Source organism: Numida meleagris, chromosome 9, assembly GCF_002078875.1.
Source record: "Numida meleagris isolate 19003 breed g44 Domestic line chromosome 9, NumMel1.0, whole genome shotgun sequence".
Taxonomy (NCBI): domain Eukaryota; kingdom Metazoa; phylum Chordata; class Aves; order Galliformes; family Numididae; genus Numida; species Numida meleagris.
Window position 1 is genome coordinate 4,892,693 of NC_034417.1, and position 72,089 is coordinate 4,964,781.

General features: G+C 41.0%; 2 protein-coding genes and 1 long non-coding RNA gene across 11 annotated transcripts in view; 1 reads left to right on the plus strand and 2 right to left on the minus strand.

The window, feature by feature from the left end:
* Positions 1 to 87, minus strand: part of LOC110403750 — a 14,698-nt gene extending 14,611 nt beyond the window's left edge. The window contains exon 1 of the long non-coding RNA XR_002441819.1: positions 1 to 87. This exon is cut by the window's left edge and continues 625 nt beyond it. This is a non-coding gene — a long non-coding RNA (uncharacterized LOC110403750).
* The window catches only part of OTUD7A (OTU deubiquitinase 7A), a 107,549-nt gene extending 104,807 nt beyond the window's left edge, over positions 1 to 2,742 (plus strand). For 7 of the 9 annotated variants that reach the window (XM_021407419.1, XM_021407421.1, XM_021407418.1 and 4 more), the window contains one exon: positions 1,197 to 2,742. In XM_021407419.1, coding sequence (XP_021263094.1) covers positions 1,197 to 2,630 — 1,434 coding nt within the window. In that variant the 3' untranslated portion in view covers positions 2,631 to 2,742. Of the gene's footprint in view, positions 1 to 94; positions 1,130 to 1,196 lie in introns of those variants that run through there. The other 2 variants (XM_021407425.1, XM_021407426.1) reach the window with 2 other exon arrangements.
* Positions 27,922 to 55,646, minus strand: KLF13 (Kruppel like factor 13). The gene is made up of 2 exons (XM_021407709.1): positions 54,604 to 55,646; positions 27,922 to 30,995 (listed from the first exon to the last, which is right to left on the minus strand). Exons 1-2 carry the CDS (start codon positions 55,142 to 55,144, stop codon positions 30,703 to 30,705), a joined length of 834 nt encoding a protein of 277 aa, XP_021263384.1. The 5' UTR covers positions 55,145 to 55,646; the 3' UTR covers positions 27,922 to 30,702.

Below are 72,089 nucleotides of genomic sequence, written 5' to 3' on the forward strand. Positions count from 1 at the left end.
AGCCTGCACAGATGGTATTTGAAAGGAGGAACACAACACAAAAGGAAAGAGTTTAACAAGCTGCAGGAGAGGAAAAAAATCCATTTTTCTACAGTTTCACCCTGAAGCGGTAGACACCGCATCAGAAAAAGGAGAGGCAAAATTGTCCTGTAATTGTAAGCTGTGAGCCTGAAACCACGTGGGACCTGGGTTACCTCTCCCTGCTTCAGGGATTCCAGACAGAGGACATTTAAGTACTCGGGGACAAGAAACAGGTGTGCATTTCTTCAGTGAAGGTATATACATCTCCAGAGCGTTTCTAAATCACTATCATTAGTTAAATGTTTCATATTTATCTTTAGCAGATTGTTGTTTCATGATGCCTGAATGCAAAACTAAGTTTTGCAGGACTAAGTGACTACAGACAAATTTTAAATTATCCTAGGATCCTGTTAGTACATTTTCAAGGAAGATCACCTTGTCACCTTACCTAAAACATGACTTGGAACTCAGATTTCTTGCATCAGTTTTATCTGCATTGTATTTCCAATAAGAGTGAACAGACCTTATTGGTCTATGTGCTTAAATTTAATATGTCAGACAAGATGTTTAGCTCTGGTGCATTGTAGCTCTGATTTTAACGCATGGGAGGCCTGAACAACAAAGAAATTAACTAAGTTATTTTGTGAACATCATGAATTTTGAAATATTAATACAGGCGGGTTTGTATGCTGCACACCCCTCACAGCTTTCAGCAGAACCTTGCTAATTTTCCATCGCAGTGGTATCAGTTTCCTTCTGGGCTGTCTCCCTGCTGAGAGGCTGCAAGTGTTGTGGATGCTTCCAGTTCAGTGACTGGTTTCTGTATGCAGGCCAGCCACTCTGCTAATCAACGTGAACAGAGAGGTTGAGCTGCAGACTTCTCTCGATGAGAGCACTGACTTGTGTCTCTCCATTATTCAGACAATGGTTTTCCCAGAACATCTGAGTGACTGACCTCTACTCTACAAATGTGCTTGGAGGGAGCCAAAAGCTACTGCAGGAACAAGCGAGATAGGTAGCACAGCCAAATAAGAAAGAAACCAGTCTAAAATGTCAATGTGTAAATTAAGAAGTACACTTCTAAAGTCAAAGTCTATATTAGATTATGCATTTTTGCACCAAGTCCCTGTATGAAACTGATTTTTTCGCATCTAATTATAATTAATTTTCCATAGCAGGCCCCTTTGGCTCAACCAGAATCCCCTACAGCTTCAGCTGGGGAAGACGTTCAGTCTCTGGCTGACTCAATGGACTCGGACCGAGATTCCATCTGTAGTAATTCCAACGGCAGTAATGGAAAAAACAGTAAAGAAAAAGAAAAGGACAAACAGAGGAAGGATAAAGACAAAAACAGGACGGATTCAGTTGCCAATAAAATAGGAAGCCTCAGTAAAACCCTAGGAATTAAGCTGAAAAAGAATATGGGCGGTCTTGGAGGCTTGGTGCATGGCAAAATGAGCAGGGCAAATTCAGGGAATGGGAAAAATGGCGACACCATAGAGAAAGTCAAAGAGAAGAAGTCTAAGTCTCGAAAAGGTAGCAAAGAGGAATCTGGACAGTCTGCAAGCACTTCTCCATCTGAAAAGACCACTCCGTCTCCTACTGACAGAGCTAGCAACTCGCCCATTGATAAGATGAACACAAAATCTTTCTCTGACAAGCAGACTGACCCGTGGAAATACAGCACTGATGTGAAACTCAGCCTCAATATTTTGAGAGCGGCTATGCAGGGTGAACGAAAGTTTATTTTTGCTGGCCTTCTTTTGACCAGCCACAGGCATCAGTTCCATGAGGAGATGATTGGTTATTACCTGACCAGTGCACAGGAGCGTTTCAATGCTGAGCAGGAACAGAAAAGAAAGGATGCTGAGAAAAAGGCTGCATTGAATGGGTCATCTAGTAGGAAGCTGGAGCCCGAAGCATATTCAAAAGAAAAGTTAGAAACGTCTCCTCAGGATAGAGCATCACCTGTCTTGCCTCAAAGCCATACGACTCAACTGGTTTTAAAGTTTAAAGATCGCACTAGTCCCACTCCTGGGTCATTTTCTTCACCTAGTAACAGTGCTAAGAAAAGTGGACCCATTCCAGTATCTGCCCACTATAGCCATACACCACCTGTTCAAAGACAAAGTGTCATCCATTTGCATGATGTCAACTCCAAGCCATCGAGCTTCCAAGACGACACCTACAAGCCAGTGGTTGGCACGTTAAAAACTTGTGCCACGTATCCCCAGCAAAACAGATCACTGTCTTCTCAAAGCTACAGCCCAGCCCGGATAACTGGTATCCGCACAGTGAACACCGTGGAATCGCTGAGCTATGCCATGCCTACTGAACACAAGTCTCAGACATACACTAATGGATTCAATACTGGTGATATTAGAGACTGCTTAGAATATGCTGATGAGGATGCTCCTCAGACCTGGTTGAACAATGATAAAAATCCAGGCAGAAGCACAGTTTGCCCAATATATCCCATCCAGCAAAACCGCTGCAAGAAGGATAACTGTTCCTTTTATGGTCGTCCTGAGACTGACAATTACTGTTCATACTGCTACAAAGAAGAGCTGAAGCGCAGGGAGAGGGAAAGTAAGGGACACAGGCATTGAGGATTCTTCCGTGACTATATTTAGTTTTACCATTTTCTTACTTGCAGAGTAAACAGTGTTGAATTGCAGTAAAAGGAATCCTTCAAAAAAGAATAAAGGATTGATGAGTAAATAGTGTCTAGCTTTTCGCTTTTCCTGGGCAATGAGGAAATAATAGGATTAATTTATCATAAAAATATATATTATTTTCCATTTTGTCAGTGTCTTTTTTACATATTCTGGGTAAGCTGAAGGGTTGTTTACTTCTTTGTCAGTGCTGTGTGTATGTTTGGTCAATAATTTACTAATGGTGCCTGAATTTACACTGACATCACTCAGGTAGTAGTATGATAGGGGAAAGTCATAATACCGGAGATGTGGTGTTGTAGTAGGGTAGTATCTGCCTTGTAAACATTTGAAATTCTGTAGCTATGATGAGAGTATTTTTTTCCTCAGCAAGAATAAATTTTTCATAGCTTTTCTTTATTTCAGGAGGGCAGTGATTTTTGCATAACGCACACTTTTAACATGGCAGCATACTGCGTTAGCACTAATGTTCATACTCACTTTAGTCCGACATGGAATGATTCTAGGAGACTGGAAGTGAAAGGTCTGAATTCATGAGGGCTGTAGCTCTTCCTGATTTTAAGTTCTTACCAGATATTTCTACATTTCCATTAAAAAGTAGATTTGCGCCATTTTTACTTGTCTTGAATTTGTAAGCAGATTTTATAGAAAAAAATACATTATGACCTGCAAGACTTCACTTCCTAAGAAAAACAACATCAACAAAGAAAACTCATGCGTGAATATAGTTTTGGGCACCTGAATCTCAGTAGTATTTTCATTGCTGCTAAAATTGAAAAAATATATATATATATATATAAATGGTATTAGATTTGGAAAATTTGATGACCAGCTAGGAAATGTGGGATCAATTTAGAACTGAATGAACTGCTTGTCAAAACAAATGTATTGCATCCCTGGATTGCCTTAGCCATTATATGAATTTACTTGTTGTTTGTTTATTTCTTCTCCAGTGTTGTTGACTGATAGTTATTTTAAAGGTAATTACTTCTGAGCATTTCTTGAAGACATTTGACACCACCTGTTTTTGAGTCTTCTCTTTCAGCGAGTCGTTCATCTACCAGGAGGTTTCAAGATGGCTATAAAATGCCTAGAGGTACAAATGCCTTCTCCTAGCACAGATTTGCACAAGTCTGATTTCCAGATATTTACATAAGTATTTGCAGTACCTTTGAAAATAGAGCTGTGTTCATAGAAACATTTCTGTAATGCAAATACCAGAAATACTGTTTAAGTAGATGCTTGAAATTAGCAAGTTTTCTTGAAGGTAGTGTATGCATTTTTTTTACACCTTTCCACTGCCTATTGGCATAATCTAATGAGAGTAGATCTTTACTGTGGCTGTGCTTTTACGCAGTGGTTCATCAGCTGTGTTCCTACATTTTTTTAAGCTCGTTTTCCACAAATAAGTGAAGCATTCCCTTCAAGAATGCTTGCTCTGCCATCTAAAGGTGCAGGACATGAATTCTGCTTTGTGCATTACAGAATTGCATTTTTCTGGCCCGCATAAAACAGGTTGTTTCCCAGGGATCTTTGTTCCTGCTTCGTTTCTGCTGTATGCTGATTTTGACTCTTGGCTTGTATACAGTTAACGCTAATTAGCCCCAAAGCCAAGTATGAAGGAGTCTGTGAAACACAATACACAATCTTGTGCTGATGCTTACTTGCTTTAAGGAAAAGCACAGAGGCATTTGCTGATGTCCCTCAGAAATTTGTGAAACTGAGTGCGTGTTTAAAATTGACCACATGATTTAAAGAACACTTTCAGAGTAATTCCATTAGCTGCTCTTAGAAGTCCTGGTCCTTCCCTTGTCTGCAGTTCCATTGTTCCATGAATCCAGACCTGTACTTCATGTATTTAAGCAGTACATTGAGCACACACTGGATGTTACTGAATTTGCAGCCTTTCACAAAAGGGAAATACTGGGAAACCTAATGAGAAATTAAAACTCTTTGGGACTTCTGTCCTTAAGGTAAGCAGGTTCTAAAATGCGTGACTTTGGTTGAAAACACTGGTAAGCGGTGTCCTGTTTGGGTTAACTGATGTGATGACATGCAAGTTCTCATTGCCAAAAAAATCTGTGGCTTCATGTTGTTAAAACAGGACACAATAGGTTAAAACAGATCAGACATCTGATTAGAAGAGCAAAGTGCACCAACCCACAGGTCTGAGTCAGTTGTTTCCTTTCTGAATGAAGAGTGCATGTCTAAAACCAAGGAATTACCATGGGAATTTACTGCTTTCCATTTTTTGAAGGAATTGTTTCTGAAGTACATTTTTAAGATAAGCTATTCACAACATGAAGTTTATAGAAGGTCAGTATTTAGATAAAGGACTCTTCTAACAGAAAGTATGTCACAGAGTCTTTTCCCATGCCTGACCTGGCCCCCTGTCAGAGCTTGTTAGTTACCATTTAGCCCAAGCTGTACAGAAATCACTTGGTTTTGGAGATCCCTGTTCATTTTTTCTGTTGGCTCATGTGGATGCAATGCACATGTATTTACACATTAGTAGGTGCTTTTTTCTCTTTTTCTTTAATAGCAGTTGGACATCATCCTGTTACCCAGATTCTAAAAGTACAGACTAAAGCCTGGGTAGACTGCACCCTCCCAGAATAGATGAAAATCACCAGGAGATACTTAGATTGGTGGAAGCTGGAATTCTTAAAATATGTGAATGTGCAGTGTTTAAGCCTGTTATGCTTTTTTTTATTTGTTCATAAACTCAGATTCAGAAGTCTGCTCATAATGGAGGTGGCCTGTAATACATAATGGGTTTCAGTCACGCTTTATATTGAAGTTCCATTTAAAATGCTTTGCAAGGAGTTAATAAACTACTGCTAGATTTTACAAGTATTTTTTTCAGATGTAGGTATCAGTTGTAACAGATGGCTAACAAGCAGCTCATTCAGAATGAGGTGGTATAGATTATCAAAAACAACTTTTAAATTTTAAGTGATTTTTAAATGATCGATTAACCTCTTGTTAATATAATTCATTGTGCTTTATAACTGCAATGGAAACCCAGATTTCTTTAGCGGTTAGTTCCTTCTTCCGAAGTCAAAGGTAACATGAGAAGCATTGGTGAAAGAAAAAGTTATATTTTGAGTTTCTGTTGCTTCTTTCTTCGTGCATCTGAATAGGCCAAGTGAAGTCTTGAGGGTCGTCTTTTCTAAAATTGCAAAACTCATGATACGAGCAGTATCACTTGATACAGAAGGCACTGAGGAGAGATGCTTAACATGGGTTTGTGCACCATTTGACTGCAAATCAAAGCAGTCTGCTGAGGCAATATACATACAGGCATATTCAGGGTAATCTACTTCTCTTGTGATGATGAATGTGTAGATATCAAAATGCACAGCACAGATCTGACAAAATACTGCCCTCCAACTCCCTGACTCTGCAAACAATTACACTGGTGCTCAACTTCACCAATATGAATAGTCTTCCTGGCATCAAGGAGACTGCTTATTTTCAGCAACTTAACATAACTGTTATGAAACTTAGCATAGACGTTGGTAGGATTGAGGCCAGAGCCCTTCAGCCAGTGCTTGTTCTCCTCGGGCTGCCTGTCAGTGCTCTTCCAGTGAGGAAATGGATGAGAATCATGCCTGAGGAGCAGGGGATGCTTTAGGCCTCTGTGGGCTAAATCTGCTATCCTCTGAAATCTGCAGGCAGAATGCCATTGGCAGTGGGGCCTTAAATCAGGTGCTTCACGGACACAGAATACTTGCAAGCTGGATGTGAGAGTGGAGTATGAGCTAGCACAGAAGTAAGGTCTTCATAAAACTGGAAAAGTTCTGCACAGTTAGAAACCCATGTGTTGATACATACAATGATCTCAGACAAATGGAGGTCCAGTGAAGCAAAATAACTGATGCTGATTGTAGATGGCTTTTCAGCTTTGTGTACTTTAAGTCTCTGTCAGTGTATTTGAAGTGTATTTGTTTGAAGGTACGACAGCTTACAGAGAGGATCACCAAATGGTGTACAGCATAGAGTTTAAATTATTTCTGTGTCAGGCACTAATCCCTGTTTTAATTTGCACATTAATTTCCAGTGTACATGACTAAAAATACTGTATTGTTATAAATGAGAGGAAAAAAACACAGTGGTGTTTGTATGTTCTGTTTGTAGATTTAAGGCTGTATTATGTTGGAATTTTACAAGCCAAGTTTAAACTGTAATATAGAAATTATTTTTATATTATTTTCAAAATATGCTACAGAGCAATATTTTGCGCCTTTATTATAAACAGGGTCATCATTTTAGTAGGTTACCTTCCAAAGTGCTGGTAGAAATTAACCACAAAAAGAAAGCTTTGTACAAATGTATGTGTTGTTTCTAACTGCTGTCTGTTGTGCACATCTCTGTCTAACGAGAGTTGAATATACAATTTTTTTTTAATTGAAAAGCTTTAAATTTTTCTTTATATATTTTGGTAAAACACTGTTCCTCCCTATCTCCTTCCACTTCTCCTTCCAGTCCCTACCAATAGCACCTTTTATAAGCAGCTTACAAATAAACATTCATCTGGAAATTTTTCTTACCAAATGAAGCGTTTCTGCATAGATACTGATGACATGGGGTGTTTATAACATACTCTGAATCCACTGAAGTACGATAATTTTGCTTTTCTAAAAAGATGGAAGCTTGGGTTTATTATTCCTTACAAGTGAAAATCAAGGATCAGTAATCGATGCAATGATTTAGCATCTGTGGGAAGAAAATCACTGTAGATCATAGAAATGTCATCTTGTAGTTGGCAGATGCATTGTATCTGAATATATATGAAATGTGTTGCCTCCCTGCAGATTAAGGTGTGCAGATTTCATTTCTTCATAGGTCTTTGTACTGTGCATCTCAATTATTGGTGAGTCATGCAAAAAAGACTTTGTGGCGTGAGGTATGTTTTAAGTTGGGAGTCAGTATAGATTTTAAAATTCTTCTAACTTTTGTGATTTAGTTTGTTTGGGTTTTTGTTTGTTTTTATGAATTTCCTATTAAGTTATGCACTCCAACCAAAAAAAGTAGAATCTGGATGCCTAATGCAAGGATTCTGCATCTAGGTTTCTCCTAATAAACAGACTGGTTTTAAGATGGACTGAGCATCAGTTGCTGGGGAGCACGAGCTCTTGGTTCCAGAAAATCAGGGGAGCATTACTCCAACTCGTATTCAGGGCTTTTCTTTATTATTCTACTTATTTTTACTCAATGGAAATTGCATTTTATCTTCAGTGGTTTTCCATGTGTGAAGAAATAATTGGGCTTATTCATAAGGTGATTGCTTGGCTACGGAGAGACTTACTTTGTACCAAAAGACCACTTTGTTACACATTAACCTACTGCAGTCAAAACAGGGCTAGTATATTCCACTGATGTTCTTGGATAGTGTACTCGCTCAGATTTTTTTCCTCTCAAGTAAATATGCTGTTCAGATTGCTGTTTTATCTCTCATTACCTGAATGCATGTACTGTATCAAGAGAATTGAAATGGCTGATGCACATTTGCACTGTGGAACACACGATATGGGTAAAAGCCACCAGGTTCCAAACAGCCTTAAAATTACGACTCCCTGGGGACCAGGAGTCACTTAGCTGGATGCAGCCTCTGTCCCACTTCCTCATTTAGCCACGGCTGTAAAGCATTCTAGCTTGCTGTACTCTGCGTAAGTGTCTGCATATTCATCCAAATAACCTGTCACTTTAAAAGATGTTTTTCTTTAAGAACTTACAATTCTTTGGTAAGTGTCACCATGTCAGAAGGCCTTAGTCAACATGAGTGACATGGGTAAAAATAGATGAATGTTGGGTAGCACAGTAACCATGGCACCACAGTACTCCAGAAGGGAAGGTTAAGTTGTATCAAGAACCATTTCCTTTCAAGACTGGAAGTTGTGTAGATCTGTGTTCTGGGAAAGCAAAGGAAAGTGGCTTTGCCATTTGTCTCCGCATGCTGTAGCCTTTTACTTTGATGCAGAGGTTTACTCCTTGCCAAAAAGCAAATTCTGTAGTGGCAGCATCATCTGAGATTACAGAGCATGAACCAATATTAGAACTGGACAGTGCCTAAGGTGCCTCTCTGTGAGCACTGGATATTTCATTTTCTTTTTCCCTTTTTTTTTTTTTTTTTTTTTTGAGTGGGAAATTAAAAACATGAAAACTGGTATGATAATGACTTGGTTTTTTGTTCACGTGCAAAATCAAGGTAAACATGAAAATGGCGTTAGGCTGGGGTTGCACTTTCTGAGAGGTGAAAGGCACCTTTTGAGGTAAATCCCATGGAATTGTTTTGCCATAGAATAAAGGTGGAATCCTTCAGCGTAGAACCTTTGCCCAGGGAAGCCTGGCAGTTTGTCAGGAGCCTGAGAGCCATGGCTGACCCAGACTAAGCACGATTCCTTCTGGCCCGTGGTGGCTAAGCCGTGCCTGCAGTGCAGATGGTGTGGAACACTGCCTTGTCGTTGCCTCCAGGTTTAACTAACACAGAGCCTCTTCCTCGTGCTTTTGTTTAGAATATGCAGGAGATGTCACAGCAAACCATGGCGTCTCAGGCTAGGACAGTGCCCAGCGTCTCCTCGTAGCGGGCTTGCAATCAGGTATAAATTGAAATACAGCCATGTAGGTGTGATAGAAGCGCTCTCGTCTCTACACTTTGCATACTGTGTGCACTTACGTTTTAATACTAGCAGAAATTAGGCAATGATTTTATTATTAGTTGTTCAAGGTTCCAAGTACTGTAAATACAGTCTTTGTATAATGCACATGCAGTACACAGAATGCTTTCCCTTGGAGCCTCTCAAGGAGCGTTGTGCGTACATGATATCAATCTCAACTGATTCAACATAAACCAAGGAGAAGAAACGGGGCTTAAGCCCCGGCTAAATAATGAATGGAGCTAGACCCTCAGACCTAAGCAGCAAGGAGTTCCCAACCATAGTAATCCAGGTTGGCTTTGACAGTTTTGTACAAAACTCTGTCCAAATGATCTAGATTAGGTCTGTGCTCTTTCCTGGGGAGGAGCAATTGCTTTGTGTCATTTTCAAGCCCATTGCTCTTAACTCTGGGAACTCTGTTGCATTCATGATGTGCCAGCCTTATCATGATTCAGCTATGAAACAGTTTTTCAAAACTGTACAACTCTTGCATTCCTATTGGAATCAATGTAGAGCTTTATTTTGCATTCAATTTTAAGAAATAAGATACTGTTATAAACTTCTTGTAATGTCTAGAAGTTAACTTTTGCATGGCAGAGAGGCAATGTTCTCCTTGGAAGGCTTTGTTCCTCCTCACTGATTCTTGTGACGGACATTTTTGTATGGAAGAAGTTGAATGAGATATTGAAAACATCAGTGCAGTTCATTTGTATTTCTGAGATTTAGTATGCTTTGTATTACGCAATTCTGTGTTAAAACACAATGCCTTTCAGATATGGGTAAATCTTATAGGACAGTCCCAATTATTATACACAAAATGTATGAGTAGCTAATTGATCCTAACTTCACTGTTGTATAATTTGCCCTCCCCAAATTGTTCGAACATTTTTTTTTGCTACTGCTAATATTTTCCTTTTATATTCTACTTCCTAGACAAGCCCAAAAGCTCTTTGTCTTCATTTGTGCAGGATACTTTTTTAAGCCTCTGCTAGATTTTCCTTCTCTGTTCAGTTTGCCTACAGAGTAGCTCGTTTCTACAAACAAGATTTGAAATAGCACAGATGTCGCAATCCATTTGTAGAAGTTCATTTACTAATTAATTGAGAGTCTCTCTTCAATTATAACCAAAGCTAATTATATAAAATTAAGAAAAAATCAGGACAGGTAATCTGACTCTTTCTAATAACCCAGCAAACCAAGCTGTTTTAAAACTGAAACAGTGTGTTTGAACCTTCTCTGTCTGTCTCGAAGAAGGGTAGTTGGCTCTCACCAACAACTAAGTAAACGTTAATAAGGAATAAAGCAAGCCTTGCTAATTTTTGTTGGCTAAGAATTCGACTTCTTGGTAGCAGAACCAACCTTATTTTTCAGAGCTTGCGTTTCAGTTTCTTATTGTCTTCTATATATTTATACTCTTCTAGCAAAGATTGATTTAGGATTTCAAAAAACAGTATGGTAGGTATATCCAAAATGTATTTAAAGCTGAAGCGCCTTTTTAGGTTTCTCTGTATTTGATCACTTCCATGCAAAACTTCTACTACGTGTGAAATAAATGAATTTGTCTTTTCCCATTGCCTTCCCTGGTCATAATTCCAAAATGTGGTTGGCTGGAGTCACTTTTGCCTGCAGTGAAAACGTTCGGTCATTTCTGAGCTGACTGCCATATATTTCAATCCATTGTTCAAAGGAAATGAGCATTCAATAATGTTAAAGGATAACGAGTATGTTTTGTTGTGAAAAGCGTGAGTTCTTGAGAACCTTTTCTACATGCAGTTTTCATTCTAATTCAATTTAAATATCATTTTTAATCTGATCCATACTTTGACAAAGATGATGTGTAAGAGCTGTTTTTAGCAGTTGGATTGTTCCTTTGTAAAGTATTAAAGCACTAAACCAATTTTTGCAATAGGTAGTAAAACTTGCTTATGTTTTGAAAAACTTCCAGTTATAACTGTCGCACTTTTTATAGCAGAACTGTATTTAATTTCTTTCTTTTATGAAAGATTACTCCAAGTAACTGATAGCTCTGTAATCTGTGTGAATTGACTTCTCCATTATTTGAAACAGAGAGAAGCTATAATGCCTATTCAATAAAATTAACTTATTTCTAAAGTATCCGTTTGCTTGAATTCTTGGTTGTGCTTTTTGTGTACTCTCCTTAGTGGTACGTGGGGGAAACTGAAACCTGGAAGAGAAGCAAGCAGGGGGCGTGCTGCAAACCAGTGGGGTTTTATTTGCTCCTCATAAGCTTCCATTCTCTTTCTGTTAAGTCACTCCATTTCATTTCAAGATTAACTTGCATAAACTAAGTAACTGGCAAAAGCCAGAAAGCAGGCACTGTAAGGTCTGTTCAGCCTTTTTTAGCACTCCGACCCCCATGGCTGTAAGGGCACGAGGCCTCTCCGTGCAAGGAGGGCAGTGCTGCAGCACTCTGTGCTGGGCCCTGAGAGCTGTGGCTGTCCTCAGGAGATCCATACCTGGAGATGACCTGTGTCATCAGGGCAGGTGCGGCACTTGTGGAACAACTGTTTTGAATAAAAGCTGGTTGGTTGGTTGGTTGATTTTGGTAAGTCTAAGTGGAGAAGAAATTATATTGATGTACAGTATGTTATTTAATGGTTAATTAACCTTTTCTTTAAAAACTTTTGTTTCTGGTATGAATTTGCATAGCAAGCATATGACTTTGGGTCCCGTTGTTGCATGTTCCCCTTGAGGCGCTGGTACCCTGTGGTGGGCCATCCTTCAGCCCTCCATGTGTCAGACTGAGCTTGCCAAGGCTGTTGCAAAGGTGTATTTCCAGTTCTGTAACCTTCCTCGTGCCTGTGCTTTGACTCTCCTCCTGCTTTCTAGCACCTCCCTTGATCTGTAGATACCTGAATTACGCTGAAAGATTTTTTCTGAAATACACTCCAGGTGAACAAGAATTAATGTAGACTGCATTAGACAGGAGGTGAGCCCGTCATCACAGCTTCTCTTCGAAGTTTGTTTCTAGTTCTATGTAAGAATTCATAGTAATAAGTTTCAGTACCTACCAGTTAATTTCCTAACGGAAAATATTGTGCATTTATGCCCAAAAATGTCTTTAGTCTTTCTGGGCTTAAGATATACAAGGAATTCTGCTTCAGCTACTCCTTGACTGTGTCTTTATTGCTTCCTCAGCTAGAGCTCTCCACCTGGTGAGTAGCTAAGGGGCTGAATTTGTTTTTCTAAAGGTCTGTCTTAATCGTTATTCTATCAAACATAGTTTGTTTGTACCCCGTTTACCAAGCAATCTAGATTACTCTGTATTAGGATCCTGTATTCTCCTAATATTATCAGTAATTCATTTAAGTGCCTTTCTCTGGTGATTGATAAAACTATTTGTTATTGTGGGGCTGGCTATTGTGGATTGGTGATAAAATGTTTATCAATTAAACTCCTAGTCAAGTACACTAAAAAGCTTTGAAAGGGCGTAATTTTTATAACATTTTTTAAAACTTTATCATTCTTTCATTCTTGATTAAAGTGCGTTATTAACCTTTTTATTATTTTGCCATGTTCGCAGTACGCTTTTACCTTCAGTAGTTGCTGTTTGATAACTTCTTTGAATTGGATGTAAATCAGGTAATAAAATAGATTCCAAAACGAAGTTCCAAATCTTTGAACACATCTACCTGTTCTGCAGATCTCAATGGTTTCCATCTGTTTCCAACTACTGATGTGCTAGCCCACCATCAGGATTTCCCTTATCCCTGGCACAAACATACTGGACCTGAAGACAGAGAGAGGGTAAGGATCAGTGGTTTTAGGGACCTTCTCACATCTCTGCATTTGTAGAAGAGTCTTCTTGACTGGCAAGACAGGACTGCGTTGAGTAATATAGAGGGAATGGCCTAGGAGAGTACTAATGCATTTCAAGGTTACTGCTCTTACCAGAAACAAGTAGTAGAAATGTTCACAGAAAAGCTCCCTGGAGCTTAATAACTTTATATCTCTCTTCATCTTCTGACTGGTAGTCAGAGCAACACTGCTGCGAAACAGGGGAGGAGGCTTAGGGTTGTCACAAGAAAAGATTCAGAGTACAATCTGAACTGCAAACTGGGAGCCCTTTCCAGTGTAGGAGAGCTTCCCATATGTCATACAACATTGCCTCCAAAGCAGTATTTTTTATGAGAATAGCTTTCTGTCAGTTTGACTTCTTGAACCAGCTCCTCGCAGGATCATGTGAACACCAGCACTGGCACAAAGGATGCATTTGCAGTACGGGAGGAGAGGTGGAAAACTGCAGAACAACTTCCTTCTAGCCATTTATAAAACACACAGTTCAGATGGTGGAGAAGATGAAATAATAGCCAGAGAAGGAAGGGTGCAGGGGGTAGGAACTTTTGATTCTATCTGCTAGTCCAAATATAATCTGAAAGTAAGCACCTAGGCTTGCTTAAAAATAAAGCAACGTGGAAAACTAAGCACTCCAGAGGTAGTGACTCAAATGTAACTCTGCATGTAATTTGTCTAAAGCGCTTTATAAATCTCTTAAGCAAAATATATTGCTATCTGAACTGGAAATAGTTTGAAATATGTTTTTGATTATCTAGTAGAGCTATTTGTGCACACACCTTTAATGCTAGTTTCTAGGAATATTGTTCTTATATATAAGGACATTGTAATATTAACCTGCCTTGCTGAGTGGTACTGGGATTATGTTACCTTTATTGCAGTGGTACACAAAGTAATTCATCTGTCCTTTTATTAATTGATCTAGAGGCTACAGTCATGCAGTTGTGCAGTATGATCTGATTCCTGTGTCCTTCCAGAGCTACGTCAATTCCAGCAGTGCTTCAGGAAAACCCAGAGCAGACTCCTTTGTAAAACTGGAATTTATGCTCATAAACACTTCAAGACTTCCCTGGGGGAAGGACATTAAAGCAATGTAAGGCACTGCTTGTAGAAATCTAGCAATGGTTGTCTTTTCTGATGAGCATCCCAGCAAAATCCAAATACTCGGGTTTCTTCAGCTTGTGTTGGAGACTTGTTTTGTTTTTGACTGTGTACTCAGAGCTACCATGGGTGAGTCAATACAGAAGTTTTGAAAATAGCACCATAATTTGTGCTTGTCTCTAATCTCTCCTTTAAGAAGTTTAAATGAGGAACAACAGTGCTTGTAAGGCGTGGTTTATTTTGAGTCTTCTTGTAAAATGGCTGTGCTTCAGTGAGCCTCTTTCTCGCGTGGTTTCACTGCAGTGACCGCAGTTACCAGTATCCATCTTCACGTCTCCTGCTGGGGGGATGCAGGAGGCCCTGCTGGCATCACAGGCCACTGCACAGAAATGGTGAAAGGTGCTCGTTTCTAAGAGCATGAACTGAAAGTTCAGTTTGTTCATGAAGAGAGAGGAAATAGCCCAGGTCTGCAGAGTGCTGATAAAAAAAAAAAAAGGAGTTCTCCCCAGCCTCTTGGCTTCGTTGAAAGCAATTCCAATTTTCTTCTGTGAAATTATTTTCCTCACCAAGCTAACTAGCATCTGTAGTTGTTACATAATTTACTATTAATGCTGCTTAAAGGTAGAAGTAGTATCTTTGCTACAGGGAAGGTTATTTTAATTACAATCTTTAAAAAACAATTTTTTCTAAAACAATTTTTCATTTGATTTGTGTACAGATGGCTCAGTCAAACTGCTTGTGTAGCTGGAAGACATTTCTAAAAATCAGGTTTCTGAATCCCCATCTGAGCCAGATTTCTAAACCTTGGGATGTATGAGATCAATAAATTGCAGGAGAGATTACTGATCAGGTGAACTTCCCCCCTGGCAGTAGAGGGTAGCTCTGTAGCTGAAATAGCTAGTGTGTCATACATTGGTTATCTGACTGTAAATAGTTACCCTGAGAAAAAGTTCTACAACATAAAATGTAAGTGCTAACTTGATTTCACTTGATGTGAAAAGAAAACTCTGTACCATAGTGCTGTGCAGAATGGTAGTGAATTTAATTTCTTCATTCTGTAGGAAATCATCCTCAGGATGCTCAGAATTATACAAAAGCTGAAAACTGCTGGAGTGACCGGAATGAAAGCCAAGGAGACACAGCAGGCAAGAACTCATACGCAGGGTTCAGCAGCATGTAAGTTGTGACGTGTCTAAGCTTTTCTGAAATGTAAAGCCTCATATGTTAGACTTCCTCTGCCAATTGTGATAAAAATCCTGATCACTGAATTGAAATAAGTAGGAAGAAAGTGGTCCAAATGGCAGTGCCTAGCATAGGCCCCAGTTACTAAGATATTTCCATTAGTAGGTCTGTGAATGTAGTTACTGCAGGCAGACCCAAAAGAGCTGCATTCTTAGGGCCCTGCCCACACAGGGTGTGAAGGAGCAGCAAGGAAGCTCTTTGGCACAGTTATAGAGAAAACAAGCATCCAGTCTGGCCCCATGAAACCTTCTGTTAGACCTCGCAGATGATCCTCTCCCTCTCTGTATTTCCACAAGTCTGTGTCCATGCCGTTCGAAATTACATTGCTTGAATCTCATTCCTCCTGAGGCAGATGTCACTGTCAGCCCAGGCTGTCATCTTCTCTGACCCTGGTTGTGTGCGCTGCCCTGGCTCCTGCCCAAGAGTGACTGCTGACAGCTCAGGAAGATAGATTTCGCAGCAGCATTTTACGTGCACTTTCTGTTGCTTGTGTGTGTCACCAGCACAGTCATTTTGGCATACTGATGAATGCAGTATAGAAGAGTCCAGGTAGATCTGAAATCTAGTTTCCAGCCCAGGGAATCAGACGTGCTTTTGTTGTTTCTGCTCTAGAACTGAAGGTAAGTGCAGAACACTGGAGTTAAGAAATGATGGGGATGTAATCACGAGAAAATTGTGGTACCTCTCTGCAGTGCTTATAGGTAATGCTCTCCAGTTAGCATCATTTATGTGATTAGAAGAAAAGCCATCTTTTTAATAGGACATCAGTTGCTTGCAAAATCTGTTACTGACTTCTTGTCTTCTGCTCAGTACTCCAGAAAAACAGAAAACTGGCAGATGTTCAATCTACGGGATTTCACGTGTTGACAGGTGGTTTGTTTAAAAAGTATTGCTTTCCTTCTTGAAAGAAAGTTTTTAACTACAGAAATTATCATGAAAAAAAAGATTTTTCTGGGCAGTGCTCTGTGCCTGTGTCTCTGGGGGATATCCATGGGTGTCAGTGGCTGTGACTTGCTTGGTACTTGTCACCCAAGAGCTGGATGAACTCCCTGAGCTTATTTCCCATGTTGCAATGAAAGCTATTGCTGTCTGATGGACTTCAGGTATTTGCTGTGTATCAGGCTTAGACTTGGACAGCTAGGGGGTGACTAAATATCTTATTACTGATAAAACCTGTACCACAGCCAGTCTGCTTTGCTTTTGGCTTGTGCCATTCATACAATGACCTGGTTTTTGAGAAAGTTATCAGAGAAGCCAGAAGCTGAAGCATAAATATCTCATGAATCTGGGCTTCTGGGCTTTGTAGACAATACTACTCTGACGTTCTATTATCAAAAGTAATTGGGCACATACAAAATACAGATGCTTCAGCTTCCCTTTTACTGTATAGTGCTTTGCATTATTTACATATGGCTAGCACTGGGTAGTTCAGATGCTCATTGCAGTTTGTCACATCTACAAACCTTTTTGAAATTAGAAACACTGTTCATTAGCAAAGACACCCTGTAGCATGTCACTATTCTTCCAGTTGTTTTACAACTCCTCAAAGCTGACGTTTATCTCCCCAAGCATAGAAATAAACAGATTCTCAACCTCTGCATTTGAAAGAGATTCTGTCTAATTAGAGGCACAGGGGCAAGTGTTCATCAAGCAGGAAAGGTATAGTTAGGAAACAGTACTGAATACTTCCCAAGGCTTTTTCCTAGCTACAGCCTTTCCCAGATCTCAGTCATGCTCAGAGGAAATGGCAGTTCTAAGTTAAAAAGAGAATTTTTTGTCTGATGCTTCCCAAAACGAAGACACAACTCCTTTTAGAGGCACCTAAAAAAAAAACAAAAACAACTGTTTTAGACATTGTTTGGCTGCTGCCCTGATGCGTTCCGCTCCTGTTAAACGTTTCACACCAATGTTCCCTGTGGCGCCAGGAATTTACAAGCTTGGCTCAGTCTAAGACAAAGTGACCCCTGCAGCAGAAAATGTGGTGTGTTACAGTGAAGGTGGGCTGGGGCTGGGGCTGGGTAGCAACGAGCCAGTGCTGCTCCATGGAGGAGGGTGGAGAGAGCACTCCTGGCTGCAAGGCGCGGTGCAGGTGCTGAGCAGCAGGCAGGGAGGCTGCTCGGAGGGAGGTGGGGAATGTAGATGCAAACAGAAGAGCAGGGCGAAGCTCTTCTGGTTTTGTTCTCTGAGAATATTCCCTCTTTGTTCATTAAGAAAAAAACCAGCAACCAACCAACATTTTCTGGCTCTGTAATAGCCTCGTACTTCAGGCAGATTATTTTAAGGACCTGCTTTTTTGTGTTAGAAAGTATTTCCATGTTTCACAACAGTGCTGGGATGAGTGTTGCATGTGGCTCAGGGTTTTCTAGCAGATGGCGAGGGTGTTCAGCAACTTGCCTGTGACTTTTCTCTTGCTGATTTCCAGCACGGAGCTGGACAGAGCCCATGCCAGTTGTCTTGAGGTCAGCCATCCCCTCCCAAAGCCAGAGTGCAGTGCACAGAGACACTGGCAGCCCCTGCACAGCTGAGAGCTGCCCTGACACACAGCCAGAGTGCAGCTGTGTTTTAAAGCTGAGCATTCATTCCTCTTTGGTAACAGTTAAGTGGGGAAATGCTGTCTTCTGGAAATGCTTCCCTTCTCTTAGCAAGCACTGTGTAACATACAATTTTTACAGTGATCTGTAGCGTATTTTTACTCATGAAATAAAACTCTTCCTTTTTACTCTTCCTTAATCATAGTGGACAATTTTGTGGAGAATACAAATTTTTCCATTCTTGGACTCCAGGCTTTATTTTTTTTCCTTCCTTATTTCCTTCTGCATTAATTATCCCTCCTAAAAATAGAGAAGTGGAGTCCAAAAATATACAGCAGAGCCTTAATGGAAGGTTCGTTGCAGGGAAGCCAACAGCAGGCCCTGATTTATTCACCCGGTCTTGTTGTTTGCGCCGTCCCACCCTCTGCAGGGTTCCTGTTCTCTGGGTTTGCCTCTGTTTTCTCCCTCGAGTTATCCAGTTGAGGGCACATTAAGGTGAAACCACCACTCAGTCCTCAGGGGAGGTTGTAGAAGTTGGGCCGTGCTGTGTCTGCCTTTGGGCCTCGGCCTCGCGGGCTCCTGTCCCACAGAAGGCAGGCAGACGTGGGTCGGTGCCGAGGACCTGCAGCCTGCGCCTGCTGCCCAGCTGTGCCAGAACTAAGCTGACTGCTGCTTGACAAACTCTCCTGTTCCTCCCAGCCTCCCGCACACTGCAGTGTGAACGGCAGCTGCTACGTAGGAAAGCTTGGGATTTTTTCATTACTTCTAGAGTTTACAAAAAGGCTGCGTTTTGAACCAACCCTTCTAATAGCTTGTGATTTCATGAGTCTTCATGTCTTGTAATGTCACAGGGCTTGAGATGGTTCTCAGCACAGTAACAGAGGTTAAAGAGAGAGAAAGCGTCCTTTGCTTGGGTTTGATCAGTGGTGAATTCTGCAGTTTGGCATAGGAAGTCTTGGTAGAGCCTGGTCTGGGGACCAGCCACTAGTGCCCGCTCCATTGTTCCCCTTTTGGGAGATCGGGATGCTGTGACACTGACTTTTAGATATATGGTATGAAAGCAAGGCTGTGGTCTGCAAGCTTCCCATGTGGTATTTTGAGAGACTCCCAAACTGACATCTTTTTTCCAGAGGGTGGGGCACGAAGCTTGAGAGAGAAATTGCAGGGTCTTTGAAGTGAAGAGCTTTGAAGTTTAAAAAAGCTAGCAAATTCCTGTTGCTGTTCCCTGTCTGTGGAAGATCTGGAAAGTGAGACATTTAGCCGAAGAGGCAGGACAAAATATTTAAAAGTAACAGACTGCAGAACTGCGGCTTTTGTGTTTTAACGTTCGTGCAGGGGTGGAGAAGGTGACCTTGATTCAAAGTGTGCACCAAAAAGCTCTGTCAGTCTGTTCCTTGTTTCTATTCCACTTGGAGGCTTTGAATGTTCTGACGTAAAACACGTGTGTGGTGAAAGGGGGAGGGAGGAATTTCTCTCTTCCCGTTGCTATTGTGTTTTGTTATGTTTTGTGTCTGTTCCGTTTGTCTCCAGGATCAGAGAAATGACTCAGTAAGTTATCTCCACAATAGGAAAGCATGGGAAAATGCAAACATTGGTCTCTTAAGGACGCACGGTCCTGTTTATTACGCATGGGCATATCTCACCATCCATGGTGAGATACGGAAATGCCGCCACAGGAGCTACTGAGCTCCTTTTGGATTTTGTACCTTAGCCCTTTCTTTTCCTCTCAAGAAATTGTCCTACCCCATACGCTGATCTTCTTCCTCCAAAATTCACCTTTCCCATTTATTGCTGCTTGTTCTTTCCCGTATTGTTTCACGTCATTGCTCTTACTATGCTGTCACACATCTGAAACTCCAAACACCATCTCTCTTGGTCTCCAACTGGCTCTTTTTTCTCAGTGGTGTCCTCACATCCATCCCACTCTGCCTAATGAGTGAGGGCTACTTTTCAGTCTAAGCAGTGTCATATTACTACAGCTAAATCACCTCCAGTATTAGGTTGGACATCTTGACATGTCAGGCAGGCAAGGTAAATCTTCAGTATTTCCAGTGCACAGGATAAGTTGGTGACATTGAGTTCCAGGAGACAAATGCTAGAATAGCAGCACATCAGGATACCTGTACAACTCTTCAGTGATCTTTGCTTCCTGTAGTCTTAGGAATGTGGAAGACAGGGGTCCACTTCAGTTTTCACTTCCATCTGACTTCCGTGGGCTTCTTACCAAAACAGGTGTGTAATGATGGCAGGATGCCAGCCTTTACTCCTGATGGAAAGCAGCCTTCTGATGTTAGTACTTCTGTACACATTCTTACTGACTTGCTAAGGTATTTGTGATGTGGGTGATAGGGTGGCAAGGGTGTGATGTATAAACTTGGGGACAATGTGATTTGAATTTCCTGGTTTACAGACAGCACTCCTGTTTGCATAAACGACCCATGCAGAAAGAGTGTTGCCTGGACTTAGCCCCTATGAGGGAAGTGGTAGCGTGCACCGTGGGCTGAGACACAGGATGCGCTGCAAGTCTTGCTACATCTGGGCCCCAGTTTGCAGCCCTCTGCAAAGCACCCTGCAAGCACCAGCCCAGCAGGCTCAGACCTGCTGCGGTGCACTTCAGCAAGCGTGGTATCCAGTGACGCAGAGAACACGTATCAGCTAGGCAGAGACCTGCCAACAACTGCACCTCAGAGCCCTTCAGCCCAGCCCCTCATGCCAGCCTCTCTTGGCCTATTGAACATTTGTTCCTGCCAGCAGGAGCCAGAGATTAAATCTAACTCCTACTGGTGCCAGTCAGGTTGGGCAGGTTGATCCTTATTTGCAATTATGATGAGGCAGCGATTACACAACAGAGCTGCTTTTTCTTGGTGAGGTACAGTTACTAGAGGAATGCAATGAGGAGGGCTGAGGCCCTCTTGAAATTAAACCTTGCAAAGGAGGTAAAGAATAACAAGGAAGGTTTTTTTAAATATGTTAACAGTAAAAGGAAGACTAGGGATAATGTGGGTCCCCTACTAAATGAGGTGGATGCCTTGGATCCCCTAACAGGGGATGCTGAGAAGGCAGAGATTCTGAATGCCTCCTTTGCTTCACTCTTTAATGCTAAGACGAGCCCTCAGGAATCCCAGGCCTCGAAGATAAGAGAGAGAGTCTGGGGAATGGAAGACTTCCTGTTTGTCGAGGAGGATTTGGTCAGAGAGCATCTAGCCAAAATCAGTTCACACAAATCCATGGGCCCTGATGGGATGCACCCCTGTCATAGAACCATAGAATGTCCTGGGTTGAAAAGGACCTCAAAGATCATCTAGTTTCAACCCCCCTGCTGTGTGCAGGGTCACCAACCACCAGACCAGGCTGCCCAGAGCCACGTCCAGCCTGGCCTTGAATGCCTCCAGGGATGGGGCATCCACAACCCCCCTGGGCAACCTGTTCCACCACGTCACCACCCTCTGAGTGAAAAACTTCTTCCTAATATCTAACCTAAATCTCCCCATCTTAGTTTAAAACCATTCCCCCTTGTCCTATCACTATCAACCCATGTAAACAGTCATTCCCCCTCCTGTTTATACACTCCCTTCAAGTACTGTGTGCTGAGGGAGCTGGCAGAGGTGATTGCTGAACCGCTCTCTTTGAAAGGTCTTGGCAAATGGGAGAGGTGCCTGAAAACTGGAGGATAGCCAGTGTCACTCTGGTCTTCAAAAAGGACAAGAAGGAGGATCTGGGAAACTACATGCCTGGAAAGGTGGTGGAACACTTTGTTATGGATACCCTCTCCAAGCAATTGGAAGAGAAGAAAGTTATCAGTAGTCAACATGGATTCACAAAGGCAAAATCATGCTTTGCCAACCTGGTAGCCTTCTATGATGTCATCATAGCTGGGTAGATGAAGGAGGAGTAGTGGATGTTGTCTACCTTGACTTCAGCGAGTCGTTTGACACCATCTCCCACTACAGCCTTGTTATGAAACTTAGAAAGTGTCAGATAGATGAGTGGACAGTGAGGTGGATTGGAAACTGGCTGACTGGCAGAGCTCAGAGGGCTATCATCAGTGGCACAGAATCTGGTTGAAGGCCTGTAACTAGCAATATTACCCATGAGTCAGTGCTGGGTCTTCAGCATCTTCATCAACAACTTGGATGAAGGGATAGACCACCCTCAGCAAGTTAGCTGATGATACAAAGCTGGGAGGAGTGGCTGACACACTGGAACACTGTGCTTCCATTCAACAAGACCTGGACAGTCTAGAGAGTTGGGCAAGGGAGGAACCTGATGAGGTTTAACAAGAGCAAGAGTAGAGTCTTGCACCTGGGGAGGAATAACCACATGCATCAGTACAGGTTGGGGGGTGACCTGCTGGAGAAGAGCTCTGCAGAGAAGGACCTGGGTGTCCTGGTGGACAACAAGTTGGCCATGAGCCAGCAGTGTGCCCTTGTGACCAAGAAGGCCAGTGGGCTCCTGGGGTGCATTAAGAAGAACATAGCCAGCAGGCCTCACTCTGCCCTGGTGAGGCCACATTTAGAGTACTGCGTCCAGTTCTGGGCTCCCTAGTTCAAAAAAGACACAGATCTCCTAGAATAAGTCCAGCGGAGGGCCACAATGGTGATACAGGGCCTGGAGCATTTCCTATATGAGGAAAGGCTGAGCAGCTGGGTCTGTTCAGCCTGGGGGAAAGAAGACTGAGGGGGATCTGATAAATGTTTATAAATATCTAAAGGTGGGAGGCAAATGGAGAGGTCAGGCTCTTCTTGGTGGTGCACAGCGTAGGACAAGGAGTAATGGCCTAAAACTAGAATGTAGGAAGTTCCATACAAACATGCAGAACTTCTTTATGGTAGGTGTGAAGGAGCACTGGAACAGGTTGTCCAGAGAGGTTGTGGAGTCTCCTTCTGTGGAGATATTCAGGACTCATCTAGATGCTTACCTGTGTGATCTATTGTAGGGAACCTGCTTTAGCAGGGGGCTTGGACTCAATGATCTCTCAAGGTCCCTTTCAACCCCTGCAATTCTGTGATTCTGTCATTACTAAGCTGTAAGTGCTGAGGTTGTGTTAGCAATATTCCTAGACCTTTGGGGTCTGCTCCTGTCTAAAACCCCACTTAGGTTTTCTCAATCTCTTTTCCTCATTCTTTTCTTCCCCAAATTTGTAATGTAATCCTGTTCACTCCGTTGCCCAGAACAAAAATCTGACTCCCAAAGCCACTGTTAATTCATGCTTCCCTCTCTTGCTGCTCAGATGTCTGGGCATCCAGACTCTCTTCCTTTGCCTGGTGTATGGGTTAAGAAAACTATTAAAAAATCCCTTCTTCTCTCTTTAAAGTCTTAGCTGTGCCAGCAATGCACTATAGCTTGCAGTAACTTGACATATATGCTTGAATTACTGTTCGACATACCTCCCTCATATACTGCTCTTAGAAAAGATGGTGTGGTCCCCACATTGAAGATGCTGCCTGGCTTGGTTGCTCTGGAATTCTTGAGGAAGCCACACATGTATTCTTGTGCTCCAGCCTTTCTGGTCAGCTGCTAGACACGATCAGCTTGTCTCGTTTTCCTTGCCTCTTTTTCATTCCAGCCTGTCTTCTGTCATTTCTCTTTCTCTTGACTGTGTTATTTATATTTATGCCATTTTAATCTCTTGCAGTCAACCAGCAAGGCATGTCATGGATGTGCATCCTTGAACAACTGGAGCAGCAAACCATAAGGTGAATCTCTCTGAAGGTACACAGGTAAATGCAAACACAAAATTCTCATCTTAATGCTAGCAGCGTTATCTCTTTTCTTCTGAACTAATGGACTACTGCCAAGTCTACGAACATCTGATGACAAGTGCTGAGTCACAGACAAGACAGAAACCCATATATTTAGCAACCCGAGAGGAGCAGTTTCTTTTGCAGATGACAATGTGTTAACATGTACATTGCAGAGTGTAAATGTCTGGGTGGGGAGGCACATAACGTTACTGTACTGAGGCAGCAATCCACACTTAAGCTGAGAAGGCATATCCTTTCAGAAGGATTTGTTTCACTTTTCCTTGTTCCAGAAAGTTCAGACATGTCACACCCCACCCATAGGAATGACGTAGCAGAAAGCAACTAAGCTTCTAAAGCAGCTGCCTAGCCTATTTGTTCAAGGACAGAAACTGAACTAGGCGGATCTGAAACTGAAGAAGTTCAACCATCAGACTGATAGACAAGGTATGCAGGGGAACTTCAACTCACTTTGGTACTGGATGGTTTACCAAGACTATTGCCTGAAGATTCTCACTACCTGGAATTACCCGATTACAACACAGACATACAGAATAAACAGCATCACGCTAATGTTTGAAGAGCAGAATGAAACAAACCCACACTTTTCTGCTGTATGCAAGCATTTTATCATCTGTTTCAGTGAGGGTTCACTAACAGAATCAAAGCTGTCCACTGCGTGCCCAAAGAGTATGTTACTCTTCGATAAAAAATATTGCATAAATACTGCATAAAGGTATTTAAGCATTTATGTGATTTAGCTAGGTCCATTGTATAAATTGTACAACAGTGGTTGCTTACAGACACGCGGAGAGGTACAAGCTGACTGGTGCATAGTCAGAGATGATGCACTGACAGTTCAACATGGTAATAAACACATGGGGAAACCTCTTATTAAAGATAATGCCTCTCTAGGTTACTTGCTCTGAACCGTTTTCATCGCTCCTTCTCAAGAAAATGTATTGATTTTTAAAGTAATTTGCAGAGTTGCTCCTAGCTTAGTAAGGATATTTTAGCCTTCACCTTTCAACAGTAGTCTGCTCTTTCAAATTATTTTTGCATTCAGGTGTAATGTTGCACAGACAGTTAATCACTATAGGGAAGAAAATTTTTCTGAGGGTGTGGTGTTAATTCCCAAGAGGGACAAGACGTGCATCTGCTATAGCCTCATGTATTTGAGGAATTAACTCAATCACTTGCACTTCGATTTCATCGTCTTTGAAATGAGGAAAGAAAGTGTCTTGGAGCACTGTGAGATTAGATTACTACTGTTTTGATAGTACATTGCCACTTGTGGCAGTTTGCAAAGAACTGAGCTTTGTAAGGAAGGATGGTCGACTCTTCAATTGGTGTATATTTATCCCATAACTATATTGTGAAGAAAAACACAGTGTACACCAGTCTTGAGAAAGGAGTTTCAATATGCAACTCTAAAATACCAGTTAAAACAAAAAAGAATGCAAAGCAAACATTACATAAACGTTTTCTCAATGGTTTTAAAAGAATCTCATTTTAAACATCAGCACTGGCTGAAATTTAAATGAAGATATCAAACAAGATGTCGCACCCCAAACTAACAGCAGAAATAGTACCTAGTTGGTGCTATTTAACTGGTAAAGAGAACAAAATCATACAAAAACCAACACTTCATATAACAAATTTTATTTTGAAAAATGTAAACGTCACTAACCATGCATACATGTTAAGACGATGCTTTACAGTTGTTAATTTTCTTCCTTTTTCCTTTTTTACTGTTGTTGTATAGACATTATCACAATATATAATCTATGCAGTACAAAATACGTAAAAAGTTACAGCAGAGCAAGTATAGATGAAATATATAACTGTACAACTGTAATACTTCAATGTAGTGATTTATAGAGTTGAAAGTGACCCACGGAAGTATTCATGTGCTGTAGACAAAACTGTCCAGGAGAAGATGAAGATGACACCAGTAACATTACAGTTCACCAAAGCTGAAAGTACATATGTAAACATGTGCACACTTACTGGCACACACATTGCCACCCACAGAGGCATGCACATGTGAATAAGCACATGTACACATGCACACACGTCCCCCACAATGCATACACATGTAAGGAACTCCAACTGTAACCAGAGATGAAAAAAAAAAAAAAAAAAAAAAAAAAAGATTCAAACTTTCCAAAGGATTTTGGTTCAGACCCATCGCTAGTTAGAATGAAATGGATACCTGATTTTGCTCTGTAGACATCCCTTCATTATTCTGTGTGTAGTGCATACACACGGCTGTGTATTTATGTACACACACACATACTGTACAGTACACATATCTTTATATATGTGCATACGCTTGTAAAAATCCACATATAAAAAAAATCCTATACCGGTGGATGGGCTTTTGCATTCTCTATTCTGGTTTATGGGGTAAACAAGTACAATTTGGTTATTTTCTACTGCCTAAGGCTAGAGCTTTATCTTCCAAGCTGTTGAAAATATAGATGTTCATCATACCACTCACTGACACAGACTATATGTTAGCACCCAACGCATGAACCGATGGTGTGAAGGTGTAAAGCAGCACCTGAAAGTCAGTTTGTAGGCATCACCTGGTGAAATTAGTAAATCAAATAGCAATGGAAAGGCAAAGCTTTAGTATGCAGAGTTCATTTTTCTTATTCTTTATAAACTGTATTCCCCAAAACAATAATGCATTTCACACAGTGCAAATCCTAGAACTCATGAGAAAGAAAACCAGTTTGAATGTGAATACCTTGAAACAGGTAAGCTCCTCAGACAGCCTTTTCCTGTCATGAAACAAGAAAAGCACTGGACTTCTAGGTAGAACATAATGAGGTTTTAAGGGTGTACACATGCTCACATAAATCCTACTCAAGGTAGGATACAAACGGGAATTAGGTGTTACCAAAGATAGGCTTCCAATGTTTTGTTATAAATACATACTTTTGCAGTTATGTAATGTAACGTAAGCAAATGCTATGCATATATTACAAAAGCAAGGAACGAGTAATTTGCAGATATAAAGAATTCTCACAATAAAACCTAGCTGCCTGTAGTTTACCAGGACTGCTTTATAAGAAGGAGGATGAAAAATGAATCCTGGGCACAGGATGAATCCTGTGCCTTTGCACAGGATGGGGTGAATGGAAGGGGTGAACGAGTTTCTAAGAGCAAGTCTTATATCAGAAAAAAAAATTGCTTAGACATCTGGAGGACATTAATACTCCTTTCATTTCTGTCTGTTTTCACGTACTACAGTTAACATCTTGACCCAGTGCTAAGATCTGTACTGATAGTTTGGAGGGAGATTGTGAGCATCTTCAGTTGCCGTTGGATGATGGTAGTGAGGTGGTGATTTTAATTTGCACTCTTTCTACAGCAAAGCAGTTCAGCTCAAATCCTGAAGGGAAGCTAGAATCATGGCTGGAGAAAAGCAAACAAGCTGTCAGGGCTTTTTTAATATTAATAAACTTGTTACTGGATTCTGAAATGTGAAAATTAAGGCAATTTTATAGTTTGTGAGGATGCACCTCAACAGATTGCATGGGGAAATGAGATGCAGGAAAAAAATTCACACCTTCCCAGAGCAGTTAATTCCTGAGCGTGCAATGTCAGCTGCTGGGAGAGAAGACTGGATTGGGTCACACAGCTGGGTGGAACAACAAAAAGGTAAAAATCTGAGGTTAGTTCGGACAAGGAACCAGATATAAAAATACAAACTGTTCAGACTTCCTATATCTGCAAAACTCAGAGGAAACAATCATGCCTAGAGTCATAGGAGCTTGCTGTTGTTTCTGCTTCACAAAACCCCAAACTCTCACTTCACATATGAGAATATTGAGAATATTTTCAGCACTGAAACCTACCAGTGGTTTGGAATTCATTTTTGTGTCCTAGAACTATCAAGTATTTAATGGAGAGATCTGAAGCTCTAAGTAGGATTTTAAAACTGGGCAATTTGGCTGTCAGCATAACTGACTCTGAGGTGTTTACAGCTAAGATGTTTAAAAAAAAGTTTTAAGGGCACGTTGCAGAGAATTTACTGAAAGGGTAGCTATGTTGGCTACATGCAGTCTCACAGCCTTCTTATTAGATGAACGGGCTGAACTGGAAATACAGCTTTGTCCCAGTCTTTTTTTTTTTCCTCATAGCCTTGGGTTATTACTGTTAGTAATCTCTATAAGGAAAAAAACATAAAATGTTTTAGATTACTATTTGAGTTAAAGATTAACTAGTTTTTGTCTCAGAATAGGTTGTCCCATAATCTCTATTTCCCATAATCCTTGTACTAATAAAACATGGTGGGAATATTCCTTCTCTAGGCTATAAAAATCTGTAATGTACCTACTGATTCATGATGAACGTTACGCTCCAGTGAAGGGACTGAAGTGGTTCCTCCTTTGCTAAAGATTAAATGATGGTCTTGTTGGAGAAGGTGATTTTAGGACAAACTGAAGTTAGAACACAAAACCTATGACTGCTGCTGATACTTAGGTTATTTTTTTCCCTCCATATCCCTCTTATGGTCTGATGATAATGACAAATGTGTTTATGACTGAAAGTATGTGCACATGGCACAACTGACCTGTAAAATTCCTTTAGCTGGACATCTTAATTGCCCCTTTCCTGACTACAGCACAAGAACACTTTTATCAGTCACAGAAATGATTGGAATGTGAATTCCTCTTACCTGAATAGTATAAAGTTTTTACTTTTTTTTTTTTTATCTCAGTAGCTGAGATTTAAAAAAAGAAATCTGTCGAGGTAAAACGATCTGGCTTTCCCCTAATATACAGTGGTTAGGCAACTCATCCCAGAAATTCAGCAATGCTTGTTTTGCAAAAGAACCCTGTTGCTTCATCATCTGTAAATGCAGTAGTAGAACTGTGCCTAGCATGACTTCAAAAGGGGAAACTATGATTTCCTGGAGGTGAAATCTGAGGCAAATGAACATGAGAAAATACTGAAATATCTGCACTTTGAACTGTCTGTAAATCTATGCATACAAATATAGTATTAGGAATAACGTATACATTATGGAAGTACCCACGAAACTACTTAGGAATTGGTATTAGCCTCTCACAGTTAATATACAGTACAAAAAAAACCTTGCAGAATTGGATCGATGCAAGCTAGCAAGTAAGATACAAGCTCATTTGGAATGGGTAAGCATTAACTTGATATCAGATGGCATGTTTGGCATAGAGAGTTTTGTTTCACTGAGCTACACTCGCCTGCATTTTATAGTCTACAGTAAAAACAAGAGAACACCCAAAATTCCAGAATCAAAGTGTCTTAATTTATAGCATGCACCATCAGAACCAGCCAAAACAAAGCGTCTTTGCTGTCAGTGAGGCCTCTAGGACATCACAATGCTCTGGTCTTTTGCTGTATGTCTTACCATACAAAACATGAAGGTCTACCTCCTTGTGCACCATCTTTTGCCCAATACTTGAAAATTATTGAAAAACAGCTAAGATTCCCTTTATCTTTTTACACAGCTATTCAGAAATAACAGAACCTTTCTTTATGCTGATATGTGTATTTTAAGAAACTTTAAGGAGAGCTAAAATGCCTTTTTTTTGTAACACTTAAAAATGTGTATTTTATTTTTCTAGTCAGAAGAATACCTTGTAATTTTCTCTTCCTTTTATCAGAGACCATGATTGCGATGCAACAGGAAACAGAGGCTGTCTTAAGCAATTTATCTTGCTAAGATACAACTGTACAGTAGGTAAGTACCTTGATAAAAACGGTGATGGGCGTTGGTTCAGTTACTCTATTTCCATAGTTCATTTAAAATAAACAAAGAAAAGGATAAAGAAAATCATTCAAGTCAGCGTGGTTTGGTTTGAGTGTTCTGCTGGTCCCTGCTGCTCTGCAGTGCAGAGAGCTTAAGAACTTGGAGAGAAAAAAGAATGCCTCTGAGATTCCATGTCACTTTGTAATGCAATGTTACCCAGTGTAAACGCGTTTCCTCATGATTTAGATTATTTACTTAAGGCATCTTGTTTAGAATTATTTTCTCAGAATTTTATCTGGCATAAAACAAACAAACAAAAAGTAGTAGCAGTTTATCAACTTCATGGAGATTTTCAGAATAGGAAGTTGGCTTGGGAGCCTCTTCAGCGTGACGCGACAAGGTGGCTTGCTGTCAAGAGCAGAGGGCAGTTTCAAGAAAGAAGATCCTGTCTGGATGCTCCCCAGTGTAGACGTATAGCCAGGAAAACAAACAATAGAAGAGTCTGGTACTACATTCCAGTACTGGTTTGGTTTTTGTATTGTCTGTTTTTTATTTTTTTCCCAGTGTGTGAAAAAAACTAACAAAAAGCTTCTGAGTGCAAATATATTTACAGAATAAGGCTGCGGTTAGGGTGTGTCTTCATTGTAGTTATTGTGTAACATAAATATCCATCCCTGAGAAAGAAGGGGGACACCATCCAACACAGTTGATTTGTAAGTGTTATGTATGTTCATGTTGTGCAATCTGGTCTTACAAAACTACTTTGACACCTGAGGTGAATTAATTTTTTTTTCTTTTTTAGATTTTCTCATTTTCTTATAAAGAATAATCAAGAGGATCTGTTTGTGGTTGTAAAATGTATGAAATATTGAGACAGCAGGAGTCACTAAGTGGAACATGTAAGTCCTTAAGTCCATGAGGTTAGAATGGCCACTTGTGTGGTTAGGTGAAGAAAATGTGACTGAAAATTGCAGTGGGAGGCGGCTATTCACTGATTTTATATATATATATATATATATATACACACATATATATATATATATATATGAAGTATGGAGACAGGGAAAAACTGAGGAGGGAAAGCGACAGAATCTTTAAAATGTGTGCAACACAAACAGAACTCCGCATTGGGTATTAGAGGCAAAGTGCTGACATCCAGTGCAGGTAGGTCTATGGGGAGCTGGCAGGGCTAATTGTTGGACTTGAGGCATCTGAGCGGCTGTAGTCACTGACAGACCCTGTTCTTGAATTACTCCCACTTCGTCTCTTGAGCATGCTCGGATGGAAATTGGCATGGCGACGGGCATGCTTTGTCAGATGGTCGCTGCGCATGAAGCGTTTCTCACAGAGCGGGCAGCTGAACTTCTTTTCTCCAGTGTGAGTGCGGTAATGGCGGGCCAGTTCATCAGAGCGAGCAAACTTCTTGTTGCATTCTTGCCAGCTGCATTCAAAAGGCCGCTCACCTGCAGGAGGCAAACATGGCACTATTAGAAGACGCACAGCAATGTTATCCATGTTTTTCATATGCAAAAGTTAAAACAAAAAGGTTGGGGTGAGGTAGATGCTACCTGGCAAGGCGATGGAGGCAGTGGCATTCTCAACCAGACTGGGAGGCCATTTTAAAAAGTCTTTTAAATCAAACTACTGATACCTTGTTTAATAACTGGATCTTCAGGGATCCTGGCCCTTCACAGATGTCACGTTTCGTATCTCTGGCAGTATGTTGGATTTTACTTCTGGAATTATTTGTACTGAATATTCACTTCCAAGCTGTCCCTGTGTCTGTCTAACTCACTGTAAAAGTTCAGGCTGTGTTATGAAGTCTCCCTCTATAGCTACTTGAAAACAACTGCAGTGAAAATAGAGGATGGCAATTCTAAGGCACTGAATATGAGGCTCTCGCCTCGTATTCTCCACAGTCATGCTTGTCCTTTCTGCATTTGCTGCAAGGTGCAATGTTTTTTCTTGTTCACTGCCTTAGGTCTCTTTTAGGTGGGAGGTGGGTAGCGCTGTACTTCAACAAGGTAAACGTCCCACTGTGAGGGTAGTGGCATGCTATCAGTGGCTATCCTAAAACCCATGACCTGTGATGCTGAGCATAGGACCAGTGAGCTGATGCACTTCTCAGCAGATCTCAGACATAGGAAACATCTCTCCCAGGACCGAATGTTCATGCCTGGCAGTCTCAGAGGTCTGCATTCGAGCACATGTAGTAGCTGTGCACCCTGAGAAGGAGAAGAAGGCAGCTAAGATGAAGAGGACTGCTTTCAGTTTGATTCCCATGAACTAAAGATTAAAAACTTAGGGCCCCACCAACTGGTTTACTGGATATAGTTTAGTTGCTTAAAAAAAAACATGCAAATTCATTCAGTGTCCTCGTGAGCCTTCTCCTGTAAGCTGTTGAGAACACAACTCGTTCTGCTGAAAGAAATGTGAAATAAACGGGAGGCAAATATTTTGGCTGTTTGTCATATATCCAGTCATCTGTTGGATACACTCCTGGCTATGATGGGACATGCCAGTAAAAACAGTTGTGCAACCAAATTCACCAGTCTTCTCCCTGTGTTTTGGACATGCAACAGATGCACTTCGGTGAGAGTGGCAGGACTTTAGGACTTTGGCAACAAGAGCAATGACATGGTCTGACGGGTGGATCTTGCCTGCAGGCTCAAAGTTTCTCATCTTTGAGATACAGCTTTTTTCTTTTTTCGTAAGACAGTGGTGTTTGGACATTTGTGTTGCCCAAGTTACTTTTCTGTGTGTCTGTTTTCATTGCAAAAGAGATCAACACATGTTCTTCACTAGGAACACTGCCCAGATGATGACTGTTTTCAGACAAGGAAATCAAGGAAAACATGCAGTGTTTTGCTTCTGCTGGTCAGGATACCATGAAACTCAAAGAAAATGACATGGCATCAGATGTTCTTTCCTACGTCTAACTTTTGGTAGCCAGAAGTAGGCATAACAATTCAGTTCCAAATGAGGTTCTGGAGTGAGATTGTGTAATATCTGTGTTATCCAGCACAAACAGTGAGTTGATGAAGGTATTTCACAACATATCTCCCTCTCACATTGCACGTCAGATTTGGCTGGGAACATTCAGGTTCATACTCACCTGTCTGATTTGATGTTAACGATGGTGGTGGTGATGATCTGAGTGCCCAGCCAAAAAAAGAGGCAGCGTGCCTTTCTTTTAATTGCTCTCTACTCTTCTCTATACTCCTTCTTTCTAGGCAATATTTTTCCCCTCAGCCCTCTCTAGATTTGGTTCATATCTTCTTAGTGGTTGCCCTTCCCTGTACTGTCTGACAACTGGCATCGCTCTAGTGGTGGTCAGTTTATTCTAGAATGCTTCCCAGCTTTGTTGAGGTTTAGCAATACCTCCTCAAAGAAAAATTGTATTGTTGAGGTAATGCTGAGTGGCTTGTGTAGATATGAGAGTAATTAGTCCATAAAAACACAGAGCACTGTCTGGAACAAACTTGTCTTTTAATTAAGACAAAGACCTAGCTGCTGCTCCAAAACCACAGGTGAAAATTCAGTCTGTCATCAGACTTCTCTCTCAAACAGAAGGGGGATGTGGTTTTCTGTGCAGGTGAGTTGTTGTATAAATGTCCTTTTACTAGCAGTAAAGCAATCAAGAGAATGAGAGATTATATGAATTGATTGCCTAATCTCATTAGGGAACATGCAGCCAAGAGTACAGCTTTCTTGCATAAGCACTAACCCATGAACATGTTGCACTCAGAATTCTGCCTTTATAGAATGACTGCAGAGTTTCATCCTATAAATTAATTTGGAAATGTTAATTATCTCAAATAGAGCAGTAAATATGTCAAGTATGTCAATGTGTATATTGAGAGTTTTAATTCTAAATCTTGGGAGGAAGAACGTTATCATGCTGTATGAGCATTAGGAACAGCTCTTAAATAGTCTCCAAAAGACAAACAGCTGTGCTTGAAAATAAAGGGAGCAAAAAGAAATTCAGACTTCTCTACTCTTCAGAGGCTGGCAAGGGATGCCTTTCAAAGATGAGTATTTAATTTTTCTTTATTTTAAATAGCTTTGAATTTCCATGTTCTAAATCTCAATAAACTGTAACCTTTGTAGGTCCTCTGCCAGAGCACAACATCACATAGCTTGTGTTTAGAATTACAAAAGGTGATGGAGAAACATCACATTTGAGAATCAAAGTCAACTGATCTTAACTGAAGATTACACAAGCAGGAACATTTTTGGTTTCTCCCTGAACTCCACACAGTTCAAAGGAAAAAATGTACATACAGCTGCCATTAAGAAACTCAGAGTGCTCGCTGAGTAAGACTAAGTGACTTCTGCAGGTGCACTAACTTCTGACATGATTTCAGTGGCCAAGGCCTAGCTACTAATGCTGTCTATATTGTCTGCCAGAGCAGGCTGCCAAAGGAACTGTTGAGTTGCCCAGGATATAGAAGCAGCATTAAAAAACACCCCACTCTTCTCTTCTTCTGGAAAGGATTCAGAAGGATGTGGGGCCAATCTGTACTTACAGTGTTACATAAAGGTCTTCTGTATTATTTTATATTTGTCAACCGTTTTTTATATCAAGACAGCTCTGTTTATGAGAAAGATGGTGAAACTACAGGAATGGTGGAACGAGATCTGATGTCTGCCAAGCTCCATTTGTACCATACTTTTAATGCATTCTTGACTTCACCCTGATCCACATATAATTTTGAGGACTCCCTTCTGGTATAAGTGACACTCCTACACAGTCCCTGGAGTCATCTGCTTTCTGTTTTGCCAGCTCATCTGTATGATATTTGTCATGCACTGGAACAGGCTGCCCAAGGAACTGGTGGGGTCATCGTCCTTGGAAGTGTTTAAGAAACTTGTAGATTAACCTACAAATGACTGAAATGCCAAAACAAGTTGTGAGACTTGGGATGCATTACATTCTCATCCTCAAGTATATGCCAAGGCTGTGAAGTAACAAATTCTTTGTTTCCTGGGACTTCAGGATTGCAGATGCAAAACCACAGTTGGTCAGCCAGAAGCAGTTTGCTGTGTGATCTTTACTCTGTTCTGCTGCTTTACCAGACAGAACTGTATGTTGTCATGAAAACAGACAGAAACCGGAACGTGCCACTGTGTGCTATTCTTACATTTCTACACTTTCATACACAAAATTTAGCATATATCTGGAAACACTGACCAGCAGCAGGCTGGGTGGGGAGGGTGAAGAGCAGACAGTTAAACAGATATGCAACTGAAGTACTCTTCCTCCAAGAAAGGAAATGCTCTCCTGGGAAAAAGAAGCATTCAGCCAAGCAGTCTATATTTCTTGAGACTGGCTGTTATTTAAAAAAAAGAAAGTCATCCTTCAATAGCATTGACATGTATTTATGAATATTTTCATTTCTGTTATTCTCGTGCTTATAAACAAGCATTTTTGGATAGCTGAAAAACAAGCCTTTAACCTTCTGAGTGCAAGAGAGAGAATAACAAATACCTTTGATATTAGACAAACAGTGATTTCTTTATGAAGTATTGAAAGAGGGGCCAAAAAAATCCAAATCCTAAAATTTCCATATTCCTATAAACTGAAACCAGGCATTTTAAAATTTGTGATGCCAGGGGGACTTATTTCGTATTGATACAAACCAGATGCAGTCATGATTTTGTATGTCTGTTGGACAGATGTACAAAATGTCTCTGATAACCTCAACCAAATCTGACAGACATAGCAAATTCAGCAGTATTAGGCTCCATTAACTCAGTGAATATGAGGACGTTCAAGCAATGTTCTTAATGAAAAGTTATAGAGTGAGTTTGACTGTCATTAGATACCAGAATCCCAATACAGGAGATCATTATGAATGTCCAAATCAAAGAAAAACTTGTTATTAGGCTCCGGAACATAACACTCACCCCAGCCCTAGGACCCAGAGCAACCACTAGTGAGGTTGCACGACCTGCTGACAGAATTGTGCTTGTCCCTGCTATTTCCATCATCTGTGATGCAATGGATTTTCAGAAACTGAAGTTCAGATTTCCAACAGGGACATACCCAGACATCAAGTACAAACTCACTTGAAGGTGTGGGCATCTCTATTAGCAAACCCACTCATTAAATCAATAGGTTGTTGGCTCTTCTGCTTTCTGAGTGCATGTGGAACTACTACTACTACTGGGCAAGAGCAGCGCCAGCCACCATAATTTTTGTTTAAATCCTTGGTTCATTTTCTGTGTCTTAACATTTTCATTGAGTTGTTTAGACACATATATTTCTTGGAAGGGGAATATCTAAGCAGAAAGTTTACATTTAAAGTTAATGTGTGCTACTGTTTGCTCTGAAAGTGCTCATGTTATCGCATCCAAGACCACAGAATACAGCATGTGATTTACCTTTATATTCAACACTAACTATAACAGCTCAAATCCAGATGATGAACACACGTTCAGATACTACAATAACAGTGGTTATGATGCTAGAGAAATGTAAGTAAAGCAGACTTCCTACCCTAGCCTTAACCACAGTCAGTTGTTAACAGTAAGACACAGGAGATACCTTTAGATATGCTAATCAGCTGTCAAACAGCAAGACTGTATGCCAACATCATTTACTTATTTAAACAATACATATTACGTGAACCATTCAGCACATCCATGTCAGAACTCTGAAGAACAAGGTTTCACAGCAAGGCTGTTCTGTGTCAGTCTTGCTTGCCCAAAACTCCAAACTGTTTCTTTCACAATACTACGAGGCTATATTCTTGCCTCTCCAAGGAATTAATGATTGTGTAATTCATATCTTCATTTGTATTGTGTCTGAGCTTGCAGAGAACGCTCTCATTTAAAAGATAGTTATTTATATATTGCTTTTATCTAGTCTCAGCTGTGTTGTGTCTGAGGCTCTAAATAAAGTCAATTGCAAAATAGACAGAAATAGATGACAGTAAAAGATAGTGTCAGACAAATGTCACCATTCCAGCCATCTTTTTCTCACTCATTTGAAATGTGGTGTGGTTAAAATGCATGGGAGAGCAACAAAGAGTGAAAGAGACAACAGGAAAGGGCTTGCAGGTGAAATTCGGTGGCCTTATAGTGAAGTCTGTCTATGTGGTTGCAAAGTGCCCTGGCCACCTTTACATGAATTATAAATCATAGCAGTCTAACTGAAAACATTCCTGGAGCAAACATGACAAGTTTAAACTAGGATCTCACTATCACTTCAACCATTCATATCGTGTCTTGAGTACACATGGATTAGCTGCCAAAAATGCCATTTAGCTTCACAGCTCTTCCTAGAGAGATGGAAGTAAGGAATCCCTTCCAGCTGAAGTAAGTGAACAAAACAGTTTCTTTCATTTCCTGATCCTATGTAGTGCTCTAATTTGTGCATTTAAGAGAGGATGCCTCACTAAGCTGGACATCAGGTGTCGTATTTTTCTATCTTTACTTCTTCTGATGTTCTTAGCAAAGTTTCTGGAGGAATTAACTGATAATATCCAGATGTAGTTAGACCAATTGTTTTTGTATATTGGTCATTAATACCTTGAGTATTAGTGCACGTGATTAGCTATGGCAGGTATGAAACAGAAGCCTATGTATGTTTTTCTCCCCACAGAAGTATGATGTAGTTTCAGGTAAGGTTTTCTTTTGATGGCCAGCAAAAATAATGCACAACTTAACGGTGGCAATTGCCTTACAGCCTTACTGCTGTATCCTTTGGATGGTCTTGTCAAAATCCACATACATAATATTTGTCTAAAATCTCTTTTGTCATATTTGCTGTGGTCTTTCTACGTGATAGCAACGTGATAGCAGATACATCTTGAAAGCACTGCGCTTTAAATTTACTGCAATACCTCTTAGTCTGTACAACCGTGACTAACCAAAACTTCAGCTACCTCTTACAAGGGTGGGAATCAAACAGCCAGAAAAGAAAGCAATGTGCTAGTAATGATAATGTTACGTGATTATGAGATGGTGTTTACAATGCATGTAATTTCAAGGATAAGCTATAAATATTCTTGTAGTTCTGTATGGATTCATCACTGTTACCTAATTCTCTTCTTTTGATTCTGTTTTAACTCTACAGTTTAACACTCACCATTCACTCTCTTTCTCCAAAGTTTTGATATACAAGCAAAATGGAAACCTCCAACCTAAGAAAAGAGGGACATCTGAACCACTGGGATACCCATGAGGAAAGAAACTTCTTATGCTATCTTGTAGAGTGAACTTCCATGTCTAGGTCAGCATGCAGACCAGAATGGACCTTGTCTGCTCAACAGGAATAACTGCTATTGATTTTGTTTCCAGTAAGTATCATGCCTTTGTTTACAGGGACTTTTGCAGCATCCTATTATAAAAGCAGCATTTTATACCCTCTGCTGTTGGAATCTGTGGGTAAACAGTGCTCTTTTACTGAATACTAAGGCTTGAAAAATGAGAGAACCTCAGTGCCAAAGAGCTTATATTCTAAAATAATGCAAACTAAATGTTGTGTTTTTCTCTCAGTTCGGCCCCTGCAATTGCTGCATGGTAATTTCTGTTCAGTAAACCTAAAATCTTACTGGATCTCCTTATCTCTGAGGCATCAGATCCTCAACCAGTGCTCAGGAAAACAGCTGAAATGGTACTGACTTAAAAGAGCAACAACTTCCACGTGAGTTTCTCTCTCCTGTGGCTTTTTCCAAGAATGGAGATGAGTAGCCAACCCTTTGCCTTTGCACTTAATTGCAAGATAATTAAACTGTGGTATATTGAAAGGATGAAGTGATGCATACTAGCGAGTGGAAGGTGTGTCTTACAGCTAAGTGTCATTTCCAAACCACACTGAAGTATCAGACTCTTTGTAAAGTGACGCTCTCCTGGGATTCGTACAGTAGCCCTTTAATGCATTTTTCTGATTTATTGTTCTATCCAGTTCTATGAAAGTATGAATTGGAGTTGATCATTAAAATCTCTACTGTGAATAGAAAATAAGAGAAACACTAAGTAGAGTCTTTAAACATATCAGGATATTGCTGAATGACTGAGCAAAAAGATGGGGATTTTTTTCCTTTTCTAATGGTCAATTATATTTTTCAGTAAATATGCTTCAAAAGAATGCTAGGATTGCAAAACCAAAAAACTGTAAGTACTAATCAGCAAGTCGAACCTATTGCTTCACACCAGCAGAGGAATTTCAGCCTAGAATCCCTGCCTGAATCTAACAGCTTGTTGAGCAAGGGGCTCTCTTCATTCCTTAGGTAAAAAGCTTGTGTCTGCAGCACAGGTCAGAGAAGTCTGGCCTCTTACTGTGTATAGTCTACAGTGTAACAACAGTGAAGGTATGTAGGATTTTGTTCCTCTTTTTCAGTGATGCTGATGAGCCAATTCAAACCTTTTAGAGTGCCAAGGGACTGGAGGAGGGCTCTTCAAGTGTATGTAATGCTCAACACAGTTTCTATCAAATGAATCCAGTTAAAATCTGAAAAGTGAAGTAATAATTTGGACCTTGGTGAATATTTGTGCTGGACAAAGATCTTACTTAGTCATTTACAGTCCACATTACTTGTGTGCCATCATGCTGCATTGAATGCTACAAGCTGATGATTTCAGCGGCACCGCTCACCTTCTGTTACAGCAAAGAAGGCGGTTAATGAAAATAACTGCCGTCAGTGACTGAAGCCAAAGAAGAGAGTTCCCCAGCCTTGATTCTCCCGCTTCCAGGAAAGAAAAAAAAAAAAAACTTACCCACAGCTGACATCACTGAACCAAATTTGTCTACAGGGGCTGTGTAGTTAAGGTACCAACAGAAACACAATGTTTCCATTACGAACTGGGTCTGGGTCTGTCCTCTGCTACTTCAGAATTCCTCAGTTGTTACCCAGCCCACTCTGCAAGCTCAAAACAGCTCCAGATCAGACATCTGACTGTTCCGTGGGAGCTCGTAATGTCATTACGCTCCTTGGCACTCTCTCTTTCTCCAGCCCACTCTTGCAGTGGAAAAAGAGATTATGTGTTCGCACACTTCCCCGCCGCCTTCCAGTCTGCGCTGTCTCCTAATGAAAGGCACTAATGAATTACTTCGGAAGATAAGAACTTAAAAGTTTGAGCAAACATAAAGGCTCAAACCTGAAGTTGTTTGTGTTGTAAGAATGTTTGAAATCAAACTGAAACATCACAAATCATTCTTGTCTATACAGTGAATGCAGAAACTACCTCTGTTGTGGTTTAAACAGAGCTTTCGATGAAAGTTTATTTCACAAACAATTTTTGTGGATTTCATCAAAATGTTCCCAGTAATGTTTCTGATCCCTAATGTGGTAATTTGAAACGTTTTAAGTGGGAGAGCAAATAGGTAATGACAAATTATATGTATCTGGTGCAAAGTATGGGTGAATTCCTGCTGGAATTGTGAAACTGGCTCCCTGCGCTGTTACCAGCACTTGCCTTAGTAACTGCAAAGAAGGAATCATATGACCCCATGAATCAGTCTTTTCTCTGTTGATACATCAATGATTTTTTTATTATTCTATTCTACTAAAAACAGAGAAGTGCTTGTAAAAGCAAAGATTATCAAATTAATTAAAGGTTGTCCTGCTATGTAAAATAACAGACTAAAGGATTATTCATCTAAACTTAGACCTGTGCTTTATTTATCTGAATTCTGGAAGATGTTGAAAGTGATCTGCCTCCAACTGAAGTCCATATACTTTGGCATGAATAGACACTGAGAGTTAAGTTATGACATACTATGCGCACAGCATCTCCCAGGATTTGGAGACAAGATGAGATCTTATTTTGTTAGAAGCCAAGCAAACAAAAAATAGGAAAGTTGCCCTTTGCTGTAACTATGAAATGTCTTTGTGAACTTTCAAATCGTTTAATCAACAACCTCACAGAACACAGCATACGTGAAATGTGATACTTCAGACTTAATAAGCACAGCTTTAGAGCTGAGTGAAGCAATCTGATACCGAAAGTTTACCATATAACTGTATGGAGGAGAAAGGGAGTGGGAACTTTATTTTTATTCTGACTCTGGATGTATTGTTGTGCCACAGAGCAAGGCGATACTGAAGTAGTTTATGAGCAGCATCAGCCAGTGACCATATAGAGCATCCAGCTTCATGAAACAGGCTGTTCTGAGAAGTATGGGCTGATAATCAAGCAGCAGGTCTGTTGCCTGACACGAGCAGCTTCCATTCAAGGTGTGCATAAGCCCATTGCGTACACTTCAGAAGAACTTCTACCCAGACTGTAAAGCCACACTTCTCATTTAAGCCTGGACTCCGGTTTTACTTTTTAATAACAGAACCAGATTCTATGAAAACAGTTGTACTCGTATTCTGATGTGCACGCTTTTACAGCAGGTCAGCTTTTTAGAAAAGACAAGTAGTTCAACATTCAAACCTTGCAAGTCTCATTTTATATACTACCTTGCTCATATTCTATACAAAATAGGAATGTTTGGTTATTAATGAGATGTTGCAATAAGACACCCTTTGAGGATTAATTCCTCCTTAGATAGGCCTGCAAAGCAATTTCACCCAGAGTCTGTGAGACTTCAGGCATCAGCAGGTTCATATGGTCGGGGCACGCCATGCAACAAGAGAGGCTGCAGTACATAAGCATCACTGCCAGAGCACTATTTCTTTCAGCACACCCCTGGGTACAGTTCAGAGCCTGCAGTTTCTCCATGTTTGATGGTATTTTGCTGGACATTTGCTTGCAAGGTCGCAGACCAGTTATATCTGATGGGGGATTGTGATGCAGGAGAGAGGCCATGGTTTGTGCTGGAAATGAATGAATCAAGTATGTGGTTGTGGAGGATACAAGTCAGCAGCCAATTATCTGAGTTTGGCTTTGGATCTAACATAACCATAATGCAAAGATTTTACGTAGAACACGGACATATTTCGAATGGCTTTGTCAAGGCCATCTTGGGATACATAATATTGAAAACTTCTCTTTGGAAATGCAGGAACCATGTGGATGTTATTTTCAAAGTAGTATTGAAAGGGACATCTTTACTGGTTTGAAATTCATAAAATTATACGTATATACAAACGTAGCTTCTTTATCTAATATAACTGTTTTTCTTTGCACGCCTTGCTTGTGTTTTCATTGCTTCCCCTTATAGAATAGTCTAGCCTTAAAACTAGTTATGTTTCAATGCAGAATGTGGCAGGAAGCATACTAGAAGGGCTGTCCAGCAGCCACCACTAGCTCTATAAAGCAGTTCAAAAGCCTTTTGGATGTGTTTTTATCTCACCATTTTATTACCAGAGTAAGTACTTAACAGAGGTTCTGAGATCTACAGGTCATATACATCGTGTCAAGATGCAGTTGCTCTATAGGCATACAAGCCGCAGTAAAAAGATCTCTATTACTTCTTAAAATATAAATTATTAGTGCCTCAGGCACATTTATTCATGCTCTGCTACACTTCATCATTTAAGAAGCTAGCAGGTCTGCTCTTTAATAGTCCTGCTTGTTTGTGTCAGAAGAGGAACCTTTCTGGCTTTGTTGAGATGGTACTCCTCTTTCTGTGTGCAAAAAATGAGTTCAACAGACTGCTTGCCTAAAGCAGAGGGGCTAATGAAATACTCTGCAAAATAAACAATTTACTGTTGCCGAGGATCTTCAGGAGAAGCTTTTCTAGATAGAAAAGTCCCGTACAACATAATAAAAAAATGCTGATTATTTTAAGCTATTACTTGAAATTCTAACAGACGATCCCTGATGTGCAGGTCTGTAGGCTACCTCCAGAACCCTAAGCACAGGACATCATTTTCACTTGGGAAAGATCGCAGAAGTCCCCACCTGCTTTTATTTCCTTTTAAACTCTTGTTCAATCTAGTTCTAAGTCTGGGAACTATAAAATGATTTGAACTTGACTCCCTGTCCATATTTTTACCTCCTGCTCAGCACAGTGCAGGCAGCTGTGAGGGTCTTGGGCTGGGATTCAGGAATCGCCATATGCAGAGCTGCAAGGTTCATAAACCTGAGTTATCAGAAGATTCTATTACAACAGGCTGACTGTAAATAAAATCAAAGAAAACAGGAATTGCAACTTCATAAGCTATGCTGTACCCTGAGTTAGCTTCGGGAAACTGAGATGATCTGACTATTGCTGTTGCAGCTTGACAGTGCCACACAGGATGGTTTGTTATTCCTACAAATGATGTGGCACGCACGGTACTTTGATCATGAATTCCAGTCAATTCTTTGAAACTTGTTTTTACTTTCTTTTAACAAGAAAACTTTTTACAACTCACTTTTAGGAATGCTACTCTTTGTGAATAATAGACAAGCAAGAAAATCTTTGTCTGCAGAAGAATGATACTTTGCTAGTCACAAACAGGTATTTACTGTTTTGTGCAGAAAACAGAGAACCTCAGCACTGTATAGTTAAATACACGGTGCTGTCTGCATGCTTATAGAGGAACATTTGGACATCACCTTTTTACTGTAACCCTTCTGTTCTATTACTCAAGGCTATAAATGCTGTAAGAGAATAACGTCAACATTCTGGGTGAGGCAGCTTGGGCTTATTCTCATACCATGTGGGAGAAGGATCTGGACACAAGAAGTCCACACAGAAAGTAATGCAGAAGCTGGAAGAATGAGAGTTGGTTATTTACTGACCATTGCTGTGTCAGTAGAGTTCTGTACGGCAGTAAGGAGCTGCATCTGTGCTTTACAATCAGAAGAGCCATGCACAAGCTTGACTTAGGAACATTTATATACTTAAAAAAAAAAAAAAAAAAAGGTCTGATTTCAAAGTGAAAAACAGTTGTGCAGCAATATTGTTGTTCTTACTGTGTTTGTCCTTGAAATGGCAATAGCTACACTCAAAGGGAAAGCACGTTAGCTTCTTCAGAAAGGGAATAGCACAAAACTTGCAGAGAATACTACAGCCTCTCTACAACTACTTAGCTGAGAAAACAGTTAAATGATAACCTGCAAAGTCATCATTTGCAAATGAGCGTGCAGCTCAATTCCTCCGAAGCATGCAAAGAAGAAAATCTGAGTGTATCACATCGATTACTCATCTTTCTGTGACAAATTCATCTCAACATCTATGAAAGCAGATGTCTGTGTCACATAAAACACCCGAAAAATGTAGCTTATACGAAATGTCTGTCTCCCTGATTGACCTATAGGATCCACTACACGCAACAACAATCATACCCAGTTTACATTGTTTATGTCAAATATAGAAATACATTGTGTAACCTGGATGCACCCAGATTTTTGCTACCTACTAGATTTTTAATGAGAAGCAATGATTTTTAAGCTCAGTGATCTGTACATACAAAAGTAAGGACTCTATAGCATACAAAAATTGAATTACGTTCTCATAAACAGTCTGTAAGAACACCAGTCGAGAAGGATGAAAGAAGGATGTGAGAATGCTACTGCAAAGTTCCATGTTAGACTGAGAAGAGGGAGAGTACTCAAATCCATATTATTTTGTCTTACCAAACACAGTGAAAGAGCTGAGATACGACTTTTATGTTTTATTTTACAGAGCCGTAAAGCTTCAGAGAATTAACAGCAGCCTATCAAATAATGTCATTTTAAAGAATGGAGAAAAGGATGCAGGTTTACAGTAACTTATCATTACAGAGATGATTTTGCTTCGATACGGTCAGTGATATTGTTTTCTCCAGAGGCAGCACTGCTCAAAAATTGATGTACAGAAATGCAGAAAAAACAGGTGAGTTCTACATGGCTTTCACCAGTAAACAGGGTTAGCTGCGGAGTCTAAAAATGAATAGCCCTTCACCTTCTAGATCTTGTACTATGAGTCAGGTGAGAGCTTCTACTTGTAGAGAAACAGCATGTTTGCCTAGTCCAAGCTGTTTAGCAGAAACATTGTTAATTCCATAAACTGAACTTACTTTAAGAAACAGAGTGACAAAATGTTCTTTACTCCATTGAAAACAAAACAAAACACTCCTTTGGAGACATCCTGAAACTTTGCTTAGAAGAAGCTGCTGCTGACCAGCTGTGCTTTGGCAAGCAGTGCTTAGAAGCTGTTTCTCAAATCAGTTTTGTCTCTGCATTATATAAGGAGAGCTCCATAATTAGCATCTGAATAAGGTGTCTGATAATCATGTTCCTAAACACATCTCATTGGTATGTTTCCCATTTTTATAAGTCTGGGACAGGGTTCACAGTAAAGCATTTGTGCCAACTGTTGTACAACTTTTACTTCACTGAGCACAGCAATGACAACACTGATGGGATGCTCAACCATCTCATTCTTTGAAAGTCATCTGTGAGACCTGTTAATTAAAACTGTTCCCCAGAAGTTAGACTCCAAGAGATGTTGGCTTAAATCATGGCTGATTTGGTCAACGAGGTGGTTGCATTAATAAAATTGTCTCACAGACTGAAAGGAGATGCCAGCACAAGAAAATTAACTGAAGCTGGAAGGGAAATGTAGAAAAATGGTGAAAGTCTCCTTCAATATGTAAAAGTAATTACTAATCTTGTTTGATGTATGTATATGCAGAGGAGATGCTAAGGAAGTTGTGGAATGTAACCACAGTGGAATGAACCTTGAGTAGCATTACGTTCCCATAATATTGAGCTATGCTCCCACTAGTAGCATAGCACTAGTAGCATATCCATGCTTCTAGTCTTTTGTAAATCATGTTAGTGAGAAGAATTCAGTTATTTCCATGAATGATAAAAGTAGGAGGAAATGGAAATGGAAGGTGCAAATGCTGTGTATCTCTGCATAAGGTAGAAAAACATCTATCTGTGAGTCCTGGCAGATATGTAATTCTTCAGAGTATCCAAGACATCTAGTTTTGTTTTGGCCATGCTCTTAAAATTTCGAAAACCAACTTCGTAAATACACCCTGGATTTGTTATACAATAAGACTAGTATCTGCCAACATTCTGTTGGCCCTGCTCGAATGGACACACGTATGCCAAATGGAAATTTCCATTGACTTAGAGGGGCTTTCAGTGCTCTGTTAAGAGTTCCACATGCGTGCATAAGAGCTGCATACAATTCACATTGGTCTTCCAAAATACATAGATCGCCAAAACAAACAAAAACTGCCGAGGTAATCATGTATTAATGCTACTCTGCCGTTCTGCTGGCATTAAAAGAAATTACAAATTTAAATTCATTAACCCCCCCATAATACGTAACAGGAATTAGTCAGTGGCATCTCTGTTCGTATTTGCTACAGCAGAATCCTAAGTTAATAAGTAAAGAATCTAGGAAAGCCCCATATATGCTGTGAGGTTTTGCAAGAATCTGTAAAGTCCTAGTCTTGCATGTAAATTTGTACCAATGTAATTTCATTTATTTAACCCAAATTGCTAGACAAATATTTCTCCGAGTTATTAACAAGCAGCTCACCATTTCAGAAAATTTTGGCAGGAAATATCTTAAGACAGACTAGGCTGCCATGTTGTAACCCTTCTCAGCTGGCTCTACTGTAAGGCCCACTAGTGGAAATACAGCCATTTAGCTGAAGAAGCTCAATGTCTCTTTTTTTGGCTGCTGTACCTCTGCTGGTCTTACTCTGGAACCAAATGCTTAGCATTTCTACTCCAGTCCTTGAGCAGTTTTGAAAACTACTGTCGGTGATAGTAAAGGCCACATACCCAACCTACTCATTCTCCTCATGTGTTGCTGAGTTGTTGTTGCTTGCTGCAGGACCAAAGCTGACGGAAAGCTGCAAAATGCACAGCAGCAATGCAGTGCTCTTCTGTTAAAATTTTTTGGGTGCCTATATTCCAAAAACTCATAAAACTTCTAACTGGATAGTGTTCCAGTCCAGAATACGCATAACGTGCAATAAATCTAAGATAGCTTATTGATCCACTGACTGCAGTGTCAACAGACAGCCGGTCAAAAATATTTTGCCTGTAATTCCTGAGAACACTCCAAAAATGCTGTAACTGATTACAGAAAATCTTTCCCTAGCACCAAAGGTCATTTCAGGATACACGCACTTCAGTACCATTTGTCTTGTGCCAAGTTCCTGGTAAGTAAATGTTTTTTGTTAGGGCCGCAAAAAAAAGCTTCTGAGGTCGCTTTTTCCACCAGTAGTTACAAAGATGGAACTCTGAACTTTTAAAAACTTTTAAGCGGAGACCATGTACAACCTGCTGAATCTGCAAGATGTGAAAAATACAGGATATGTGTGTCTGGCTTCAGTGCTTGAACTCGAATAACCCACACTGTACAGCTGTTGTTAAACTATACACAGCAAGATAATGAGCTCGCTGCCCATGTGGATCTACCTAATAAAAGCCTAGTCGGTAACAGAAGGAGACCTCTAGAAATACTGCAGAAAGAACTCTTCAAAGGCTATGCTGCATTAAAAGACTGTCCTGCAAGAGTAGAATATTTTTGGCGCTGTCACCACTGATTTCCAAACAGCTGATCCAAGACTGGAAGGTGGAGGAAAAAAATTGGAACATACTTAAGTTATAAAACAGAACTAGAAACCACATGTCCAATATAAACAAGTTCCAGGTTTGTGCTCTTGAACGTGCCATAGCCGTGTTCTACCAGGCAATAACACAATGCAACACTTGTGTTTTGAATGGTTAAAGGCACCTTCTTTTCAGATGAAACCTGATTGAGTTTATTTCGTAATGAATTCCAGTTTCCCTAAAGATTTGTTTATACAGAACTTGTATCACATACAAATAGTTTCCAGTGTCCTGCAGAGAAGCACTGGATGTGCTACTGCACAAAAATCATCTACAGGTACTTCAGAACACTTTCTCCCTAAGGCTGTAATTAATTTCCAATACAAGCACACCCCTCACATGCAATTCTGGACTATCTGCAAGACTTAGATCTTTGGGATTTTTCTGTTAATTATCCTCTGCTCTCCTAATGTGAAATCGCAGGCTGCATGCATTGGCAACTCCCTGCCAGAGCAAAACTTGTCTCAGCAAAACATAATTTCCAAAAAATTGTGGAAGTCACAAATTGCTTGCTTTACTTTCTGTAGATTTTCTTTCCTGATTTACTGACTGTGTTTCTATGCAACATAACCCAACCATGTATCCCCTCCTCAGACTCAAAGCAGTGCTTGTTGGTTTCGTAAACAAATTGTTATCTTCCTCTTCCCCTCACTCAACAAAAGCAAACAGAGAAAGGTTGGGGAAAGGTTTACAGAGAGAAAATATTTAGCTGTTATGATTATACTCCTTTCAAAGATAGTGATGAAGAGGGAAAAATAAGAGTTTTCTTTTTGGTAGATCCTCTCTCCATCTCAGTTATGACAATGACGTGTACAGTTTTGCTTTAAAGGCTTGTTAGCTCTAATACCTAAACCCTGTCGATTGTTATCACCAATTTATTTCTCCAGTAATGTAGGCAGAGAGACCTTCTCTTACGGTCCAAATTTCTGAAGTGCTTGCTCAGTTTTTATTCTGTTCTTCGGGGATGCAAAATTGTCACTGCCCTCTACAGTCTTTTCAGAGAGATTTTTTTGAAGATGGCAAGCAACTTCAGCTATTAAATAGCAGACTTAACCATTACTCTGGTCTTTCTAATAAATTTATTTTTATCACGTGTCCTATATGCCAGAATTAATTGTTTTTCATATGTTCTGTCATGTCTTATACGGTATTTCAAAAAAAGTGGCAACAAGCTTCAGCAGCTGGACTGGATGAAGAAACTCTTAAGAAGATCTGCTCTTCAGTGGATGTAGGACAATAATGGTGGGACACAGTGTTCTTTAGTTCTATTAACTTTATCGTATGTTTGCTCCCATTGCAAAATACTGTCATACATAACTTCTGATTTTTCAAAGTTATGTGTTGTATTGTGCACTGGATTGTGGTAACCAGACAGGTACAAATTCATTTCCTATTATTATTATAAATTACCCAAAACATACATATCTCATAGATAACAGCTTTCAGGCTATCCTGTCATTAATCATTCAGAAACTGATGAATGATTAATATCTTAATAAAGACTGGATGGGGTGCAGGGAAAGGAGAAGACTTTCACAGAAAATCTGTGTAACTGTCAGAAGATTTAGTGCTTTTTTTGTAGCTAATACTACTCAGGTGTGCGGTAAATGCAGCTGTCACCAATTGGATTCTCCACACAATCAATTAAACCTAAACTCTTTTGCAGCTGAGTTGATTGAATCCTATTACTAAATCCTGAACTAGCGAGGTAAATGGAGTTAACAGTAGCAGTTTTGCCTTTCTTTCTGACTTTGGCTACTTCTGAAAACGTAAGTCTTAAAACTTGCTTACTCTTTCACAAACTTTGCGCTCTGTACTTATTTTGAGAGATCTTAAGATGAAAAGATGTAGAGTGTATATACTGCTTATTTATTACCTTAAAATAATACAAACTGTTTTCAGCTTGGCTTAGAATCAATATGCTTAACTAGTAACTTTCTTTTCTGGAGTTACGTATTGGGCTGAGAACTTTAGCAGGACTGTTAATGAAGTTGTATTGTATTTTCAACTACGCTTCTTCAGTGCATTTAAACCTTCTTAGAAGAATGAAGAAAACTTCTCAAGAGTTGCAGAGCCCTTTCAGAAAAAAAAAAAACAAAATCGATGCTTTGCAGTTTTGTAATGTTCTGAAAATTACAGGGCTATTAAAAGACAACTACGAACATCAATTTTCAGTAAGGCTCAGGAACAGGCAGCTCTACTAAACAAAGATAACAGAGAATGCTTATGGTTTAGGCTGCAGAGGCAATGTATACTGTTTTATGGGGCTAGCATTTGAAGCTAAAGCTGTCCTGAAGCTATTGCTTGAGCTGGTTTCAAAGAATAACATTTGAGAGAAGTTTTTGCTAAGCTCAGTAAGGAGAGGAGGTGGAGGGTAGTGTAAGAAAGAGTATTATGGGGCAGAAAAGCTTAGAGGTGCCCTGGAGTTGTTTGATAAACTGAATGTATGCTAATGGTAGTGAGTTAGGCATGCAAAGCCAGCCAGCCAACCTTCAATACAAGTGAAAAACTGGAGCCCCAGCCACTAGAACTGAGATTGCAGAACAGCATCAAGAAGGCTGAATTCAGTTAGTCTGTACTCCTGCTTGTGGGAAATCAGCACTTCCAGTTTCTGCTGGAGTCCCATTCAGAGTAAAGGCAGCTTCATGTTCAGTCCTGGCATCCAAAGCTGCTAGCTCAGAGGATGGACTGAACTAGTGGTACACACCACTAGTTGGGTAACGCAGGAGGCATTACGTCAAGTTTCTCATATTGCAGCCTTCTCTAAGGATGTTTCTTCATCAATACTGCCTGCCTTCAGCTCATGCATATATATCACCTTCTGCAGTCATTATGTGCCTACACAATGGAAACTAAAAGGGAACTTAAGCCAGATTTAGTCCACTTTTTTTTCTATCTAACCTCATAAGTTTCAAGTTATTGGTAGGTGCTAAAATGTAAGATACACTTTATTTCATTGGCACGTGAACTTGCTTCTCCTTATGCTTATTGCTCGGTTTCTTCACATGTGTTTATGATACCTTGATTCAGATCAACTTTAAAGAAGTTGTGCCTAACTGCTGTGCTTTAACTTAACGTAGTCAGAACAAATCAGATTTACTAGAACTGAAAGTGAAAACCATCCTCCCTTTTAAAACACTATCTGTACTTTATATCAAGCCTTCTTTACCAACCTAAACACAGGTCAAATACCACCCTACTTTGTCCAGCCTAATTGTTATGCTGGCATTACCTTTGTGAGAGCAAGGTCCAATTCATTTGTAGGTCAGAAGATTGCTTTCAAATACCAAATATATTATGAGTTTCCCCACTTTCACAGATCTCAGTTGTGAATTCATTAGAAAAATTCTCCATACGGAAATGACTGAGAAGAAATAGTACTTAAGTCAAACACTGATTTTTTTTTTCCATATGGATTCCTTAAAACTGTGATGATAGAGATTTAATAAAATCAAACAAGTGAAAGGAAATTAGTCATCTTTCTATTTATTCCAATTCAGTTAATACTTGAAGTTTAAGCTAAAAAGAACAAATTCCAAAAACACCTCCTTCTTCCATCTAATTACCTGAATTAGCGCATCTAGCAAATCAAACAGCAGTTAGCGATAGACTTCTGCAAGGTTAAACACAATTAATATGTTGCAGCCCATAGTCAGTCTGTCAGCTAGAGACCAACAAAGGATAAAAGCAAGAACAATATTAAAAAAAAAAAAAAGCCTCTTTCTATGCCCAGACAGCTGTGGAGAAGTAATCTATGGCAGTTTAGCAATAGGACAGAGGAGCCAATGTTAAGTGACCTGTCCCACCAGACACCCTTACCACAGTAGCACCTCAGATTGAGACTGGTGGCTGCTTCTCCTTAGCTTATACTAATTAGCGCAAACACATTTGCTTCTGGTAATTGAAAAACTCCTCCTACATTCTGGTGTAGTGCTTAGTAAGCAGAACTCGTAAGTTCAGAAGGAAATTTCACTAGAATTGAACAATGCTATATTTTGTGTTTTCTCTGCACGTATGATGTGATACTAATGCAGATGGGTAAAAGCTTTAGTGGTCACAGTGATTTTGGGGGGCTGCAATATATTGAATTTTGGGGATTCCTGCTGAAAATGTAATTCATTTTCTTTTTTATACATTTGTATGTTGTATAATGCAATGAATGTGCTGTGAGGTTCTAGCTTGAGATGGCTATCAGGCTTTGCACTGTTTCTTCCCACTGATGCATCAGAGACAATAACTGGTAACCAGCGACTCCAGAGAATTTTCAAATCTTTCTAGTAAGCCTGTGCAGAAAACTTGCTTAAGAGGAAGGAGAACTTTGTAATGTAAGTGCTTTGCCTGATTTTCTGAAAGTGCTTTCTGTTGAGGAATCTTCCCAGGAGTAAAGGGGGTTTCTTAAACTGCTAGGCCAGTGGAATTTTTGTATCAGTGAGATCACTATAGCTTGAAACAGAGTGCTGCATATGTGAAGCACAACACAGCTTCTGAGGTCCACGAGAACCTCAGTGGAAAAGAATCTGGACTTGACATTACCCACTGATACTAAATATAACCTTCTGGTAAACATTAAAACTTCAAGGGCTTTGTGGTTGATGATCATGGTAAACTCCAGCACATCCAGTGAGTGGGTGGGGTGGAAAATATAAACATGAAAAGAAACCTAGGGGGAGGGGAAAGGGTTTGCAGGCTGGTGGAGAGAACTGCAGAGAACTTGGTGACCAGTATTATCTGCCTGGTTCAAGGTTGTTTTAATTAATAAAGATGAAGCATTCCAAAGGTTGAGCTAGCCTAAGTTGCTAGCGTTCAAAACACAAGACACTATGGATCACTCTAGCACATATAGCTTCACTCTAAAACACTGTACTCTGAGCAGTGATCTAAGGACAAAAGGAAGATGCTGCCTCCTTGGCTGTTCTAGCTTTTCTTCTGTTAGAAATAGGTTAATTAGCATCCTATACACTGCTGTCTGCTTTGGTCCCTTGAGCATTGAAATTGAGCTAGAACAATCAGAATATTTCTGATGGAATACCAAACAGCCAGAAAATAATGCCAGCTTTCAGTCTGTATGAAAGTGGGCTAGATTTAACTGAATAACACTTGAAAGACTAGATATCTCTCAGCCACACCGAATCTCAAGGATATAGCTTGCCCTTCCTCCAAATATGAAGAGCAAAGCCTTCAATTTGTGACCGCAGTGGCTGACAAAGGCAAGCAAGTTTCTAAAACAGGTCATAATCTGCACTATACAAAGTACCTCCAACACTATCATTGGTATCTTCTAGCCTGCAGTACTTCAATTTGCCCCTAAATACCAACTAGTCGAGTCATACAGCACATGGAAAAAGTTTCACTCCATAGCAGAAGCTTTTGATTGGTGCTTAGTAATCAGGTTTGGAAGTTACTAGGGCAGCTGCTTAAAGTACATTTCACATGCTACTGGAGTACTTGATCCACTGTCTGGTGATGTGGATAGCCACTATCCTACCCATATGACATATGAGTAGGCTGATGTGTACATTAGCTAAGAAGTTTTTGATCACTGGAAAGCTGAGATGACCCAAGACCCGTGTTCTAAACCAGTAAAACCCCATCACATGTTCTGGAGTTCAACCAGTCTGTAGGTCACTGCATATTGTTAGCTTTTCCAAGCCTGTCACAGCTTACTTTAAGAGGGGGGGAAAAAAAAAAAAGAGCACAAACACCTTAGGAAACACTCTGCAAGACGAGTAAGAAGTATTAAAGCCTTTGAAACTGAATCCAAACAGAGACAGACCTGTTGCCAGTGAGGAGGAAAACTTGGCAGCTTTGTTTAAAGCTTCCCACACAGACACTGGAGACACAAGAAGACAAAGAAGCTCTAGTCCCTGAGGGTCCAGCCACTCCCAGGGCAAAACCAGTCCTTTCCCTGCTTTTCCTCTAGCTCTCATACACATGTTCTCCTTCTCTTTCTGTGCCATTAGTTATAGCAATAATAAATTAAGCCCTACAGACCTGAAAAAAAAAACAAACAGGAAATGAAGAGTTAAAAAAAATCCCACACAACTGCGAGAACCTGGAGGCAAGCCAGCGTCCCCAAATGACTCTGCTCAGTGGCAGCCCGGAGCACTGCTCCCCCTGCTCTGCTCCTCTCCCCGCAGGGCAGGCATGGCCTAGCCCTCCTCTCTTTAATCAGGGAGAGTTGTTCCCCTTGGTATCCTGTTGGCTTGAGAGCCCAGAAACATTGCTAAGATTATCCCTCGCTAGAAAAAGGCAAAGGCTAGAAATGAGAGCAGAAGAACTGAAAATAATGGAGGCAATTCCGTGCAAGCACCTTTTCTGTCTAACTCCAAACAGGCAAAGAACAGTTGCGTAGAGCAGGGCAAGCTGCCCGGGGTGCCAGGAACACGCTGTTCCTTTGGCTGTGCTGCACAGGGAATTGTCCATCCATATGCTCTAACTTGATGGGTCTTTATTCCCGCCCACAGAGCAAAACACATCCATGGCTTAGCATGGCTCTTGTTTTGTACTAGGAAGGCAGCAGGAAAAGCTAGGTATGCTTGTAGAGGTCTGGTTGATGTGGGTGGGGCTGCCACTTCTAATTTATAATGGTTCAGGAGGTGTTTGTCATGTGTAGTTCTGAGGATCTTTTTCTTAACGTTATAAGTGAGCAGATCACAGACCTTAGTAAACTAATTTGTCTGAAATAACTCAGTGGAACAGCTTGCATGAGCCTGCTTTCACACCCGTGTCTCCAGCAGAGATGGATCTCCCCAGTTTCTGGTGCTCCCCATGTGATTGCAGGCCGTCCTGCTCCCCACCACTAGGCAGAGGTGTGAAGTATGGCATATCACGGGGCCTTTTTCAAGATAGTACTCCTAACTGTTTCAGTAGCTTCCATGGTGCTTGCGAGGCTTCAACTTTTTGTGTGAGCGTGACTCATATAACAGCAACAAAGAAGGGGCCAAATGAAACTTCACCAAGAAGTGAACGCCGATCAGAAAAAGTTAGTGTTTGCGTTCGAATGTTTTATTGTTGTTGCTACTGAAATCAGTTTTACTCAGCCCCCAAAAGCTTTTTTGAGGCCGCCCATATCCCTCTACATTTATGTTCAGTATCTCCTTGTGACTCATGTTCAGCCTTTCAACTGCCTTCTTGCCTGCTCTAGTTTCACAGCAATGCCTGCTAAAGAAAGAAACAAACACAGCCATTTGGGTGCCTCTAGAACATTTAATTTTAAAGTATCAAGGTGCTAGTATGGGAAGCGATAAACAGGTATAAAGGCAGCGATGGGAGCAGAGGGCAAGAAAAAGTCAGTGGGGGAGGGTAAGAAGCATTGGAAAGGGAAGTAGAAGATGCACCGAAGGCTAGCAACTAAAAATTACAGCTTGGTAGGATCCACACAGATGACAAATGCTCCGTTCCCTGTGATATTAAGTAATAAAAAGGGCAACATAGCTTTGAACCAATGTCCAGTAAGGGCTTATTCCCAGAGGACTTTTTTTTTTTTTGGTTGGTTTTTCCAAGCTTGAGTTCTGAAAGGTGAAAACATAATGGTGGCCAAATACAAGTTTTTGTTTTTTTCAACATTCATTTTAATTACCAAGCTGTAACAAATAAATCTGTGGCTGGTATGCAACTAACCTGTGTGGGTCCTTAGATGAGCTTTAAGATGGGAAGATTTGCCATAAACTTTTTCACACCCCACATAGTGGCATTTGTGCTTTTTCTGGGGTGATCCGGGGTCAGTCCAGCTCCTGCCGCGTTTGTTCTTTTGTCTCGGACTTGGCTCAGTTACTGCAGCCAGGCTAGTAGGTGTGGTTGCTTTTCCTCCTCCACGCTTACTAGCCGAAGACACACTTTCTTCCCCAAAGTCCTTAGGAGCAATAGAAATGTGTATTTGTTCCGTGATATCAAAGGTCTCTGTTTTTTCCCTTTTGAGAGCGGGTGAGTTTGGGACGTGCTGGTTCAGGTCTGCTAAAATGCTAGCTACCACCATCAGCGACGAGCCATTGTCCTTCCCAGTCTCTCTGACTTCCCACTTCTCTTCTCCATTTGATGAAGGACGTATTGTGGTATCAGGCTGGGGACCAGACTCCCCTTTGGGACTATGGATAATAGCACGACTGGACATAGAAACAAGGCATTCTGCTGCAAAATGATCCACGTATGCTGCCGTTGCCATTTTTCATAAGTTTAAAAAGAAATCCAAACAGAAGAGGTGAGAAAAAAGCACTTTTCCTTTACTTTAAAAAAAAAAAAAATTATGCAAGCAGACCCTTCCTTATTTCTGAAGATCCCTCTGGAGAAGTCCAGCCTGATCTAGCAGCCATCAAAAACGCTCTGTTCGTGACGATCACGCCCAGCTTGTCCCTAAATCAAAAAAGCGATGAAGTCCAATGGAAGAGGGAAAAGATGAGCAGACAGATCCCGGCACCGGCAGCCTGTTGCGTGGAGCATGGATTAATGCTGGATTTTCGAGCGCGTCACACGATAACGACGCGGCTTCCCCGGCCCCTGCATGGCGCGCTGACAGCGGAATAAGCTCTCCCCGTTATCGCTCCTCGGAGTGGCCCGGACCCCAGCGGGGGCGTGGTCTGGGGAAACATCTGGCCCTGACGTCACCGCGAGGCCACATCCTGCGCCGATCAGGTTGGCGGCGCGCGGGGCCGAGCGCTCGGCGGCGCGCGGGCAGGGCCGGGCGGCCGCCACCCGCGGATGAAAGGAAGCGCCCGATTGGCTGCTGAGCGCGCCGCGTGCCCCGAGCAACGGCCCGCCGCGGGAGCCGTCCGCCGGCGGGCGGGAAGGAGCGGGCAGCGCCCAGCTGGCAGCCGCCTCCGGGAGCCGGATGTCAGCGGTTCGGGCTGCGCCCTGCTACGGCTTGAGCTGTAAGGGGCAATTTTATAAGCGCCAGGCTTCACCGTTGTAAAGTTGGAGCTGATGAAAGTGCTAGAAAAAAGGAGGGAGGTTACACCGCTGCCATGCAGACGGAGTTCGTGCGGGGACTCTAATATGTTGTGACAGGTTTAACTGGCTTGCACGGAGTACAAATCACCGTCCTTTCTGTCAAAGCCCTCCTCACTGTAACACTGTGCTGCCTCTCAATTATTTAAAGTTGTGTATTATTATTCCCACCCTACAGAAGATAACAGCACAGCCAGTTTATAGAGATTAATTAATGCTTGAATGAATAAACAGGCTCTGTGCGTGACTAACAAAAACAATATATCTGAATTCGGAGCTGTAGGCTGTCCGTCTGTGCTTATCTTTTGTTGGAACATGCCCTCTGTAGACTTACGCTTGTGAAATTCTTGCCTGAAGATGGACCTTTTGTCTGAGACAGAGCCAGTCAGAAATCAGGAGGGCTCCTTTGGAAGCCTTTCTGGATGGAAAGTTTTGGAGTTTGAGGGGGTGTGGGAGGAAGTGAACATCTGTTACAAAAACTCGCATAGTTTTGGTGTTGAGTAAAAAGTTAGTTTCATGCACATGAAAATGCCTTATTGAGGAGCAACGTCTGCCTGTGCTGCCTCTGTGGTTTATAGAAGCTGTGCTTTAGGTTCTCATGCAGCACCTCCCTCTAGGTCAGTCTCAATGGGTAACCCATGTCTACTACAGTCCTCGGTGTCTGCACCCTTAATAGCGCATCCTGTGGTGCTCTGCAGGACTTGAGTCACTGCGGCACAGGGAGGAATAAGGCGCGCTGCTAGCGCAGGAGGATGTGGTTTCATGCTGAACTGAGCCAAATCATTCTGATGCAGGCATGTCATACCGTTTGTTCTGCTGAACGTGTCTGTCTACAGGAAGTGTTTACACCTTTCCAAGTAGAAAGGTTGACTTTGGAACTTACCTATTTATTCCTAAAGGAAAAAGTGGTTATGAAAAAAAAACATTTTAATAAAGAAATTAATTAATGAAGACTTCTGAGTTCAAGCTCCTACTCCTCGGGGGAGGAGGGTTGCTGAAGTCAACCTACCTGGCAGCTTGTCAGAATTAGCAGCAGATTCACAGCACAAACCCCACAGCTCTCCCAACATGAGGAGGAACATGGGCCATTGTCAGGAGATTGAGGAAAGGACAGAGTTTAGGTCCTACCCATTTCTCAAGGACTGTTAGCAATAAATGGGCAGGTAAATGGAGGGCTGGACTATCCCCGTTGCCATCACCATCGTCTCTGCCCCAGCATCCAGGGTGTTTCTGGTGCACTCTGGTACCTCCATGCCCCTGTCCCACGCACCCCTCAGCCCCCTGGGACCTCTCCTGTAACCTCTTTGCTGCTGCCTCGTCCTGCGTTGTCCACAGCCTGTCCCAGTTGCACCGTTCTTGGAGCAGCAGCTGCCGTAGAACCTCCCATGGTCAAGAAGGGCTGGTGTAGCCCACCCCCAGCCACAGGAGAGGTGCCAGCTGGGGCTCTCCAGGTTGTGGCAGCGTCAGCCTGTGGCCATTTTGTGCTGCCTTCCAGCTGAGGAGAGACCCCGCAGGTGAGCTGGGAGGTGCGATTGGCTGTCCTGCTCTGGCGGGCTCTTGAAGGAGGTGACAGCCAATCAGGGAAGACCTTACATGCTGCATGCGACTTTCCGCTGTGGAGAAGAGCTTGGGCACCATGTTGGTTTGGATGCCTCCTTGGCCCTGGAGGGCTATCTGGGGGAATATCCAGTGCTCCTTACAGCTTAGGTTCATCACACGAACAGGCAGAACACAGCTCACCGTGTCCCGGGAGCCATGGCCAGAAGAGAGAGGTGCTGTACAGTGTGATGGCATGGCCCTCTGGCAGCAGCAGGACGGTGAGGAAGTAATGGCTGGCCACAGCTGGTGGCAGAGGGAGTCCTAACTTTCTTTTTTTAGCAGGTTAGTAGCTTCAAACCTTGTCCTGATAGCTGCTCCTGTTACCTAGCAATGCCTCTCTTGTGAATTTATTAGCCATAATGCAGTCCGCAGTGGGCTGAGTGAACTCTCTGGTACTTCTGCAATGTTGTGGCTGAGAGGCTGTTGCGGTGTGTGGAACTGTGAGGCTGGCTGCACACTGCTGCTCACGGCAGGCTGCTGAGGTGGAGCAGGAGGTTTGTTTTCATGAAAAGCTGCACTTTTTTTTTTTTGTTGGATGACCTCTTTGGGTGTGCCTTCCCTCATTTGGAAAAGAGCAGTGTTGTGAAGGTTACTCATGACAGAAAGGCTTTTTAATCCAAAAGAAAACTTAGTCATGTTCAGAAGATGTGTGTAACCAGGGGAGGTGTGTTATTCCCTTGTTAAAGCCGGGCTGTGAATGAAAACATGGCTCTGACTTAATAATAGGTGTCCAGAAGACAAAAATTTTCCCTTCTTGAACACTTGATATGAAAAAGTCACTATCTCATGGTGGTTACAGGAGCAGGTTGTGGTGTGTTTGTCATCTGGATGTGAAAATTCCAGCTGCTCAGTGGACTCACCTACAGCTTCTAAGAGCAGGATTGCAAATATTAGATGCTTCTGTGTGAAATAACAGCTTCTGTACAAGTGGCAGTGGTGAAGAGTGTCTTTTGTAACATGTTTCAGTCATTAGGTCAGTAGTGCAAAAAGATCTTACAGAAAGTTACCAGCCAAAATAGTCTGCCTGTTTATGAACTTTTTAAAAAAAATTTATAATGATAATGTATTTTCCCAGCTATATGTCCATTGTTATTATTTGCTGTGCATTTATTAGAGCAAGTGGAGAAGTGAATCCTAAATACAGCTCTGCTGAATATCCTGCAGCTGCTGACTTGTTCTCACAGAGTGAATTTTGAATTTGAGATTACCAAAAATTTAATAAAAGTACACTCTATCTCCCTCTTTAATTTTCTTTATTTGATGGTCCTTGATGTGCTTTCAGCTGTCCTGTAGACTGGTGTGAGAATTTTTCCCTCTGTTATGGCACTGTTTTTCCATGTATTGAAGTAATTCAGCCTGGGCTTTGGCAAGCAGGTTTGTTTGGCTGTTTTTTTTTTTTTTAGTATTTGTTGTTTTCTTAATAAATAATTTATAGTTTTGTTTAGCTACAAATGCATAGTAGCAAAATAATTTTATATCAAATCTGCTCTGTTCTGTCACTCTTCAAATAGCTTATTGTCTCAAATTACAGGAATGAGAATCTCTGAAATACTTTGTGAATTTAAACTAGTTTTATGAACTCTGTTAACAAGAACTTTAAACAGAATATAAGAAAGGCCCTATACAAATGCCAGATTTGCTTTAAGTCAGCTCATACTTAATTTTGCATGGCCAAAAAAGAAAAAAAAAAAAAAAAAAGAAGAAAATGAGCTATACCAAGAACAGGATAACATCTAAGCATTTAATATTAGAGTAGCAGACATTTGATGAGCATTTTTCCTGCATGAGTTTACTCAAAAAATTATTCTATTTTCATATACTTTGGATCTAGTGAGTCACTTGCAGAAAGTGTAAACTGCTGGAGTCCTATGGACTTCAGGGAGTTTGTGGCTTTATGCCGCCACAGGAAACTGTTCAGGAGTCCAGGAAAAGTAAAGGGTTGTGTAGTCCCTTTTCCCATTTCGGTTCCTACGCAGCAGAGATGAGATGAAAAGACCTAGTTTCATTTTATTTTGTCTACATAAGTAGTTCCCTGTTCAAAAAAAAACAAAAACAACAACAACAACAAAAAAACCCTGAAGAAACAGGAAAAAATGGAACCGAGAAAAATAGCAGATATCTCTGGCTGCGTTCTTGTGGTATCTGTATTCAGTTCAGCTGAATCCAAGCTCACTGGAAATTTTCCTGAAACTTCTTTTCCAGAATGTTCCATGTGACTTTGGAGTAATTTAATGACTTCTCTTGATGGACAGAAACTTCTTGGTGCTGTTTTCCTCCATTCCAATGCTAGAGAGGTAAGATCTTAATTAGCAATGGCACACAAAATAGCAGAAGGCATTACTGGTGTGGCAGAGATAATGAGCAATTAGGAAATTAAACTGTGAAGAAAAAAAAAACACCTAAGAAGGATTTTGTTTCTTTTGGAAGATGGAATACAAAAAGACTTCTGTACTTTACTAAAGCAATTTGTTCCTCCATGTGTGCAATGGGGAAAGTAGTATAATATAGATGTAAAAAGATTCTTGAATTCAACATAGTGTTTTTAATGCTTGTTTTTGTTTAGTGCTACAGTAACAGACCGTTGTGACCAGTATGTCTTATCACTGGCAACCCAAGATGTAGGGAAATGGGGTCTTAACTGGACTCCCACTGGACTGAGTGAAGTAATACTGTATAAAGTTGTATCTATCTTGTAAGTGATAAAAGCTGAGAAACAAAGGGAAGCACAGCTGTTGTCCTTTTCTGTATTGTGGTGTGAAATAATAGTCTAGATGTTACAGATGTGCAGCAGCGATGCTGCATGCATTTTAGTGGATTTCTTAGGAGAACTCTTAGTGGAGCTGTCCATATAATCATCACAGCTGCTATGCGTGCAAATTATGCCTGCACATTTCTAAGTGTCTAGACTGATAAGGGGCTGTAGGGTGGGGGGAAGGGCTTGAGGTTTTTGAATTAATTTATTTGTATGTATTCTCCTCTTGAGAGGAGAAAGACTTGGGAGAAAACCCAGTGAAATCATTGCTGCTTGTACAGGAAAATGTTTTATTCCAATGCTTTTGTTTGGAATCCAACACTAGTTCTTCTTTTCCTTAATAACTTCCTCAGTTGTTATTTCTCAGATACCACTTCACCACAGATATGTTTTGAAATGTGAGACACTTCTTTTTAATACCATTTCCCCCCCTTTATTAGCCTTTTTGATTCTCTGTACAGAACTGGCAGTAGAACAAAGCAGGCCTCACCTGTGACTTTTCTGGATAGATCTATAAAGTAGTGCATGTGGACACCTCTGGCTTTTCTCTTCATAGCTCATCTCTCCTCACCTCTGCACTTGCGAGCTGACATCACTACGAGAATCCAGGTGCCTCTTACTCACACAGGGCTTATATACTTGTGAGGTTCTGTGGCTTCTGGTAACTGCAATGGAAAGCCCTGGGGCAGAAGAAAAGCACTTCTTTGAGAGAAGCAAACTGAATGAAATGCAGTTTCTGCTTCTGCTGTCAGAGATCAGATACAGCACAGGTCACAGATGACATCTGCTGCTGCTGTGACTCTTTTTTTCTACACAATTTCTGAGAGAGTTGTGATCAAGAAATGTCATACCTGGGTCTGTGTATGACTATTTTGCTGGTTTCTTTCAACCGTGAAGCAGGCGAAAGGTCTTTTCTAAAACAGCAGCCCTGTTTCTTGCAGTGTTGAGCAGGGAGTACTAAAAAATTGCTGAATACCCCAAGCAGGCCTATTTTCTAGCACACCTGAGCTCCACAGTTCAGGCATGAGGGTGTCTTGGTTCTTTGCCATGTACAGGCATGCCTTTCTGCTGTGTACAAACCCCTGAATTTGTGACCCACAAATAGCTGTTCCTAGTTTTGCTTCTGAATTCCTTTTTCATCCTCCTTTCACCTTTCTGTCTCCTAATCTTCATAACACTGCTTTCCATCATGCTTTACCAGGGAGCAATTCAGTGAGGCCAAAGTTGTATGTGAGTGAATGAATAATACGTGGAGGCCAGTGTTTCTGAGAAATCCAATCATAACAAAACAGCAGCTGTACCAGTAAAGGGCCTTTTAATTGTTGGTGTAAAAATTTAAGAACATTGGGAAATACAACTTTTGTGTCGTAACAACTTCATAGAATTTAAAATGATGAAATCCAGTTCCCTGCCTGGTGCATATCTGTGAGGAATCAGGTTTAAAAAAAAAAAAAAAAGCCAAAAATCTTCTTTCAAATCAAATATCTAATTGAATTGTGCTTACCCTAGAAAAAGAGGCTGTTCAGGTCAAGGTACAGTGCACATGGGAAGGTGAAACAAAATCTTGAATTACTTGATTTTCAGTGTCCTCAGCAGGAGCCTGAGACTTGGGTTCAGATTTTGCCACCAGTAAAGCAGTAAGTGATGAAGCTAGTAGTCATGCACTGAGAATAATCGTTCCTGTTGGAATATTGCATGTTGCCACCTCTGCTAAGCATCTTTTCATTCAAAACCACAGAAAATACTGGCAAATGTCACAAGGAGGCACATGGATGAGTGAATTGATTTAGTAGTTTATTCAACAAATGTTGTGTAACATTAATTCATGTTTATGCTTGCAAGCTAGCAATTAATTGCAGGTGGAAATACCGTTGCAAAATACACTATTTGAAGCAGATAGTGCAATGTCAGATCAGCCTACTGAACCGGCCAATGCTCAAAAATTGGTGTTATAAAACACCAATATAAAATCATTATGAAGTGTTCTGAGCTTTGGTACAATTGATGTACAATGCTTGCTATCAGGCACCTGGTACATATGTTTATGTTAGATTGCAAAATAAATTTAAGAGTAGGGGGGTTGTGTTGTCTATTTTTTCTCCAAATTGGGCTCCTGCAGGAAACAAAAGAAATTCTTTCACGTTGCATAATGAGTTGGTAAAATACTGATAGCTGTCCATCCCAGTGGAGCATAGGTGAGAAAATGGCTGCTTTCCTTGGCGATTCATTATTTGTAGTAAGAACCTAGATGTAAAGCTGAGGGTGTAATGGAGACAGGGGTGATCACGTAACAAGGCTGAGCAATGAATTGTTTAGCAAAGTTACTGCAAGTTAAAATACTAAAAGGAAAAAAGAAAGTCTCTGAATAGTCTTTTTCTTCCCATTTGGTGAAGTATACATGTACTCTGCTGGTAGGGAAAACAGGGCAGGTGAGAGAATTTTTTTTTTGCTATTAGATTGAAAGATGAACTAAAGAGATTGAGTGACCAAACCAGATGGCTTAGAGACATCTTGACATTAGAAAGCTGTGGAGAAGTTGCTGAAAAAGTGATCAAATGCATTCAGGAAGTTGTTGTCATGTCTGTATATACCTCTGACTTGTGATATCTGAGGTAAAACAGATTTTCATCAGTAAAACTGATTTTCTACGTTCCCTCCTTTTTTCACCTTTTCTCACCTTTCCCCATAAATTCCCACATTCCCCCCCCTTGGCCTGTTTGCTTGCTTTCCCTAGCAAATGCCTTTGAAAAATAAACTGTTAACCCCAAATACCCACTTAGCTAGGAAATTGTATCCCATTTTAACAGTCTGAAAGTAGTGGGGCTGTAAGATCCCATATCCACAAAGTCTCTTCCAAGATTGGCCACCTATTCCTATCAAGGGTATTTGGCACGTGTGTGACAAAACCCAAACCAGAGTTTGCATATTGTCCAGTGGAGGGGAGCACTAGCCAGGTCTGTGTCAGAAACACAGAGTTTGAGGGGCTGCCATCCATTAAAGAGTTCATCAGCAGATTTCAGCTTTGCTGCAGACTGGCCTTTGCACAGTAAATCTTTCTTTTATTCATGTCTTTAGGCTGAATTTGCCGCAAACTTGTGGTACCAGATACATTGTCATCCACACACCCTTCTGTGTAAGTCAGTTCCCTGATTTTTTTGTGTAAAAATTAAAGTAAGTAAATCTGTATCTTACTGATTCATTGAAGCAGAAGAAAGCCCAGAAAGCCCTGGACTCCTCTCCTCTGGAAGCAGTTGTTCAATTATTCAGTGAGAGCTGCATGTGCTGTGGGATAGTGGCTGTAGACAGGGTTCACTCAGTTGTATCTGCTTGCAAGTGGGTCCTTGTACTGGGATGGGATGGAGATAATTTTCTTCACAGCAACCTGTATGGGACTGTGATTTGGACTGTGACCAAAACAGTGTTGACAACACACCAATGTTTTAGCTATTGTTGAACAGTGCTTAGATAGTGTCAAGGCTTTCTCCATTTCTTATGCCGCCCCTGCCTGGAGATGGGCAAGAGGCTGGAAGGGGACACAGCCAGGATAGCTGACACCAACTGACCAAAGGGGTTATTCCATAACACATATTGCTAAACTCAGCAGTAAATCCATGGGGGAGTTTTCCACAGGTTGCTGTTGCACAGGGACTGTCTGGTCTTTGGTCTGCTGGATGTGAGCAATTGCTTTTATACAACTTATCTTTTTTTGGTTTTATTTTTCCCTTTTGTTGAACTGTCTCATCTTAACCCATGAAGTTTCTCACCTCTGCCCTTCCAGTTCTCTCCCCCATCCTGCTGGGGGAAAGTGAGTGAGCAGCTGTGTGGGAAATAGCTGCCACCTGGGGTAATCAACAGCCCTTTTCCTGATTCTGTCTCCTGTGGGCAGTGTCCTAGTGCTCCATTATGGCTGGTCCAGCCCAGGGCATTCCTTGACTCCTGCTCTGATGTGGATTTCTTAGCAACAGTGGGAGATTTGCCTGACTTGAGGTTTGGTTTTTGTTTTTTCCTTTGGCACTACTATCAGTTCTGCAGAGGGGATTTATCTAGCAGATAATCCTGCTTGCTGAAATAGGGCCTGAGAAGCTAAGCCACCCTTCTTTTCCCATTTGTGAATGTGCATTGCTTTGCTGCCCTGTATTATTGTAAACTGTGATTCATTGCATGCATTCACCTATGTTTTCACATGTGTACTAGCTTAAATGCAGTGTTTGTACAATTCCTTGTGAACAGGAGCTGTTTATGAAGTTGGGATCTGCTTTTCTTTCCCTTTATTATTGTTTATTGCCCATGTTTGCTCTGAGTCCAGACTGCCAGTACCAGACCTGTCTCTGGTCCACGTATCCAGCTCCTCAGCCACTGTGCTGGCATCTCTTGCCTTTGTGGCAGTACTGTAACTTCTCTGCATCTTCACAGTGACTTTGATACCTACTGTAGCAGAAATGCTGAGTCACTGCTTGAGACAGTGATTGAGCACCTGGTAGGAAGGCAGGACCAACCCAGGGGAGCTCAGGTGCATGCAATGCACCCGAGTGACCGGAAGGGGGTGGAGCCGGGATCCACCCCTTCCCAGACCTCATTTAAGGATTGGCAGTGGAGAGAAGGGTATCTCACTGGAGATCCCTGCCTACCTGAGGCCTTCCGAAGGTAAGCAGTTTTTCTTCCTTTGTTTCAGTGTCCGTGGCTGCTGCATTTGGGCTTGTTTTCATTTTCTGCAGCCTAGGGTTGTGTCACTCTGCTATTATTGCTGTATTTTCCATCACATTATAGCATTACAGCATTATCCCTACCTGCATCCCAAAGCCTGAATATCAGCCCTTCAGATGTCTAACACACGTATTATTTTGACTGAGACAGGATGAGTTACCCCTCAGCAATTCATCTATTCCCAAACTAAGTCCATGCAGGAAGCTAATGTTAGCTAGAATGAGCCCAGCCAAACAATGTTATTGTTCTAGGATGAGAACTGAGGTGCTGTTGTGTATCTATGCATTTGCAGAAATGCCCAGGCACTGGGGACAGGTTTTGCTGACACCTAAAAGCTTGTAGTTTCTGCTATTAAGCGGAGCAAGTGCAAGACACACTGTTTAGATGTAATGTGTAGGTAGAATTAATAGAGTTCTTTTGTGATGTTCGGTGGCAAATGCGTCGTTTAAAATGACAGTATTCTCTCCTTTCCTGTCTGAGTCAGTTCCTGATGCAGAATGTGTACCATATATCTAAAGCAGAGAAGAGTAATCACAGAAATGTGTAACCAAAATATCAGGAGGCTCAGTTTGTAGCGTGAAATACAGACATGATGAATCTCAGTAAGCCCTGTGCAGAAACCTAGAGATACTTCCAGGAAGCCCAAGCAGTGGGGGTTAGATGTGCATTTCATACGACGCTAGGAGCATAAGCTATGCCACCTAGCCATAAAGGAACTGACCTACTAATTTCCTTTTTTCCCAGTATGCCCCTTCATGGTCCTGTCAGTGCTATTCATTTCTTAGAGCAATGGGGCATGCAGATGTTTTTAAAACTGGTTGCTTGTTTAGATACTTCTAATGTAGTTTTGGAAACCTTACTCATTTTGTGAATTCCTGGTTGTGAGTTTTTCCTCTTAAACTAACAATAGTTTAACTTGTTCTAAAGAAGGGATATGTGCTACAATATGCTGTGGGACAGCAATTAACTTTGGGAGCACTGGCACTGTTTCTCTCCCTGGAATGAACGTACTGAGAGAACACTTCCTTGCTCACCTAGTGATCCTCATGCTATAAACATTTGAAATCACATAGTACCCTTGAGGAAAGGCTTAACACATCCAGTGATTATCTCAGAGGCTCAGGCTTAAATAGGCTTTGCCAGGATCAGGGAATGAGTTTTCACAGTAAGGCTTTGCCCTTGGAGTTACCCCACGTTTTCAGCATTTTCCACTCAAGCTGATTGTACTACCTTTAAGGAGGAGCCCCCCATGTCTGTAAACCAGATCTACCAAAGAGCTTATTGGAATGCATTGGAATGTAATGGAATTTTAATATAAAGGGGAATCCTAAAACCTCTTCCTCTTTCCTTAAAGGATTAGTGTGATTGTTGCTATAACTCTCATAATCCTTTAGTGGGTTTTTTTGCACTGTCCTGTTTCTTATTCATCTGAAATCAATGGCAAATGGCATGTAAGCCTTCAAGATTGAATCAATTATACGAGGACTTGTCTTTGAGAAAGATAGAAGATCTGGATCTCATGAGAGGACAGAGGAGGAACCAGTGCTGTCACCGTACAAATTTTGCTCAAGGAAAAATGAATAAAAATCCAGAGCCAAAGTCCTGGAATCTCCCTGTATAGTCTTTCTGTTAGTTTTATGGTTGTTCTGTTTGGTGGTGGTGGTTTTTGCTAGGAACCCAAGTTTACTCAATCGTTTCATGGCTGTTTCCTACTTAGTAGGTTTTGAGCTTGTTCTGTGAGTTCAACCAAATTTGACAGCACAACTTAAAATCAAGTAATTGCAAAGATGGCCCTTGAACACAGGTGATTAGCTGGAGGACTGGTCACTTTCTGTGCTGATAGGAAACTGCAGCAGAATTTTCCCCTAACACTCTAGCCTAACATCCTAAGGAAATCATTTTTCTTTAATTGACGTGCATGTTGAACTGTCTGCTTGTTTTGGAGCTGCCAGTGGATATTTTTCAAAACATAGTTTGCTGTTTAACTGTATTTATGTTTTGCTAGGGAATTCTTCTTGATGTGCAGGTTGCTTATAGACAAGCAATTGTGAAAAACTGCAGTTTGTTTTATTGGTTAGTTTCTTAATTCATGCAATAGTTTCCATTTCCTGAATGTAACTGCCATCTGAAAGCACCAGCAACATAGGATTCTAATGCACAATTAGCATTGTTGCAGATTAATTGTGTAATCTGGAATTTACTTTGAGGAAATGTTAAAGTTCCTGTTTGTTTGTTTAAGTTAGCTCTTCTGAGCATTTATTCTTCCTCTGAATCAAATATGTTCACTCAAGTATTCAAGGAAAGCAACCATAAGTGGGCTTAAAGAGAACTAACTATAATATTTTTAGAATATAAATACGGATAGTTTTGTAAGTGTATTAGTTGATTTACTCTTCATCTAGCTCTTATTTACTCGAGTAATGAGGCTCACATTTGTTTTTTGCATTCATCAGTTTTCAAGACTGTAAATGTGGTCTGGCTAGATCATCTAGGTGATTGGCTTCTGTTCTCTGCAGGTAAGTGATGGAATACATTTGACGGTGGGAATATTCATAGCCTGTCTGAGAAGCTTGATTTCCTTTGGTGGTTTGTATAAAAAGAGGGGAAAACCTTAATCAGCGAGGAGGTGAGTTCAGTGACATTCAGCATACAGCATGTATATACAAATGTTGCTCTGAAAGTAATGCCTCCTATTTTATTCTCTCAGCCCATGACACCAGAGGCAGATGTTGGTGGTATGGCCGTAGATGTTGAACCTTCCCACCAATATTCCATTTCATTTTACATCTGCCATGTGACAGATAGCAGCAGAGGGGTGGTCTGACAAAATGGCATCTAACATGGAAGTGTGGATGAAGCAAAGGTGTGGAACTGAATTCCTCCATATGGGGAAAAAATGGCACCCATTGACATTCATCAACATTTGCACAATGTTTATGAAGAGCAGCCAGTGGTTGTGAGCACCATGAGGTGGTGGGTGGTATGTTTCAGCAGTGGCAACAGTGGGTCACTTCCTCTGGTGCAGATCTTTAGGAGTGCAGCATGCAGGCTCTTGTTCGTCACTGGTGAAAATGCATATCTAATGGTGGTGACTATGCTGAAAAATAGTGTTTTGTAGCTGAGAATTTGCTATATCAAATAGTATTGTTGTGCTCTTTGTATCTATGCAGAAAAATGGGAGGCATTACTTTTGAAGCAAAACATGCTGCTAGTCACCTGCATTTAGGACAAAGTCTTATATCTAGACTCCAGCTGGACAATTACTGTAGGATCTGTGCTGGAACCAGAAGGGATGAAAGATTTAATGAACTGTGTATTAGCAAGCACCTTAGCTTTGTGTGCATTCTGCTAGTAGCTCTTCTGTAAACCCTTTCTTGTAATCTCCTGCCAAATGCCTGCAGTGGAACCCCCACAGTGTCTTTGGTGTTCTTTCTGTATCTATTTGGAAAGATAGATTTTTCTATTAGTAAAATTTGCACTTATTTGAGGAGTTTTACTGTGCTTTGCTAAATAATGTCTAGATGCTACAACAGTTGCTTGTCTAATTGATAGTGTTCTCTCTAATGTGGGTATTCTGTTTTTAGCCATATCACTTATCAGAGGATGGCTAACTGTTATGAATGGGGCCTGCGTGGCAGGTGCTAGCTAATTGCATGCGTTCATCTCAGCTGCCAGTGTTCTGCCCAGCTGAGCACATCAGGGTTCATCTGAACCATGACTGCGGTCAACAACAGCCCAGAACAAGGGATTGCTTGTCCCACTGTGGTGACAACAAAACGCCACGGGGCAGTGCTGGCTGTTTAACAGTTCTTCGTGATTTTGTGTAGCACAAATGCTGAACAAAGCACAGTGAATGAATGATGTAATGCATTTTCCAAGAAATATAGGGAAAAGAAAATCATAATAAATCTCTTCAGTGAGTGGGATGTTCTTTGGAGAACTGAGTAGACCGTACTCGGCAGCCTCCTTTCTGGTGCCACCTTTCTGATAATAGCGTAGTTATTCCATAGTGAAGAATTGCACCTCAAAATAAAGGAAACAATGTTATAACGTAATCATATTCAGTTACTGAAGGTGTGCTTCTGTCCTTCTTCCATAGCTGCATAGTTTTTCAGTTACGCTACTGAAGGCTGATGCTTGCAACAGCAATCTTGTACAGGCAAAATAAGGATGCAAGTTTAATTACCTCTTGCATTAATTAGTACACTGTCATGACAGCACTTGTTTGTAAATTAGAAACCCACATTTAATACCTGCCAGATTTTATTTTCATAGTGTGTGTTTTGAAAGTTGTAACTTGCAGTACCTTTCAGAAATAATACCATAAAGACAGTTCAGCTTGGAGTGTGGTGGTGCTTAACGCATGGAAATGTTTTGGTAAAAATATTAAATATGACAATGCCATTGTTTGGGTGAAAGATCTTAATGTATGTATTATGACTCACTGTATGCTCACTCTGGCTGGAATTCAGAGCACCGAAGAAGTGCAGATGGTGCCTCTGTATTGCAAAGCAACTGCATAAAGAGAGGGTTGACGCCCTAGCTCATCTTCGAACAACAGAATTCCTTTGGGCTATGGGATTTCTCAGGTGAGAAGCCCATCAGATCAGAAAGCAACAAGCATGATGATGCTGAGGCGGTTAATAGCAGACCTTCAGTAAAAGAGCAGGTCAGCTGTGGTTTTCTCCGTGCAAAAGGAAGCCCAGGCTCAGTGTCTAGCAGCTGCTTGTCAAACAACAGGGCATGGATGCCTTCAGAGTACTTGAAGAGCTGAGCTGCATCCCTGGTTTCTCTTTCAATGGGAATTTTGCCCATTGGCAGAGATAACTTGCATCTGTTTTGAACAAGGAAGCAAAATGAAGAGAAATCCAGATTTATTTATCCCTTTCCTTCCTTCCTATCATTTTCCACTAGGTGCTTGTCTAAAACGGGGCACTGTTTTACAGCTCTTCTGCATGCCACCTTGAGGATTTTTGACTCCACATGTCTGGCTTTGTTCCTTGGAGCTGTCCTCCTAGCAGTAACCCTGGCTTGGAAAGGCAGCTGTAGTCAGTAAGGGCTCTCTATCTGTATTCTTAAGGTCCACCAAAGTCAACAGTATTTTTCTGAATTAGGACCTTGGTGTCTCACACTCAAGCAGGGAGTGGAGCCAGTGGCATGTCACTACACTGCTCAGTTACAGCTCAGATAGCAAGCATTACATACGCATAGAGAGCTGTTAGCAAGCATCTATAGAACAAAAATGTTAAAGAAGAAAAACTGAGGCAAATAAATTCGAACAGGGAGAAAATACAAGGGGGGAAAAAACGGGGAAGGGAAGGCTAAAAAGCATCAGAAGTAACAGCGAAGAGTTGTTATGAGACACTCAGTTAAACACTCTTGAGTTTGGAGAACTCTATTCTAGCACAGGCCTCTGAATTTCCCAAAGTGATCTCCAGGGAATACATCATACATGTTACAGACTCTATTCCATCTTCTATGGAGATTACTAGAAGGACTTTCTGCAAGCAGTGAGTGACACACAAACAACAAACACTTCTAATGCATCTCAGAGACTGCTGTGAACCATGGGGCAAGGATATGGAGTTCTAATGGGGCCCTCTCCTTCTACCCTCAAACTCACTGCTTGTAACCCGAAGAATTACTCCCAATGAACAAAGTCCCCATTGTATTCTGCACACATACTGTTCATGTATATTTCAAGAGATGTAATGTACTGTAGTAAGTAAATGGCACAATTACAGACAAAGCCTGTAGAACATTTCTTAGAGAGCATTTGAGCCATAAAACACAGCGCTGTTAACTAGCATGCTCCATGTTGTAAATAAAGTGCTTTGATGCTCAGGAAAAGGAGAGCTGTTAAAACTTGACTGTAAATTTTGCGTAGGCAAATGCTGTAGTTTACCTTGAAGGAATATTTCCTGTAGGTAGTTCATGCAGTATGGAGAACAGGGAAGGTCTACAGTTTTGCCTTCTGTTACAAGTTTTGCATTTCTGTTGCGAACTGTTACAAATGTCTCTGCTATGACTTCCTACCATCCCTGGAGTAAGCTTGCCTTATGCTTTTCCTTCATTCTCCAATTCACTTTCAGCTGTATGCCCTTGCCCTTTCTGCCTTAACTCAGTTTAATTAAGGCCTGATATATATTTACAGAGGTGCGTATTTCCAGCAAGCTATTGTGAAATCTGTGGCTCTAGGTCAGAGGCAGAAGAGCACTTATAGCACAATGGAGTTTTGGTGTTCCTTTATGTCTGTTGTATAGGATCGCCACAAATAATCCACCAACACAGTGAGACTACATTTAATTCTCGAATCAAGATTTTGAGAAACCATTTCAGTAACATCCATCAAAGGCCCATCTAACACTCCTGAGTATCTTTTCCACCATGGCATATGATTAAGTGTGTGTAGATCTTCACAGCAATGATGAATTAACAATTGCACTGTCTTTAAGTCTTTTCCAGCTCTTTCAAGTTATGCTGTACGGTACCGTAGTCTCTTTTAAGAAATTTACTCGTTTTTCTTTAGCTGCATTTAGCTAATATATTTCTGCCTAATAGAAGTAATCAATATATTAGTTCACGTTATTGCTCTACTTGAAAAGGTGCTGGGGTTTTTTAGGCAGGTTTCAGGCTCTTAGCCTGAATCAAGGTACTGCAAGGGCTGTTTCTACCAGAAAGGATGGGACATCTGAGGCTGGAAGTAGTGCGCTGCTGGCAGCCCCTGGGGGCTGTGGGAAGTCCAACTTGCTACAGATCTCACTCTTAAAATGAGTAAGAGACACAGGGGTTTCCGAGTTCAGCAAGTGCTAAGGCACAGGCTGAAACAGGAGAGAAGGCAATGGAAAGGTTTGTCTTGTGAACAGCTGAGTGTGACTGTGATGGCTGTGGAGGAAGAGGAGGAAGGGGTAACTTTTTACCTTTCCTAACTTTTGGTTAAGAGAGGACCAAGAGCATCTGATGCTTTTGCTTATCTTCAGTGAGAGCTGGGGTGTTTTTCAAGGGCTTGTAAAAGCTGAACAAGTGTCTTTGATTTCATCCACCTCCTGGAAGTTGCCCTTCACCTAATTCAGCTGGTCACTCTCAGTGAGAGAATAATCATCACCTCTCA

Excerpts from the sequence above, each read along its gene's own strand:
- KLF13 (XM_021407709.1), bottom strand. The coding sequence starts at position 55,144 with ATGGCAACGGCAGCATACGTGGATCATTTTGCAGCAGAATGCCTTGTT. Across the intron at positions 30,996-54,603 it reads TCATCTAAGGACCCACACAG|GTGAGCGGCCTTTTGAATGC; the intron begins GTTAGTTGCATA and ends TGCCTCCTGCAG.